This window comes from Carex rostrata, chromosome 14 (genome assembly GCF_964058835.1).
Source record: "Carex rostrata chromosome 14, lpCarRost1.2, whole genome shotgun sequence".
Lineage (NCBI taxonomy): Eukaryota > Viridiplantae > Streptophyta > Magnoliopsida > Poales > Cyperaceae > Carex > Carex rostrata.
The window spans coordinates 3795832-3867920 of record NC_135931.1 but is presented as its reverse complement, the minus strand read 5'-3'; the positions used below and the strand labels follow the sequence as shown (position 1 = coordinate 3867920).

General features: G+C 34.9%; 3 protein-coding genes and 1 pseudogene across 4 annotated transcripts; 2 read left to right on the top strand and 2 right to left on the bottom strand.

The window, feature by feature from the left end:
• Positions 1-22468: 22468 nt before the first annotated feature.
• On the bottom strand, positions 22469-37894 carry LOC144565050 (rho GTPase-activating protein 7-like). The gene is made up of 22 exons (XM_078314679.1): positions 37377-37894; positions 35707-35743; positions 35519-35595; positions 34511-34581; positions 34331-34409; positions 33844-33988; positions 33117-33236; positions 32926-33003; positions 30739-30794; positions 30576-30645; positions 30373-30460; positions 29828-30071; positions 28790-29014; positions 27767-28090; positions 27598-27647; positions 27453-27513; positions 26720-26803; positions 25948-26061; positions 24610-24779; positions 24085-24157; positions 23545-23733; positions 22469-22962 (listed from the first exon to the last, which is right to left on the bottom strand). Exons 1-22 carry the CDS (start codon positions 37437-37439, stop codon positions 22771-22773), a joined length of 2610 nt encoding a protein of 869 aa, XP_078170805.1. The 5' UTR covers positions 37440-37894; the 3' UTR covers positions 22469-22770.
• Positions 37895-46530: 8636 nt separating this feature from the next.
• On the top strand, positions 46531-49029 carry SKIP5 (SKP1/ASK-interacting protein 5). Its single transcript, XM_078315475.1, has 5 exons — positions 46531-46717; positions 47150-47294; positions 47677-47755; positions 48128-48186; positions 48463-49029. Exons 1-5 carry the CDS (start codon positions 46612-46614, stop codon positions 48791-48793), a joined length of 720 nt encoding a protein of 239 aa, XP_078171601.1. The 5' UTR covers positions 46531-46611; the 3' UTR covers positions 48794-49029.
• A 4800-nt stretch (positions 49030-53829) lies between these two features.
• On the top strand, positions 53830-57512 carry LOC144565266 (E3 ubiquitin-protein ligase DIS1). 2 transcript variants are annotated; one of them, XM_078314977.1, is made up of 4 exons: positions 53830-54141; positions 55102-55326; positions 55956-56342; positions 57014-57506. In XM_078314977.1, the coding sequence occupies exons 2-4, from the start codon at positions 55120-55122 to the stop codon at positions 57332-57334; spliced, it is 915 nt and encodes a 304-aa protein (XP_078171103.1). In that variant the 5' UTR covers positions 53830-54141; positions 55102-55119; the 3' UTR covers positions 57335-57506. The 2 variants fall into 2 exon arrangements, with proteins under 2 accessions (XP_078171103.1, XP_078171102.1); XM_078314976.1 differs by lacking the exon at positions 53830-54141 and adding an exon at positions 54253-54386 and having other exon boundaries at positions 57014-57512.
• A 1722-nt stretch (positions 57513-59234) lies between these two features.
• Positions 59235-60634, bottom strand: LOC144565553 (fasciclin-like arabinogalactan protein 8; annotated as a pseudogene).
• Between the last annotated feature and the right edge of the window lie 11455 nt (positions 60635-72089).

The following is a 72089-nucleotide window of genomic DNA, read 5'->3' as shown; positions in this document are numbered from 1 at the left end:
ATCTCTCGGTTTGACACTTCAACTTGGCCACTTGTTTGCGGGTGGTACGGAGTTGCCACCTTGTGTTTAACTCCATACTTTTCCATTAAACTTTCAAAGGAGCGATTTATGAAGTGTGAGCCTCCATCACTAATCACCACCCGTGGAACACCAAATCTTGGGAAGATTATCTTTTGGAAGAGGCGTTTGACGGTCTTTGAATCGGCCCCTGGGCTTGGTATTGCTTCTACCCATTTGGAGACATAATCCACTGCTACAAGGATGTATTTGTTGTTGCATGAACTCGGAAATGGCCCCATGAAATCAATCCCCCACACATCGAACAATTCGACCTCGAGGATGCTTTGTTGAGGCATCTCATGTCGCTTGGTGATGCCTCCCAACCTTTGGCATTTGTCACAAGAGACAACAAATTGCCTTGTATCCTTAAAAAGAGTTGGCCAAAAGAAACCTGCTTGCAGGACCTTGGCGGCGGTCTTATTGGTTGAGGCATGTCCTCCATATGGTGATGAATGACAGTGGTGAAGAATTGATTGAACCTCATCCTGCGGAATGCAACGCCTATGAATCCCATCAACACCAAGCTTGAAGAGATATGGGTCATCCCAAAAGTAGTGCTTGGTATCCGCAAAGAATTTCTTCCGTTGTTGGTAGGTGAGATAGGGTGGTAGAACTCCGCATGCAAGATAATTTGCAATATCCGCGAACCATGGGTATTCGATTTTACCCACTTGGTAGAGCTGCTCATCGGCAAAAGAGTCATCAATGGGTAAGTCTTCATTTGGTTCAGGTTTGATGCGCGAAAGGTGGTCAGCTACAAGGTTCTCGGTACCCTTCTTGTCTCTAATCTCCAGGTCGAACTCTTGGAGTAAGAGAATCCAACGAATGAGACGAGGTTTGGCATCCTTTTTCGTGAGGAGATAGCGAACCGCGGCATGATCCGTGTAGACTATCACCTTGGAACCAACTAGGTAAGGTCTAAACTTGTTGATGGCGAAGACCACCGCGAGTAGCTCCTTTTCGGTAGTGGTGTAGTTGACTTGAGCCTCATCTAGAACTTTGCTTGCATAGTAGATGGCGCACGGCTTTTTGTCAATTCGTTGCCCTAACACTGCTCCAATGGCGTAATCGCTCGCATCACACATAATCTCGAAAGATTCGTTCCAATTTGGTGGTTGCAGGATGGGAGCGGAGATCAATGCTTCCTTTAACTTATTAAAAGCATCTAGACACTCTTGGGTAAAATCAAATGGAGCATCTTTTAACAAAAGATTGGTCAAGGGCTTGGCAATTTTAGAAAAGTCCTTGATGAACCTTCTATAAAACCCAGCGTGTCCTAAAATACTTCTAACCCCTTTAACATTTGTTGGTGGAGGTAATTTTTCAATTACCTCAATCTTTGCACGGTCAACCTCTAAACCCTTAGCAGAAATCACATGACCTAAAACAACACCCTCTTGTACCATAAAATGACATTTCTCCCAATTCAAAACAAGGTTTACCTCTTCACATCTTTGTAGGACTTTAGATAGGTTTAACAAACATTTATCAAAAGTGGTACCATAAACCGAGAAGTCATCCATGAAAACTTCCATAGACTTCTCAATTAGGTCAGAAAATATACCCATCATAGCCCTTTGAAATGTTGCAGGTGCATTGCACAAACCAAAGGGCATCCTACGGTATGCAAAGGTACCGTATGGACAAGTGAAAGTGGTCTTTTCTTGGTCATCAGGGTGAATTGGTATTTGAAAGAATCCACTATAACCATCAAGATAACAAAAGAAAGAGTGCTTAGCTAACCGTTCAAGCAATTGATCAATGAAAGGAAGAGGGAAATGATCCTTGCGCGTGCCGGTGTTGAGCTTTCGATAATCAATGCACATGCGCCATCCCGTCACGAGTCTTGTTGCAATCGGTTCGCCATTCTCCCCTTCTATCACGGTTGTCCCTCCCTTCTTTGGCACCACATGAATTAGGCTCACCCATTTGCAATACATAAACAAAACCCGGGAATCCCTGTGAGGGTTTAGACTTGCTTGGGACAAGCAAAGACTAGGCTTGGGGGAATTTGATAAGCCACAATGATATATGTTGAAACATAGGGTTTGTTGTGTAAATTAAACCGAGTTTTGTTGAAATTAGAATTTAATTAGGTTATAAATGTTTAAAAGTTCAAGTTACTGCCCTAGTTGTGTTTATTTTGTAGGCAATCAAGTGCTTGGAGCTTAACGAAGGAAGACGAGCTATCTGGAGCAAGAAAGCACAAATCTGGCGAATTTTCACTTTTATTGCGGGCCGCAATTATTTTATTGCGGGCCGCAACCAACTAGTCAGAGCCGATTTGCAGAACAGAAAAATTTGTATTATTATTGCGGCCCGCAATGGAAGTTATTGCGGCCCGCAATAAACAGTTCCAGAAGCGATTTTTGCTATAATTAGTTGTTTTTAATTTTGGAAGGGGAGAACTGTTTTAGGGACGAATTTTAGACATTAGAAAGAGAGAAAAGCACAGGAGAATAAGGAGAAAAAGGAGAGACAAAAGAAGGGAGAAGAAGATAGCGAATTCTTCGAGCGGTTACATTGATTTCTTTCTCTTAGAACTCTTTTACTTGTTATTTCTCTTGTGTGCTGCAGCCATGATTGGCTAAGGCTATTTCTAGGGTTGATTAGGGTTAGAACTTGAAACTTATGTCATGGATTAGTTGATTTTATATTATATTTACTTGTTCCTTGGTATGATCTTTTCTTTATATTACTTGTTTGTGACGACTTAAGCGAAATTGCATGAAACCCTAGGATTCGGTATTTACAATTGAGAAATTGAATATTTAGTCCTGACCATAAAGAAAAGAGTATTTGATAGGCTAAGTACCGAGAGGAGACGCTCATCTTATACGGGCTTAACCCGATAGGTTAGAAAATTGTACCAAGTACCGAGAGGTGACGAATAACTTTCTATACCAATTGGGACAGTTAAAGACTTAATAACTTTGGGTTAGTGTAACCAAGTACCGAGAGGTGACATTTATACTAATTTAAAGACGGTATTAACATAGAAATATCACTTTATACCGATAACATTAGACTGTGCCTTCATATTTATAAGAACAACCTTAATAAATCAATTAATCGTGACATTAGTGGATAGGAACCCTAAGAGACCTTAATTTCTCATTCTTGTTTAAAACCACATTTAGACCTAGAATTTAGTTAATTCAATTTGATCAGCAACAAACCAAACCATCATAGAAAACAAACAAATTCCTTTATTTCCTTTTACTAAATTAAATTAGTTAGGTTAGGTTTAATATTCCGAATTGTCCCTGTGGAGACGATCCCTAAATACTACTTGACAAGGTTGTACACTTGCAACCGAATTGAGGGTAAATTAGGATTTATTACTTGTGTAGTAGTAAAAATCACATCATAAATGTCAAATTATCTGGACACACTACTAGAGTGCTCAAAACACCTTCAATTGAAGTGTTTTATTAGAGTTGTAAATGCCCTATTATCTTGCTATATAGAGTCACTACTCGACTGCTCCAAACACCTTCAATTGGAGTGTTGTATTAGGGTTGTAAATGCCATCTTATCATGCTATATAGATTCACTACTAGAGTGCTCCAAACAACTTCAATTGCAATGTTGTTTTAGGGTTGTAAATGCCCTATAATCTTGCCATATAGAGACACTACTAGAATTCTCCAAAGACCTTCAATTGAAGTGTTTTATTAGGATTGTACATGTCTTATTATGTTGCTATATAGGGTCACTACTCGAGGGCTCCAAACACCTTCACTTGGAATGTTGTTTTAGGGTTGTAAATGTCATATTATCTTGCCATCTAGAGACACTACTATAGTGCCCCAAACACCATCATTTGGAGTGTTGTATTAGGGCTGTAAACATCCTATTATCTTGAGATATAGAGACACTTCTCGAGTGCTCCAACCACCTTCAATTGGAGTGTTGTATTAGTGTTCTAAATGCCCCACTATCTTGACATATAAAGACACTATTAGAGTGCTCAGAACACCTTAAATTGGAGTGTTGTATAATAAATACCCTATTATATATGTTGCTATATAGAGTCACCACAAGAGTGCTCCAAACACCTTTAATTGCAGCGGTGTATTAGGGTTGTAAAGGCCCTATTATCTTGCTATATAGAGTCACTACTATAGTGCTCCAAACATCATCAATTGAAGTGTTTTATTAGGTTTATTAATGTTCTATTATCTTGCTATATAGAGTCACTACTCAAGTGCTCCAAACACCTTCAATTGGAGTGTTCTTTTAGAGTTGTAAATGCCCTATTATCTTGCCATATAAAGGCATTGCTCGAGTGCTCTAAACACCTTCAATTGGAGGGTTGTATAAGGGTTGTAAATGCCCTATTATATTGCTATATAGAGTCACTACTAGAGTACTCCAAACACCTTTAATTGGAGTGTTGTTTTAGGGGTGTAAATTTCATATTATCTTGCCATCTGGAGACACTACTAGAGTTCTCCAAACACCTTCAATTGAAGTGTTTTATTACAGTTGTAAATGCCCTATTATCTTGCTATATAGAGTCACTACTCGAGTGCTCCAAATACCTTCAATTGGAGTGCTGTGTTAGGGTTGTAAATGTAATATTATCTTGCTATATAGAATCACTAGTATAGTGCTCCAAACACCTTCAATTGAAGTGTTCTATTAGGTTTGTAAATTCCCTATTATCTTGCTATGTAGTGATCACTACTAGAGTGCTCCAAACACCTTCAATTAGAGTGCTTTATTCGGGTTGTATATGCCTTATTATCTTCCCATATAGAGACACTCCTAGAGTCCTCCAAAACCCCTTTAATTGGAGTGTTGTATTACGGTTGTAAATGCCCTATTAGCTTCCTATATATAGTAGCTCCTAGAGTGCTCCAAACACCTTCGATTGGAGTGTTGTATTAGGGTTGTAGAGGCCATATTATATTGCTATATAGAGTCACTACTATAGTGCTCCAAACACCTTCAATTGAAGTGTTCTATTAGAGTTGTAAATGTCCTATTATCTTGCCATGTAAAGACATTACTTGAGTGCTCCAAACAACTTTAATTGGAGTGTTGTATTTGGGTTGTAAATGCCTTGTTATCTTTCTATATAGAGTGACTCCTAGAGTGCTTCAAACACCTGCAATTGGAGTGTTGTTTTAGGGGTGTAAATGTCATATTATCTTGCTATATAGAGACACTACTAGAGTAGCTCCAAGCACCATCAATTGTAGGGGTATATTACGGTTGTAAATGCCTTCTTATCTTGTCATCTGAAGACACAACTAGAGTACTCCAAACACCTTTAATTGGAGTGTTGTATTTGGGTTGTAAATGCTTTGTTATCTTGCTATATAAAGTCACTCCTAGAGTGCTCCAAACACCTTCATTTGAAGTGTTTCATTAGGGTTGTAAATGTCATGTTATCTTGTCATCTGGGGACACTACTAGAGTGGTCAAAACACCTTCAATTGGAGTGTTGTTTTAGGGGTGTAAATACCATATTATCTTGCCATCTGGGGACACTACTAGAGTGCTCCAAACACCTTCAATTGAAGTGTTTTATTACAGTTGTAAATGCCCTATTTATCTTGCTATATAGAGTCACTACTCGAGTGCACCAAATACCTTCAATTAGAGTGTTTTATTCGGGTTGTATGCCTTATTATCTTTCGATATAGAGACACTAGTATAGTGCTCCAAACACCTTCGATTGGAGTGTTGTATTAGGGTTGTAGAGGCCCTATTATATTGCTATTTTGAGACACTACTATAGTGCTCCAAACACCTTCAATTGGAGTGTTGTATTAGGGTTGTAAATGTCCTGTTATCTTGCCATGTAAAGATATTACTCGAGTGCTCCAAACATCTTAACTTGGAGTGTTCTATTAGGGTTGCAAATGCCCTATTATTTTCCATCTAGAGACACTACTAATGTGCTCCAAACACCTTCAATTGAAGTGTTTTATTAGGGTTGTGAATGCCCTAATATCTTCCTATATAGATTCACTACTCGAGTGCTCCAAACATCTTTAATTGGAGCATTGTATTAGGGTTTCAAATGACCTATTATATTGCTGTATAGAGTCACTACTAGAGTACTCCAAACACTTTTAATTGGAGTGTTGTATTTGGGTTGTAAATGCCTTGTTATCTTGCTATATAGAGTCACTCCTAGAGTGCTCCAAACACCGTCAATTGAAATGTTATATTAGGGTTGTAAATGCCCTATTATCTTGCCATATAGATTCACTACTAGAGTGCTCCAAACACCTTCAATTGGAGCGTTGTATTAGGATTGTAAATGTCGTATTATCTTGCTATATAGATTCACTACTCGAGTGCTCCAAACACCTTCAATTGGACTGTTGTTTTAGGGGTGTAAATGCCATATTATCTTGCTATATAGACACACTACTATAATTCTCCAAGCACCTTCAATTGAAGTGTTTAATTATGGTGGTAAATGCCCTATTATCTTGCTATATATAGTCACTACTCGAGTGCTCCAAACACCTTCAATTGGAGTGTTGTTTTAGGGGTGTAAATGTCATATTATCTTGCCATCTGTAGACACTACTAGAGTGCTCCAAACACCTTCAATTGAAGTGTTTTATTACAGTTGTAAATGCCCTATTATCTTGCTATATAGAGTCACTACTCGAGTGGTCCGATCACCTTCAATTGGAGTGTTGTTTTAGTGTTGTAAATGTCATATTATCTTGTTATCTGGGGACACTACTAGAGTGGTCAAAACACCTTTAATTGGAGTGTTGTTTTAGGGGTGTAAATGCCATACTATCTCGCCATCTGGAGACACTACTAGAGTGCTCCAAACTCTTTCAATTGGAGTGTTTTATTATAGTTGTAAATACCTTATTCTCTTGCTATATTGAGTCACTACTCGAGTGCTCCAAATACCTTCAATTGGGGTGTTGTGTTAGGGTTGTAAATGTCATAGTATCTTGCTATATTCACTACTATAGTGCTGCAAACACCTTTAATTGAAGTGTTTTATTAGGTTTGTAAATGCCCTATTATCTTGCTATGTAGAGATCACTATTAGAGTGCTCCAAACACTTTCAATTAGAGTGTTTTATTCGGGTTGCATATGACCTGTTATATTGTTGTATAGTGTCAGAACTACAGTACTCGAAAAACCTTTAATTGGAGTGTTGTATTTGGGTTGTGAATGCCTTGTTATCTTTCTATATAGAGTCACTCCTAGGGTGCTCCAAACACCTGCAATTGGAGTGTTGTGTTAGGGTTGTAAATGTCATAGTATCTTGCTATATAGAGTCACTACTATAGTGCTGCAAACACCTTCAATTGAAGTGTTTTATTAGGGTTGTAAATGCCCTATTATCTTGCTATAAAGGCACTGCTCGAGTGCTCTAAACACCTTTAATTGGAGTGTTGTATTAGGGTTGTAAATGTCCTATTATATTGCCATGTAAAGTCATTACTCGAGTGCTCCAAACACCTTAAATTGGAGTGTTGTATTAGGTTTGTAAATGCCTATTATCTTGCCATCTGGAGACACTACTAATGTGCTCCAAACTCCTTCAATTGAAGTGTTTTATTATGGTTGTAAATGCCCTATTATCTTCCTGTAAAGATTCACTACTAGAGTGCTCCAAACACCTTCAATTGGAGCGTTGTATTAGGGTTGTAAATGACCTATTATATTGCTGTATAGAGTTGATATCACTTTATTAGACCTATTATTTCGACTTGTTTCCATACAAAAATCTATGTTTTGAACCAACAAATGGTGCCTTTTACATTGAATATCCATAGAATGTGGTACTGCTATGTTTTGGTTCTTACTTTGCAGGAATCAGGCGAAAACGGGCAAAATCAGGGAAGTTACTGAAATCTGAGACATCTGATGCGACCCTCATCACATCCGATGCGACCCTCATCAGAGCCGATGCGACCCTCATCAGAGCCGATGCGACCCTCATCAGAGTCGATGCGACCCTCATCAGAGTTGATGCGACCCTCATCAGAGTCGATGCAGGTTGCATCAGACCTGATGCAGGGTCGCATCGCGAGTTTCCAGAGCAGACAGCAAAGGCCCAGAATTGAAGCACTCGTTTTAAAAAGCCTATAAATAGGCCACCCCTGCTACCAGAGAGGGAGTTCCGAAATTTAAAGATTCAAAGCCTCAAGGAGAGAGAAAAGATCAAGAGAGAAGAGAGAGATTGGAGATCGCTTGGAGAAGAAGAGAAGATTGCAAGATCCTCTCCAATCCACCTTGGATCTTTGAGCTTCATCATGATCTGCCTATTCTCTCTCTCTTTTATGCTTTCTTTTGCTATGCTTGAGTAGATCTCTAGTTCTTAGGGTTAGGATGTAGTCTCTAAACCTTGTCTTTGAGTTGAATGATGTTTTGATCTAAGTTTGAACTTGTGTGATTGTTGTTTGAGTATTCATTGTTTGCTTGATTGTGATTTCTTGATTGATTCTTGATTGTCTACTGTTAGATGTCTATAGCATCTCTTCTAGTAATTTGGCCTTGATGTATCTTGTAATTGTGATTGAGCATTTGAGGTAGATCTAAGATCAATAGTAGCCGAGAGGTGAAATTTTTATTATCGAAAGGTTGTAGATACCTCTAGTTAACCAGACAATCAATTTAGGTTAGATACCAGTAGGCGAGAGCCACAGGTTGAAGCCTCGCACAAGAAATCAACTTAGATATGAACACATGTCAGCTCTGCTCGAGGGCCATGTGACCCGCATCAGAGATGATGCGAGTCGCATCATACGGGTCGCATCAGAGATGATGCGAGTCGCATGATAGGTCCAGAGAAGGCAAAGTTTGGGATGAAACCTGAAACCCTAGGAACGCCTTTTATCATTGTTCAAAACCAAAACCTTTAATTGCTTTCATTTACTGTTAATTGAATTGACACCCGAAATTAGGAAACATAAACAAACCAAACCCAACTTTTCACACTTCTAGTACCTAGCTTGGATAAGTGGTGATTTAGAATCGAATTAAACCGTCCCTGAGGATCGATACCTTAATATACTATACGGATAGGGTTGTGCACTTGCAACCCTAGACGAGAGTAGATTCAAGGTTTAAACTGGTATAGCTTGCTATACCTGAGACTTTGTAGCCTACCTTTGTAAGCGAACAAGAGTCACTACTAGAGTACTCCAAACAACTTTAATTGGAGTGTTGTATTTGTGTTGTAAATGCCTTGTTATCTTTCTATATAGAGTCACTCCTAGAGTGCTTCAAACTCCTGCAATTGGAGTGTTCTATTAGGGTTGTAAATGCCCTATTATCTTGCTATATAGATTCACTACTCGAGTGCTCTAAACACCTTCAATTGGAGTGTTGTTTTAGGGGTGTAAATGTCATATTATCTTGCTATAGAGAGACACTACTAGAGTAGCTCCAAGCACCATCAATTGTAGGGGTATATTACGGTTGTAAATGCCTTCTTCTCTTGCCATCTGAAGACACAACTAGAGTACTCCAAACACCTTTAATTGGAGTGTTGTGGGTTGTAAATGCCTTGTTATCTTGCTATATAGAGTTACTCCTAGAATGTTGCAAACACCTTCAATTGAAGTGTTTCATTAGGGTTGTAAATGTCATGTTGTCTTGTCATTTGGGGACACTACTAGAGTGGTCAAAACACCTTCAATTGGTGTGTTGTTTTAGGGGTGTAAATGCCATATTATCTTCCATCTGGAGACACTACTAATGTGCTCCAAACACCTTCAATTGAAGTGTTTTATTAAGTTTGTGAATGCCCTATTATCTTGCTATGTAGTGATCACCTCTACAGTGCTCCAAACACCCTCAATTAGAGTGTTTTATTTGGGTTGTATATGCCTTATTATCTTCCCATATAGAGACACTACTAGAGTCCTCCAAAACACCTTTAATTGGAGTGTTGTATTATAGTTGTAAATGCCCTATTATGTTCCTACATAGAGTAGCTCCTAGAGTGCTCCAAACACCTTCGATTGGAGTGTTGTATTAGGGTTGTAGAGGTCCTATTATATTGCTATATAGAGTCACTACTATAGTGCTCCAAACACCTTCAATTTGATGTATTAGGGTTGTAAATGTCGTATTATCTTGCCATGTAAAGACATTACTTGAGTGCTCCAAACACCTTAAGTTGGAGTGTTGTATTAGGGTTGTAAATGCCCTATTATCTTCCATCTGGAGACACTACTAATGTGCTCGAAACACCTTCACTTGAAGTGTTTTATTAGGGTTGTAAATGCCCTATTATCTTCCTGTATAGATTCACTACTTGAGTGCTCCAAACACCTTCAATTGGAGCGTTTTATTAGGGTTGTAAATGACTTATTATATTGTTGTATAGAGTCACTACTAGAGTACTTCAAACACCTTTAATTTGAGTATTGCATTTGGGTTGTAAATGCCTTGTTATCTTGCTATGTAGAGTCACTCCTAGAGTGCTCCAAACACCGTCAATTGAAGTGTTTTATTAGGGTTGTAAATGCCCTATTATCTTGCCATATAGATTCACTACTAGAGTGCTCCAAACACCTTCAATTGGAACATTGTATTAGGGTTGTAAATGACCTATTATCTTGCCATGTAAAGACATTACTCGAGTGCTCCAAACACCTTAAATTGGACTGTTGTATTAGGGTTGTAAATGCCCTATTATCTTGCCATCTGGAGACACTACTAATGTGCTCCAAACACCTTCAATTGAAGTGTTTTATTAGGGTTGTAAATGCCCTATTATCTTCCTGTATAGATTCACTACTAGAGTGCTCCAAACACCTTCAATTGGAGCGTTGTATTAGGGTTGTAAATGACCTATTATATTGTTGTATAGAGTCTCTACGAGAGTACTCCAAACACCTTTAATTGGAGTGTTGTATTTGGGTTGTAAATGCCTTGTTATCTTTCCATATAGAGTCACTCCTAGAGTGCTCCAAACACCTTCAATTGAAGTGTTTTATTATGGTTGTAAATGTCATGTTATCATGTCATCTGGGGTACTAGAGTGGTCAAAACACCTTAAATTGGAGTGTTGTTTTAGGGGTGTAAATGCCATATTATCTTGTCATCTGGAGACACTACTAGAGTGCTCCAAACTCTTTCAATTGGAGTGTTTTATTATAGTTGTAAATGCCTTATTCTCTTGCTATATAGAGTCACTACACGAGTGCTCCAAATACCTTCAATTGGGGTGTTGTGTTAGGGTTGTAATTGTCATAGTATGTTGCTATATAGAGTCACTACTATAGTGCTGCAAACACCTTTAATTGAAGTGTTTTATTAGGTTTGTAAATGCCCTATTATCTTGCTATGTAGAGATCACTATTAGAGTGCTCCAAACACTTTCAATTAGAGTGTTGTATTACAGTGGTAAATGCCCTATTATCTTACTATATAGAGTAACTCCTAGAGTGCTCCAAACACCTTCGTTTGGAGTGTTGTATTAGGGTTGTAGAGGACCTATTGTCTTGCTATATAGAGTCACTACTATAGTGCTCGAAACACCTTCAATTAGAGCGTTGTATTAGGGTTGTAAATGTCCTATTATCTTGCCATGTAAAGACATTACTCGAGTGCTCCAAACACATTAAATTGGAGTGTTGTATTAGGGTTGTAAATGCCCTATTATCTTCCATCTGGAGACACTACTAATGTGCTCCAAAGACCTTCAATTGAAGTGTTTTATTAGGGTTTGTAAATGCCCTATTATCTTTCTATGTAGAGTCACTCCTAGAGTGCTCCAAACACCTTCAATTGAAGTTATTTATTAGGGTTGTAAATGCCCTATTATCTTGCCATATAGATTCACTACTAGAGTGCTCCAAACACCTTCAATTGGAGCGTTGTATTAGGGTTGTAAATGACCATATTGCTGTATAGAGTCACAACGGGTGCCCATTTTTACAGCACCAATTCTGTGTTATACAGCACAATATAAATTTTGGGACTAAAATACCCCTGCTTTTATTTTCACAGCACACCCCTGTCAAAAAAACCAAAGACTTGGTGCAGGGGCATTTTCGTCCCAAAATTTATATTGTGCTGTATAACACAGAATTGGTGCTGTAAAAATGGGCACCCGTCACAACTAGAGTACTCCAAACACCTTTAATTGGAGTGCTGTATTTGGGTTGTAGATGCCTTGTTATCTTTCTATATGTAGTCACTCCTAGAGTGCTTCAAACACCTTCAATTGAAGTGTTTTATTAGGGTTGTAAATGCCCTATCATCTTGCTATATAAAGGCACTGCTCGAGTGCTCTAAACACTTTCAATTGGAGTGTTGTATTAGGGTTGTAAATGTCCTATTATATTGCCATGTAAATTCATTACTCGAGTGCTCCAAACACCTTCAATTGAAGCGTTTTATTAGGGTTGTAAATGCCCTATTATCTTGCCATCTGGAGACACTACTAATGTGCTCCAAACACCTTCAATTGAAGTGTTTTATTATGGTTGTAAATGCCCTATTATCTTCCTGTATAGATTCACTACTAGAGTCATCACCTTCAATTGGAGCGTTGTAATAGGGTTGTATATGACATATTATATTGATGTATAGAGTCACTACTAGAGTACTCGAAACACCTTTAATTGAAGTGTTGTATTTGGGTTGTAAATGCCTCGTTATCTTTCTATATAGAGTCGCTCTTAGAGTTCTCAAACCACCTTCAATTGGAGTGTTGTTTTATGGTTGTAAATGTCATATTATCTTGTCATCTGGAGACACTACAATAGTGCTCGAAACACCTTAAATTGGAGTGTTGCATAAGAGCTGTAAATGCCCTATTTTCTGGCTATATAGTCACTACTAAAGTGCTCCAAACACCTTTAGTTGCAGTATTTTACTAGAGTTGTAAATGCCCTATTATTTTGCTATATATAGTCACTACTCCAAACACCTTCAATGGGAGTGTCGAATCAAGGTTGTAAATGCCCTATTTTCTTGCTATATAGAGACACTACTAGAGTGCTCCAAACACTTCCAATTGGAGTGTTTTATTAGGGTTCTAAATGCCCTATTATCTTCCTATATCGATTAACTACTAGAGTGCTCCAAACACCTTCAATTGGAGCGTTGTATTATGGTTGTAAATGCCCTATTATATTGCTATATAAAGTCATTACTAGAGTGCTCTAAAGACCTTTACTTGGAGTGTTGTATTACGGTTGTAAATGCCCTATTAGCTTGCTATATAGAGTTACTACTAGAGTGCTACAAACACCTTCAATTAAAGTGTTTTATTAGGGTTGTATATGACATGTTATCGTGCTACATAGAGTCATTACTCGAGTGCTCCAAACCCCTTCTACTGGAGTGTTTTTTTAGCGTTGTAAATGTCATATTATCTTGCCATCTGGAGGCACTACTAGAGTGCTCCAAACAAATTCAATTGGAGTGTTGTATTGGGGTTGTAATTGCCCTATTATCTTGCTATATAGAGTCCTACTAGAGTGCTCCAAACACCTTCAATTGGAGTGTTCTATTAGGACTATAAACGTCCTATAATCTTGACATATAGAGACACTTCTCAGGTGCTCCAAACACCTTCAATTGGAGTATTATATTAGGGATGTAAATGCCATATTATCTTGCCATATAGAGACACTACTAGGGTCCTCCAAACACCTTCAATTGGAGTGTTATATTGGGGTTGTAAATGCCCTACTATCTTGCTGTATAGAGTCACTACTATAGTTCTCCAAACACCTTCAACTGGAGTGTTGTAAATGTCCAGTTATGTTCCCATATCGAGACACTACTCGAGTGCTACAAACACCTTCAATTGGAGTGTTGTATGAGGGTTGTAAATGCCATATTATCTTGCCATATAGTGACACTATTAGAGTGCTCCAAACACTTTCAGGTGGTGTGTTTTATTATAGTTGTAAATGGCCAATTATCATGCTATATATAGTCACTACTCGAGTGCTACAAACACCTTCAATTGGAGTGTTGTTTTAGAGTTGTAAATGTCATATTATCTTGCCATCTGGAGACACTACTAGAGTGGTCAAAACACCTTCAATTGGAGTGTTGTTTTTGGGTTGTAAATGCCCTATTATCATACTATAAAGAGTCATTACTAGTGTTCTCCAAACAACTTCAATTGGAGTGTTTTATTAGGGTTGTAAATGCCCAACTATCTTGCTATATAGAGTCACTACTAGAGGGCTCCAAGCACCATCAATTGGAGTGTGGTATTAGGGTTGTAAGTGCCCTATTAACCTGTCATATAGAGACACTGTTAGAGTGCTGCAAACACCTTAAATTGGAGTGTTGTATAAGGGTTGTAAATGCCCTATTATGTTGCTATATAGAGTCACCACTAGAGTGCTCGAAACACCTTCAATTGGAGTGTTGTTTTATGGTTATAAATGTCATATTATCTTGTTATATAGAATCACTACTAGAGTGCTCCAACCACCATCAATTGGAGTGCTCCAACCACCATCAATTGGAGTGTTGTATTAGGGATGTAGCCCTATTATCCTGCCATATAGAGACACTATAAAGAGTGCTCCAAACAACTTAAATTGGAGTGTTGTATTAGGGTTGTAACTACCTTATTATCTTGCCATCTAGAGAAACTACTCATGTGCTATAAAGAGTCACTACTCGAGTGCTCCAAACACCTTCAATTGTAGTGTTGTTTTTGGGTTGTAAATGCCCTATTATCATACTATAAAGAGTCATTACTAGTGTTCTCCAAACAACTTCAATTGGAGTGTTTTATTAGGGTTGTAAATGCCCAACTATCTTGCTATATAGAGTCATTACTAGAGGGCTCCAAGCACCATCAATTGGAGTGTGGTATTAGGGTTGTAAGTGCCCTATTAACCTGTCATATAGAGACACTGTTAGAGTGCTGCAAACACCTTAAATTGGAGTGTTGTATAAGGGTTGTAAATGCCCTATTATGTTGCTATATAGAGTCACCACTAGAGTGCTCGAAACACCTTCAATTGGAGTGTTGTTTTATGGTTATAAATGCCATATTATCTTGTTATATAGAATCACTACTAGAGTGCTCCAACCACCATCAATTGGAGTGTTGTATTAGGGATGTAGCCCTATTATCCTGCCATATAGAGACACTATAAAGAGTGCTCCAAACAACTTAAATTGGAGTGTTGTATTAGGGTTGTAACTACCTTATTATCTTGCCATCTAGAGAAACTACTCATGTGCTATAAAGAGTCACTACTCGAGTGCTCCAAACACCTTCAATTGTAGTGTTGTTTTATGGTAGTAAATGTCATATTATCTTTCCATCTGGAGACACTATTAGAGTGCTCCAAACACCTTAAATTGGAGTGTTTTACAAGGGTTGTAAATGCCCTATTATCTGGCTATATAGTCACTACTAGAGTGCTCCAAACACCTTCAATTGGAGTGTTTTACTAGGGTTGTAAATTTCATATTATGTTGCTATATACAGTCACTACTTGAGTCCTACAAACACCTTCAATTTGACTGTTGTATTAGAGTTGTAAATGCCCTATTATCTTGCTATATAGAGAGGCACTGCTCGAGTGCTCCAAACACCTTCAATTGGAGTGTTCCATTAGGGTTGTAAATGCCCTATTATCTTGCTATATAGAGTCACTACTAGAGTGCTCCAAACGCCTTTAATTGGAGCGTTGTATTAGGGTTGGAAACGTCCTATTATGTAGCCATATAAAGACACTTCTCGAGTGCTACAAACATCTTCAATAGGAGTGTTGTATCAGGATTTTAAATGCCCTATTATCTTGCCATATGGAGACACTATTAGAGTGCTCCAAACACCTTCAAGTGGAGTGTCTTATTAGGTTGTAAATGTCCTATTATCTTGCTATAAAGAGACACTACTCGAGAGCTCCAAACACCTTCAATTGAAGTGTTGTTTTACGGTTGTAAATGCCATATTATCTTGCCTTTTGGAGAAACTATTAGAGTGCTCCAAACACCTCCAAGTGGAGTGTTTTATTAGAGTTGTAAATGCTCAATTATCTTGCTATATAGAGTCACTACTCGAGTGCTACAAACACCTTCATTTAGAGTGTTGTTTTAGGGTTGTAAATATCATATTATCTTGCCATCTGGAGACACTACTAGAGTGCTCCAAACACCTTCAATTGGAGTGTTGTATAAAGTTATAAATGTCCTATTATCTTGCCATATAGAGACACTACTCGAGTGCTCCAAACACCTTCAATTGGAGTGTTGTATTAAGGTTGTAAATGCCCTATTATCTTGTTATATATGGACACTACTAGAGTGCTCCAAGCACCTTCAATTGAAATGTTGTCTTAGGATTGTAAATGCCCTCTTCTCTTGCCATCTGGAGACACAACTAGAGTGCTCCAAACACCTTCGATTGGAGTGTTGTATTAGGGTTGTAAATGTCATATTATCTTGCCATCTAAAGACACTACTAGAGTACTGAACATACCTTCAATTGGAGTCTTGTATTAGAAGTATGACTAAATTGCTACCGGTAGCACTTCGACCTAAGTGCTTACGAGGTTAAATTTTAGTATTTGATGTTCAAACAACAGATCCAAACCATTAGATGTTCACTATATATTAAAATGTGCTTGGAGACCAAATTTTAAATTTTTTAGAATTTTTTTACTATTTATTAAGATGGTTTGAAAATCACTATTTTTATTAAAATTTTGCACCATTAAACAACCGCGATTTCAAACCATCTTAATAAATAGTAAAAAAATTCCAGAAAATGTAAAATTTGGCCTCCAACCACATTTTGATATAGATTGAACATCTAACAGTTTGGATTTGTTGTTTGAACATCAAATACTAAAATTTGACCCCGTAAGCACTTAGGTCGAAGTGTTACCGGTAGCAATTTAGCCATACTCGTTGTATTAGTGTTGTAAGTGCCTATTATCTTGCTGTATAGAGTCACTACTAGAGTGCTCCTAACGCCTTCAAATAAAGTGTTGTATTAGGGTTGTAAATGCCCTATTATCGTGCTATATAGAGTCATTAGTTGCTACCCTAATACAACACTATAATTGAAAGTCGGATATCACACTAGTATGGTATCCATAAGACAATTGAAGCGGGTAATTACAACCCTAATACAACACTCTAATTGAAGGTTTTTGCAGCACTCTAGTAGAGTCTCCAGATGGCAGGGGAAGAGGGTAGTTGCAACCCTAATACAACTTTCTAATTGAAGGTATTTGCAGCACACTATTAGTTTCTTCAAATGGCAAAAGAGGGTGGTTGAATCCCTAATACAACACTCCAGTTGAAGGTCTTTGCAGCACTCTAGTAGTGTCTCCATATGTCAAGAGAAGAGGGTTGTTGCAACACTAATACAATACTCCAATAAAAGGCCTTTGTAATACTTCAGAAGTGTCTCTGGATGGTAAGAGAAGATAGTAGTTGCAACCCTAATACAACACTTCAATTGAAGATCTTTGCAGCACTCTAGTAGTGCCTCTAGATGGCAACAAAGGATGATAGTTGCAACCTTAATAAATACTCCAATTGAAGGTTTTTGCAGCACTCTAGTAGTGTGTTCACACAAAAGCGTATGCACAAAGTTTCAGTATAGCAAGCGACTTTATAACCTTAAATACACTTTCGATTCAAATTGCAAGTATACAATCCTATCGTTACTTAAATCAGTTAACAACTAGAAGTGAGAAAATGTTGATTTTTGGTATTTATGTTCCTAATCAGTTCAATGACAATAATTAAATGCAAGAAAGTAAATTAACTTGGTTTCAATCAGTAATAAAAAGGCGTTTCCAGGGTTATGATTTTATCTCAGTTCTGCCTCGAGGTGCTCGGTCCGTGTAGTGTGTCCTACACGAGTTGTGTCCAATGTACACGGGCCGAGTACTGTCGTACACAGTTTGTGTGGCCCCCGAGTGAATGCAGCAATTACTGTTTCTTTGTGTTGTTCCTTTGTGTAGGGTTCTACTGACCAGACCTAATGTTCCTAAACCTCAACTATCGTTTGTTAGTTCATTAACTTGGTATGGAATTGCTTTGCCCTCGTCGGGTTCTAGACCTCAACTGTCGTATATTGGTCCGAATTACCTAGTTGCTTGTTTGGTATACTAAAGGTAACCTCTTATCCGTCGATGAGATAAAATGTTCACCTTTCAGCTACTACTTGGTTTTACCTTTCGAATCACTAATCCTACCTCATGTATTTAGTTTGGTTGAGAGATTATAAGGGCCAAAGTACCTTCTAGATGTGGCCATGCATCTAGTGGTAAACCAATAAAAATCAAACAATTTAATCTAAGGAATTAAAATCAAACACAATCAAGCAAACACAAATTTCAACACAAAAATCTAATAATTAGCATGCAAAACAAAACATTTGATTACATCACAACCCTAGAAACTAAGAAATCTACTCAAACATAGTTCTAAAACAAATAAAAGAGATGATAAAAGTAATAGTCATGACAAAACCCAAAGAACAAAGAAGATCCGTCGAAAAATCGTCTTTTGCTTCTCAACTTCGTCTCCAAGCTTAGCCGCCAAACCAAACCCTAGAAATATCTTCTCTGCTCCAGAATGATCTCTCTGGTGCAAGAAATCACGCCTATATAACCTCTGGGCTAACCTTCCTTCTTTCAGCCTTTATTCCCAAAACAGTTATGTTTCCGGAAATGCTTGACACGGCCCGTGTGAAAAGCTACACGGGCCGTGTGCCTGTGTTTCTTCTGTGATCGAGTCAGTGATCGGGTCAAGATTGACACGGTTCGCGCAAGATGGTACACAGACCGTGTAAAAACTTCTCAATTCCAGATTCTTCCTCGATTTCGTCCGATTCCTACAAAATAAGAACAAACTTGCAGCAGTACCACATTCTATAGATATTTCAATGAAATACAACCGATTTAATGGTTTTAACATAGATTTTGGTACAAAATACGGGTCGGATTATAGATAAGTTTGCGAGATATCATAGTGTCTCCAGATGGTAACAAAGAGGGTAGTTGTAACCCTAATACAAACTCCAATTGAAGGTCTTTGCAGCACATTAGTATTGTCTCCATATGGTTATTGAAGATGATAGTTGTAACCCTAATAAAAAAAACTGATTGAAAGTTTTGTATCACACTAGTATGGTCTCCATAAGGCAATTGAAGAGGGTACTTGCAACCCTAAGTATTCTACAAGTTCATTATATAACTAATTTACTGAGCTACTTAAATTAAAGTTTGAAGTTTATTTGATAAGTTTTTGAAGCCGTAGCATAGATGGCCTTATGCTAGCCATAGCACCCAAGTCTTATTCTTAAAGAACAATCTAATTTAGTAATTGAACATGTGGCATCAGAGATGATCCGAGTTTCCATCTATCACCAGTGTAATCCTTGAAAACAAAAAAAAAAAGAAATGTCATTCAAAATTAAAATCTTAAAAAAAGGTCCCTAGTTCTCAACAAAAAAAAAAAAGATTGCTCTGTGCTGTGCAACTGTATTTTAGAAAACCAATTTGGAGGAATCAGAAACTTTTCTTGTTGAAAAAAAAACGCTAAGAGATTGAATTTCCATTCTGATACTCAGAGGCGAATCTAGGTTCATTGTTAGAGTGGATAAGCTATCTCTATGGTTTTCAAATTTTAATTATTTATATTAAAATTTAATTAAATTTAATTTTTTTAGAATCTCCTAAAATATCAAATATATATTTATGGTCTAATAGTTATTACTTTATTTTGTGGTTGAGATGATTTCAATTCAAATTTCAACCACCATTTTGTGCATTTTAAATTCAATTTCTATCAAAATTTTCTAATTCAATCCTGCTGACGCTAAAAAATATGGACAATGTTTATTTTGTTATCCTTTCAAAAAGTAAAAAAAAATATATATTTGTCGTTAATAGCGTTTGGGTTCAGAAATTCAAATAACATTTGTGGTAGAACTTAATTTTTTTTCTAATACGATGTCATACATTAAATTTCTCTTATAAACTATAGAAGAAAAAACACCTACTCCCATGAACCGCGGAGTCCAATATGCTCTTTTTTTAAGAAAAGAAGCATCATCCTTTTCTTCCATCTAAATCGTTCAAAATCTATCACACGAGTTCAATTACATATGAATCGTTTCAATAAATTATATTGATATAAAAGAAAGAAATAATTGAAACCATGTGATGAATTTTGAACGATATGAAAGAAAAGGAGGGTGCTATTTTTCTTAAAAAGAGAAGCAGATTTGGATCCGTGAACTCTCCTTTTCTTCTATCTGAATCGCTCAAAATCCATTATACGAATTCAATTACATCTAAATTATTTCAATAGATTATATTGGTATAAAATAAATAAATAATTGAAATCGTCTCATAAATTTTGAACTATTTAGATGAAAAAAAATAAAGAAGAATACTTCATTTATTTATTTTTTTTCAAAAAGAGCATATTTGAATCCGTGAACCGCAATACCTGGTCTCAAAATTTTGTCCCTAACTTGTGGATTTATGCGGACCTTCATTTTTGTAACATTAAGGTCTTGGCCCCGTGACCCCTTGAATAGAATAAAAGCCCTTGCGTCTCTGAAAGGACAAGGAAGAAAAAATAGAAAATAAAAAGGGAAATTTAACAACCATATTAATGAGAAAATAAGTTGTTGCTTTGATCCGTCGATTTTGTTTGATTTCTATTTGCTTCGATCCGTCTTGCTCTTGATTGAAGAATTTATTCTATTGACTGTCGACTAATTTTGTTGCCCTTATTTATTGGGACGTTCAGGTTCAGGTAACTAAATTTTTATGTGCTTATAAATTTTAAGTTGCTATTCGTTAGTAGCAATTGCTTTTATAAGAAAATTTTAAGTGTTTTTGAAGTAAATTTGCAATTTCTAATGACATATTTAGCTAGTTAATATCATAGATTTTATATTTTATTTTGCAGTAGATGCATATAACATAACGAGTTCACAAGTGCTGGTAGTTTAGATTAATGAGTTGCTCGATCGTCCCTGTAAATGTGTAAAAGTAATATGGAAATTGTTCGTGGTTCATAATTGAAAATATTATTATTTAAAAATCAGGGACTCAAATGCTCCATTACTTCGTGCTTCTTCCAACATCTCTATCTTTAATTTCAAAGTTCAAACAAACAATTCAAATTTTGGAAATTTTATCTTTAGATGGTCCTCAATTTTCTGAAGAAAAAAAAAAGTGATTTTGTATCTATCTTAAAAAAAAAAATCTAAAAATAAAATATATTAATTTTATATGAGTCTCTAAATATTTTCATTTGTATGGGTAGATCGCTTCAACCTTTTATAATTTTATCCCTTCTATTTTCGAAAGGCCAGGAAAGGAAAAAGGACGATAGGGAAAATAAATAAGAGAAATTTGTCCTTGCTTTGAATCAAATTATCAATTGATATTGCTGTCGCTTATTTTCACGATTTCAATTATCATAACTAAGCTTCTTTATATTTGAAAATTTTAAATTGATATTTGTTCGTCGTTTTGTAGCAGCCTAAAAGCAGATTTTATTTTAAATTAGATACTTTCTTTTTGAAAGCAATGTTTGATCGTAAGAATCTGTCGTGCTTGCTATCAATCCCTTTCAGTTGAATTGATTTACTTGAGAATTGCTGCTCTAACTATATTTTAACCCATCTCCCGTACTTTCTTGGCTATGCGGAGAGCCTATCATAAAATATATATATATATATATATATATATATATATACATAGAGAGAGATGGGCTATGGTGCATTGCAATGCATGGCCACCCTTGTGCATTGAACTATAAATCACCGATTCAAAGTCTAAATGACCGATTCAAACCATTCATCTTGTTCTCCATATTAATATGTGCTTAAAGACCAAATTTTACATTTTTTGAAATTATTTTACTATTTATTAAGCCACTTTGAAATTCTGGAAATCTGAGTGAACAGTAAAAATTTTTGGACCACTAGATTGGCGATTTTCAAAATGACTTAATAAATAGTAAAAAAATTTCAAATTATCTAGTAATGTATGCATACAAATTGGAAGTACTATTTAATAAAAATTGGAAGTACTATTTAATAAATTGGAAGTACTATTATATATATATAAGACCCATTTTATAAATTATCTCGTAATGTATGCATACAAATTGGAAGTACTCGAATTTTGATATTAGAAATTAGTAGCTATGTAACATGCTTGTACATTTTTACCAAAATTGCTAGCTCGAAACAGAAGTGTGCATCTAAAAGAAAAAATGTATTCTGATTTTCGACAAGCGTATTTGAACCAGTGCAAACTCAAAACAGTACAAATAACTGATATATGACAACCGTCTAAAATTGATAATCTTAAAATGTTGGCAGTATTTCCTGCACACCTTGGTAATTATACACAGGAAAGAGTCTGGTGTTAGAATTAATAGTGTGCTCTTCCAAAAGCATAAATTTAACAACTAAAGAAAAATAAGCTTTTATACACTAATAAAGTAATAATATAACATCTCGTGTTCCTCAAAATTCCAATGAATACTAGTAAAACAAAAGTCCTGCATCGTAAAATGAACAAAGATATAAACACATCAGTTGACTACCAAATCATTCTTCTTCAGACTGGCACTTGAAACTACAAATGTAAATAAGGGGGAAGAAAAAAAAAAAGCTAGAGAAAAACAAAAAAGAAGCCTGCACACATAAATGCAAATTACAACAACAAAAGATCAAAGGATGTACAAATGCCACAGGAATCTAACAACACTTCTCATCTAGGACTGTTCCATGGAGGCGATGGTTTGTTGTATTGGAATGCTTGTGATGTGGGCCCATGGCTCAAATCGAGGCTATGTAGCTGCTCCATTAGCTGGGACCTACGCTCCTTAAAGAAATCAAGGCGGGAAGTGAGCTCCACAAGGGTTGAGGATGCCAATGAAGGCTGCTTTGGATGTTCAATTGCCTGGCAAACAAAATAAAAAATTACTAGGTAGCACATAGTTGCAATTAGGTTGCATGTTTAACACCCATTGAATCCCCAAAGGGTCATATAATAAATGTAGTACAGATCTTCACCTTTGTGCAGCCAAGGCAGGCATTTGTGTTTTAAAAGCTTGCAAAAGATATTCATTTATTGATTTAAAAATATGCTTCCTTGTTTTAGATTATTGTCATTTGGGTTTTTTATTAGGTCATAATTAATCATTTTCCACTTGATCTATACTGGCTAAACTTTGTAATTCCTAATTAAGGTTAAAAACTCTGATATAGCACAGAAGTTGGTACAAACATGTAATCGCCTACAAGTACAGGTATTCACCCATACTGCAACCTTCCTCTTGCCAGTACATTGTCTTGATATCAGCTTAAACAAACTAAAATAGAACTGCTTTCTCGAAAAGGAATGGACCACAAGGTGTATTACGTAGATACTTTGTCAAAGAATATTTAATTAAATTCTCAAAATAAAGTGCCTTTAGTGTAACAAAATTTATACATAAGCATGACAATTTTTTTCCAATTTTGTAAATATGAGTTCCATTACCTCACTCAATTTGGGAGTGTTACTGGAAACGGAATTATGATCGGCTAGGTTGCTTGTTGATGCCTCAAAGCCTCTTAGCTCACTCGAAGATGATGCATCCAAAGAATGCTTTCGAGATAGTGACTTAGAACTGGCATACGGTAGCACATGTTGCTTAATGCTTCTCCAATGAGCCGATGATGTGCTCTCCTACCATTATTTTGAAAAAAAAAAGGCTTTTTACTGGCATCAAGAATAAAATAGTTTTAACTTCTGCAACAAAAAGGAAACAGCAACTTTCAGTGGTTGAATAGCATATTCCATGGATTTGATGGTCTCTGCGCTTTGTGGCCATTTGTTCTGAGCCAACATATCAAATTAGAGCCCAAGTGTCAAAATCCAAATAGAAGTATAAAACTACTCAAGCAAAAAAAGTGTAGCGATCTCTGTCAAATTACAACAGTTATTCTGGAATGAGGCCTGACCAGCAATCAACCAATGTCACAGTTGGTACTTAGGTTATATTTTCTGGAGATGGGAAGAGAGTTTCAAATGACAAACCTCACTCCTTTGTTTACTTTTTTCATGGCTGCAGAAAGCAAGATTCATGTCAAAGCCTTGCTGGATAATACTCCTGCAACCAAATGAAAAAATATTAGTTGCTGATTTACAAGCTTAACATTACAAAGACTACAAAGACGAGCGAATACTTTTTGAGGGAACTATAATTGTAGTCCAATTGGATTGACAGTTTTCCAGACAAAGCAGGACTGCTATCAGCCTACAACAATCCTTCACGTTATCAATGGTGTTAATACGGTGTTTAAAGGGACTGGCTACTATTGGCCAAACCACCATGGGGATCTATGTGAATATACCCCAAGCCAGCAAATTTTCAGATTTATTTTGACACCGGCATAAGAACAAATGACATTAGCAGACAAATGGCATAAGAATAGATGATAGTACCAGATAACAATTTATACCAAAGTAGAGATAACTGGTAAAGAGTAATGTCTACTACCGAAATGTATTTGCAGTACCAGTACCAGCTGTTGGTACAATATCATATTTGTTTCTACTTACGGTTGTGAAAGATGGCTTGGAAGGTGCTGATATCGATCACTTGCATCCACCAAAGACCCATAAGGATGCTGCCGCTGTTGATTAAGTTGAAGGTGCAGCTCAGCAACCTTTTGTTTTAACCTTGCCACATCAGCCTCCGCAAGTGCTATCTCCTCCAGCTCTGCCCTGGTCTACAAAAATCAGATCAAAAAAAAATTACAAAGCATTCACGAGCTAAATAAATCTTATGTTACAGTAGCACCCAAGTTTATGTAGCTCCAACTAACAACTACAAAGCTTCAGATACTTGTGAATTTAACACCTAATCAGTTCAGTGTTATGGAAAAATCGCATTCCATTAGTATTGGAAAATTTACCCTAACTAGTTTTTCCTCAGCAGGACGAGAACAGGAAAAAAGCCAAGCACATTAAAAGTAGCAGTGCAAACGGAAAGCATACAGACTACAGAGTGAATTATGCTGAAACCGTATCCATATTCCATATTTCAGAGCGGATCCAGATCCAGATTGGGATGCAGGTATTAAACGGATGTCAAAATTCAAAACTATAATAATTTGGACACAGAATGAATAATTGAAGAATAAAAAATTTAATACTAATCAGTAGGGGAAGTTGACAGCTAACAAAATATGCAAGTATGAAAAGGCATTTTTTAATAAAAACAGAAATATAAAATTACAAAATTGATAACAAACCTGCATATATTATTTGATTTTCAGAGTCGATTTCAAGTACACAAAATATGAGTCTTTAAACAAAAAAAAAAAAGCAAAAAACCAGACTTTTAGATAAGTAAATAAAAATTTGAATAATCTGGATATCCACATCTTTTTGAAAAATTGACATAATAATTATCATTTCATATACAGAAATGGATAATATATTTACGGATAATTATGTGAACGCAGACGTGGTAAAGGCTTCCACATTCATCACAACAAGCTCCGAAGATAATAATAAGCTACAAAAATCAGTTAAAAGGCAGCTTGGCTATTTTTCCTAAGTCTAGACACTAGCATTGACAGGTGCTGCTATTTCCAATGACAAATTTCTCACAAGCAAATGCAAGGTCTTATTTGAGAAATAGACTGAGAAATCAGGTACGGTTTGCAAAAAGTATTCCAAATAATTTAAATCAATTAGTGCAGGGACTAGTAGATCAAAGAGTTGGTTCTCCCATACCTGACCTAATAGATCAAATAAAGCAGGTCAAGCCTAGGTCAGGCTTTACCTAGTAGAACCAGCGGGAATGGATTTAACTTAAACGAATTATTTATGGTCACCCAGATAAATCCCATTTGGAGAATAGGATTGTTCAATATTAAATAAAATAATTACCTTTGAATCCATAGCCCGTGCACTTGAGAACTGTCCAGACGACATACTTAACCCAACCTCAAGAGCAGCTCTAAGATCCCTCTCAGCTTGCAACTGCTCTTGCAGCCTAGAAACCTACAAGAGCAATCAAAAGGGTTAACACAGCTCAAAGAAAAGACCATACATATAAGATCTTATAACAACATTAATTTATATTGAAACAAAGTCTGACCAAATTGCTATCAAGAGCCAAATAAAATATATTAAGATTCATCAAAAAGTCTCCATTTAATAACCATAATTTGTAAGCTTGAGCATACAGTAAAAGAAAATAACTAGCAATCATGAAAATGTAAAAAAGAATGATCCAAACACAACCAACCAAGAAGCCCAACTTTCCAATAAATGACAAGAAAAAGGTTGATCCAAACACAACGAGCCAACTGACCCAACTCATTCAATATATATTCCGTTCCCAGCCTTCTACAGTCTCAAAAATCTAGTGTTGCTCATGAAGATTGAAAAAATGTACTTCCCAGACATAATCAACCACTGATTAAAAAACTCCTATCATTTTTAGGGGATTATTCCATTTGGGTATGTTATAGAACGTGGTCAACGAATTACACACTATGAAGTTTATATCAGCTTTAAGAGCAATTCCAAATTCTAAGCAGGTGGTTGGGTTCAACCAGCATGCATATTATCCAAATCAACAGAAACCATTCCTGCAAGTAAAAATAATGGAGGTATAAAACTAACGGGTAACGGGGATAAAGTAAAACTAACATACATCTTGTTCAAGTGCAAGACGACGCTCATGCAGAGCCTGCTTTCTTCTTTCAAGACTTGCCTGGAGGATTGCATTTCCCCTAGCCTGAAAACAGTTCCTTGTCAGTAAATATGTTTAAATAATTAATGGCTTGACAATATCTATTTAAGAAATGGTATAATGAATCAGTAACTTTTGTGTATATGCGTTGGTTAATGCTGAGTAACAACTATAGGTTTTTCTGGTGAAACTTTGTATGTAGGAACAAAAGAGTCACAGCATGCTGGATAGCAGATCACTGATTTAAGACTCAGGGTGGTACAGCTTAAGCAGTGTAATATATTAACGACAGTTTAATGACACAAGGACTCCTGTGCCAGCTGGTGCTGGTACATACTTTCCTGTATGTACTATCCCACAATATAAGCCTTACATGTCATCAATAAGACTTCAGAGAACCACTGAACTGTACCCAAACCAATTTGGAAATACATTGTTCCGAAAAAATAAAAAGAACAAGAACAGGAATAGTATAAGAAAACATCTATGAAGAATTAGAGAACCAAACAATAAAGAAACTTCAGTACAGAAACTGAAATCATCCAACACCAAAAAAAGTGAATTATATGGGTTCTTACAAATCAAAATTCAAATCAAAATCCACTCTTATCAATCATAACCAAATGGTAGTTGTGCTGGGCGCTTATTCTATAACGCAATGCTAGGATGCTAGTAAGTCTACTTTCAAACATACCTCTTTGGCAATTCTGATTTGAAGATCATTCTTCGTGATCTCGAGTCTTTGAATAGCAAGCCTGACAGCATTAGAGAATTAGTTTTAATTAAGGTAATTCCCATGGAATATTTAAGTTACTACAGGAAGCAAGGAGAGCACTTACTCTTCTTCTCCAGACGAGTCCACAGATTCTGACGATAAGTTCTTTCGAGCCTACAATTATCATGGAACTTAAAAAATGAGAACTGCTAAAGTTGGCACCCATTAATAGAGATAAAACTCTGGAAACAAGCTACCCAGAATACACAAGTGCCCAATAGTAAATTTCTTACATTGCTTCTACCCCAAAAGTTGTTGCGCTTCACTTGGCCATGTGATCCATTAGCCTTAATTGGCTGTTTATCAGTAGAAAATTCACCTCCATTAGAAGCAAAGGATATTCCAGGGTCCAATGAAGATAGTATCTCTCCCATTGACAAAGGAATTTCACTATTTGGTGTTGAATTAGATATACTCCTCTCAAGCGATGACTTCTCAACATTTATGGAACCATTTTCTTTCAATTGATCTGCTGTCCCTTTGTTTAACTCTATCTTTGCACTAGACGCATGGCCATCTTTAGGAGATTCTCTATCTGAGTCATCTCCATCAAAGACCTGTTTACCACAAAAACAAAACCAATTAAGATGAAAGATCCCAGTAAGCTGCCTTTCCGAGTCTATAGAACTGTTCTTTCTGGGTCTATGCAGGCTGAATCTAGTACTACACAAAGAACTATTAAATTGTACCCAATAACCTACCTTAGCTTGGCATAGAGTGATGTGGATACAAATGAAAGATGATGACACATCACAACCACAAAAAGGTGAGTAATGCACAACAGTTGATGACTGACATATGCGTGTATTTCATAGCAACAAATAGTATAAATATAAAAAATCGAGATTGACATATATATGAAAACTCCATTATTGCCAAAAATTGTTTTCTGCTCGTGTACTATGAAAGCAAAAGCCAAAGAACCACTAAATTAGTAAATAGTAACTAGCATACATTCTTGGTTAGTTAATATAGAAATCTGGATTCTGATTGAGAAATAATCAAAGCTTCAGATAAATAGAAATGAAGATTCAGATTGACAAAGAAACGAAGCCTCAAATACATACTGCATTTAGAGTAATGAGATTAGGGTTAGTTAAACTAACATAAATATTTTTCATGTTACTTGAAAGTTGCAGTACTGCAAATCAGAGATATCGTACTGCAACTTCAATTGTCACCTATAAAACAGCCTTGTACCAGTTTGAAATGACGAATTGAGCATTCAAAGTATCTAAAAAGTTGAACCAGCTGACCTTATAGTCATATAGGTCACTGCCAGCATAACCACTACTTTCACTAAGCTTTCCGCTAAGAACACGCTCGGCATCATCCTCATCCATCTCCTCATCAGCATCATTTTCTGCATCATGATAACCATTGCCTTTTGCATCAGTAGCCTCATCATCAACTGATTCCTCACTGGCACTTTCTTCAGCGTGAGAATCAGGAGAAGGAGAGCATCTGAGTAGGTTCTCATCCTATATATCAACAAAAATAAAAGGTCAAGTCAGAGTGTTGAATGTATCTAGTTAGTTCTCTAATACCAATATGACCCAGATCTCATCTCACTATTAACACTTCAGAAATGCCACAAATCATAAACATCCAACTCGAAGCTAACTCGTAGAGAACTTTGAAAACTATGTTAAAACATTTAATAAGCACAAACAAGATAATCAAATGCGTGAATCAAACAAATATAGGACACAGTTGCAACTTGATAGCGCTGACAAGAAACCCACAGGACACCGCTATAACCTCAATGTTTTAATGCTTGGACAGCTGGGAAACACCAACAAATTACAACCATAGATTTAAGTATAAAACCAGACAAATTCAATACCAGCAGAAATGGCAAGCACTGCCCAGAATGGTCTGATGCACTTAATTGTATCGATTTATGCACTTCATTTTTCTCTTGGTTTGCAGTGCTAAATAGTACAGAGGAGGTAACTAAAGGTGCAATGAATTGAATCTTTATTAAACAAGATGGAAATGAACTAAATCAAAATTGGCTTATGAAGTTTAATTGAGCAACAAATGGTTAACTGAGGAAGATGGTATTTAAAGCAATACTTAATCCCAGCTCCTTTTAATAGGATCTAGTATTTTGAGGAAAATGGTACCATATTGGTATAGTACCCTGTCACTTAAGCCCCGTAATAGTGTGCCCCACAAAAACTCAGAATACTAACCAAAATGCAATCTTGGTAGTACAATAACAGAGTATTGTATCCACTAAAAGTACAATTGAGAGTCACCACAAAAAGAAGGTTTCTCGGGGAACATACATCAAAAACATTCTCGTACTCCTCCAACAGAGTAGTGATGATAGCCTGGGCATTGTTAGCTGCATTTGCAGCAGCAAGAAGCTGAGCTGATCCATCGCCACTCGCATCAAACTCATCCTCCATCTCACATTCACCAGCAAGAAGTGGACGTAGCAAGAGAGGCGCCATACATGCAGCAACTGCTGAAGGGGTCATTCGGTTTTCGGCCGTGTGGGATGAGACTGTGTGCATCATTCTCAACACCCTAATTGTAACGATATAAAAGATAAAGGATGTGGATAACTTACATCAACAACAAGAGTTTCTATATTTGGATAGAGTGCTTTGATCATGATCAGAACTTTCACATTAACATTGGTGCACACAGTGCTCTTTTTTTCCTCCTCTTTGCTTAATTTTGTATTTTGGACTCTAATCAATAGAAATAGCTTATTTAAGATGGATAATAAGGGGTTATTAACTTAATCTTCTAAGGTTAAGTACTAGTAAAAGGAAAATTGAACATGAAACACATGATCAGACTAATGGAGAAAAAGAACCCTTACCTCTGAAGCAGCCGCCTATTAGGCTCAGGAAATGTCTCTGAAATAGCAGATCGCATGGCACTAATGCGAGCTTCCCTATTTTCAAGTCCTGAGCAAATAAAGAAGAGAATAGAAGATTGTGAATCCAAAATCTATCAAGAAAGAAATGACTAAACTGATTATGATACCAAATAATATATTATAAAAAAATCGAATTCGCTTACTGTAAGCTTCTAGTAATGCAGTACAACAGGATGCAGGGACAGGTGACGATGGTAGCTCCCTCAGCACATGCTATACGTGTTATCACATATTCTGTTAATCAAAATAAAAACCAACAAAGGTTGAAGAGAAAAGAAGATTAAAAAGAAGAACAAGAGATGTTACCTTCACACAATCACCAACAACATGAGAATCTTCTTCTGGTGCGAATTCATTCCTCCCTGGCACAATACAAGAGCACAAACGAGTTGAATTAAGCAGCAACAGGCAACAAGTACTAGGTTGTTGATAAGATAGAGCAAACCAATAAGGCAATAACAGGTTGGGCAATTCTCTGGCTCCTTTTTGGTTATATTTTTTTGTCTTGAGAATTACTGATCAAAATTTATGCTAAATTTAATGTTACATGATATAAATGAAGGCGACATAAGTTCCTCCGTAGAATGTTGCCTTTATGAAAACCTTTGGTCAATAGCATTTAAAAGCTACAAGCATTAACCACATGTAAAAATCACGGTTCTCAAACTTAGGATTGAAATCAGAATCATCATGTAGTCTGTGGAATCAGAACCGCGTAACTCAGTAGGCGACGAATGACTCACATTAGAAACTCGGACCTTTCATAAATATTTTTGTGGTTAAAAAAAACTATGAAAAATACATATTTGTTGAGGATTATGTTATGACAAAAGATTGCACTCATATAATCTACGAATATAATTCAATACAAGCGTACTAAAATAAACAAATGCCTGATAGATATAATTGAAAGTTAAAAAACAAACAAAAATAACATATTATATATTAAATGCAAAGACATAATTTAGAGTAATACACAAATTAATGATTAAATCATAAGAACATTGTTTCACATTATTTCTTTTATGGTCAGCAGACTTGGAAATTAAGACCTATAACACATTTCAGCTGGCTTATCGATTTCAAAATTTTAAGTCAAATAAAAACTTCCAAGAAAATATCAACTAAATATTCTCTCCATAATTTGTAGGTCAAGGTGAATACATTACTGTTTGACCCAGCACATATTAGACAGCATGTAGTTTCACCCATGATACAAATGAGGCAAATAACAAGAGTAACAGAGGTAAAATATACCAAGAAAAAATGCAATTTGTCATCATAGGAATTTCAAGATAAGCTAAGCTGGACCGATGCTGGTTCATTGTGACCCAATTGATAGTATTTTCTTAGAAGACGTTACTAGGCATCAGGTCTATTAAACAGAACAGAAGAAGTTCAATTCAGGCCCCATCTCTCTCCTGATCCTTTCTTCTTCCTCCTCACAAACCAAAGCTCAAAATCCCTAATTCCGCCCTTATCAAAATGTTATCGACTGGCTATGTCTATTTCCTTCCCAAACTATAGTGGAACTTCTTCAATTTGGCCAATGCCTTAGCAGTAGGGGTGTAAACGGTCAGATACGGATCGGATAGTGGTCTTACCGTATCTATATCCGTTATAATTTTTCGGATACGGATACGGATACTGATAGTCTCGGATACAGATACGGATCGGATATTAAATGTCACGGGGATCGGACGGATACGGATATTTTTCATAATTAGCTTGTTAGTTACAAAACATCTATTATATTATTAAAATATTAGTCACTAATTATGTCATAGTGTTATATTGTTCATCAAAATATATATCTATATGCAATTTAATAAATTATTTGTACAATATGTAATTTAATAAATCAATTTAAGAACATATATCACATTTGTTGTGGTTTAAAAGTGTAAACGGTCGGATACGGATAGTTAAAAGTCTTACCATATCCGTTATAATTTTTCGGATACGGAAACAGATAGTCTCGGATACGGATACAGATCGGATAATTTAAGTACTTTTCCGGGTTCAGATTCGGATTCGGACGAAATCGGATATTATCCAATCCGTTTACACCCCTACTTAGCAGAATAGGTTAATTCAACTGAGATTCATAGTGAGATTCATAGTGGAAAGCAGGGGCGGAGACTGACTTTCAAACTATTGGGGTCAAACGTGAATGGGAGTCAATCATATATAATCTTCATGCTGAGAACGTGGGTCAATTTTACAGTATTCGTGACATTTTACTCTAAATTAATAGAAAATCATATATAAATACAAAAAAGTGGGGGTCAATTGGCCCTCATTCATTCAATCTACATCTGCCCTTGATGGAAATCACTCAAGCGAGTAAATTGGGTGAGGATCGACTCGCCAGCCGGTTCGGTCTAACTCATCCAATCAAACTCGGGATCAGCCGAGCTTTTTAACCATGGATAAAATCTGGTCAGTACCATTACATTAACAGATGCATTAAAAGCAATTTGAAATACAAACCTTGCTCATACTCCTGTACTCTTCGATCGACTTCTTCAACATCAGCTGCTTGACGCAATATCCCTTCCACCTTTGTTCCTGTTACACAACATAAACAACGAACAAATGAAATTCACCACTCACAGAAATTCTAGGACAATCTAGGGGATGAAAAGCCAGACTCTATGATGTTGTTCTTGCTCAGCACCTACCATACTTCTCCAAGAACCTCAAAGCTTTCTCTAGGAAAGAAGGACTGCCATCTATATCTTCTAGAGCGAGCAGGATTGGTCGGCCAACAACTAGCGACTTGATTGGTCTCTTGTCTCTCCCTGTAATGACAAAATATACACCTGACTTGAATTCCAGAAAGTAACTTCACAACAAGCAAGCAACCTTAATCAATACCCCAAGCAATTGGTTCTCCTGCAATTCCTTCCTAAAATTGTAAAAAAGGCTATACATTTCCACCAAATTATATAATAGATCATGTTCTATTTATTTTATCAATCTCAAGACAATGAAGTCCACAAAATTTAGATTATGGAGAGGTTCAACAGGCAAACATGGAACATAAATTAAATTCGTTAGTGAACACTCTGTCCCTGGTATCAACTCAGCAATGGAAAAGACCAGCTTGAGCCAATAATAATATCACTGTGACAGTAACAAACAGCAGCACAAAATCGTACTAGATCTCTTAAAGCAGTACAGGCACAGTTTTGACAGTTCAAGAATTTTTACAGTGAGATTTGAACATGACTAAACACTCAAGGATAAGCACAAATTGAGCCAGAGTATGACTCGATCAGCATAAATGTCATGGACCAACATTCTGATAAGTCCATACAAGCGGCAGCCTCGACAAGCCCACAGTTTCTCTAGCCTTGCCATATTCTTTTGCACAAAATTGAACGTATCAGAATAGAAGGGACATACACTGTGGGATAGGCCCTTCATAAGAATCAGTATTGTCATTGCGAAAAATTCCGTTATGTCCCATCACAAGAGCAGCATTTGGAGCTTGCGCAAGAGCCTGCTCCAATGCAGCTTTCCATTCATATAGATCCTCTGATGTCTCTGCCTACATCATATATAAGCAAGTTATAACACAACATACACCAAAAGGCCTTCTTATTTGCTCCAGCAGAAGTAAGTATTTTCTTAAAACTCTTCTTAGAAGAAAGGATAAAGGGGAACAGATTGCCAATTTGAATCAAATTTTATATTACCAGTTAATGTGTATTCCACTAATGAGTTGACAAATTACTATAAATAGACAACTCTGTAATATACTCCAGAAATACTTGAAACATAAAAAATGGATAGTGTAAAGGAAAACTACAGAAACTTTTCCAGGCCAGAAAAATTTTAAACGCAAAACTATATCATGGGTGATACAAATCTGGCAACAATAACAAATTACCTTGAGGGTAAAGGCACGTCCATCACGTCCATCTGGGAATAGAACAGTCAACAACTTCTTATCTTCTCTAACCACCACACTGCATTCCAGAATATGCATTAATTAAAGCATGTTAATTCTCGTAAGATTAAGAAATGTAAGAACTAACAATATGTAATCATTCAGAGATGTCATACGTACCTTCCGGAATTATTCAAGTCAATGCCCCCGAGTGTAAGGTTCACCTCACCACCCCGTTGTGGTAATGAGCTCTATAAAAGAAAATTTGTAAATACACCTATTATTTTTGCAAATATAACTTTGGAAGAAATGGTTTTGAGGGTGGATGGTGGGGTGTAGAAAAACAGGGAAGAAAAGAGTACAGATGGGTTGTATTCAATGTAACTTGCGGGCATCACTGTAGCATAACCATAACTAAAAACTAATGCAAAGAATAAATGGAAAATACAGGATAATCACATGGCATGACATGTATGTATTTGGGTTTTTTAATTCAAAATGTATGAGAGCCTGCTTCAATTTTTGACCAACATGACTTTCAATGCACAAGGACGAGGGTCCAATTACTAGACAACGACAACGAATGTATGTTATTAGGTTATTATTAGATTATGCAGGATATTCTGTTTTGTTTTGACCTTTATTTTCAGGGAAGGGATATAATGACAACCAACTTATTTTGGCAACAATGTTAAATCCATTGAAATAAAAAAATAAAAAAATAAAAATTATAGATGTATTGTTTATCATTTAGATAGACTGTGTATCAAATTCAGTGCCATTTGAGAATTGTTTAGTCAAAGCAAAAGCCAATGAAATTAAACCGTTAATTTTTCCAATTGCTTGATGGATGACAACTGTAATATAAAATTGCGGCAAATTTGACACTCTGTCTAAATTATAAAAAACATAAATGCAAGTTTTTTTTTAATTCAATAATCCTTGTGCATATTGTAATGGTTTACAAGTTGATATAGCCTATCATTACTTTGAATACCTAATGCTTGTTAAACTTTGACATCAATTGATGTGTAAAACCCAGTCTAAAGTCTCAACAGAATGGAAGGGAGCATGAATGGGACTTGGAGAGTGCTTTTGAGATCAGACCATGTTATGGCAACAGATATAAGTACTTTGGATCAAACAGTTAACTGCCAAACCAGCAATAGCAAAAGGAAAGGTTCTAACAGGATCACTTTTGAAGAAGACAAGAGAAGTTCGTGTAAGGATAAACCAACGCTTCTTCCATGATTTCCATCCGATTCCTGAAACAGAAAAAAGAAGCCATGATTATGGGATTTACATCCAACTCTTAACTTTTCCACACAACATATCCATTGAACAATTTAGAAAGGTAGAAGCCAAATTTATGTAACCTTTGGACGATATGAAGAGGTGTCCGCTCTTGAAAACCTGTTAAAATAAACATGGTTAAAACAAGGAACAAAGCATATGCGACTTCCTATTTATTCTAGAACATCATTTCAGATCTTTAAAATCCTGGTGATTGCTTTTACTGCCTGCATAAATGTACTCTTTATTGAACCTAAAGACAGTAATTTAACTAAATGACAGTGGTGGCTATCAAACATAGTAAGGATTGCGTAATAGTATTAAACCCTGAACGTACTTTTGAATTTAAGATCAAAATTAAGTTAAGTTACGATGAATCAACATTTCAGGTTAACACCGGTTAAACCTAAACTAAATGCCATGGCCAATTAATTTTAAAAAAATGGTATTCTAGATCATTTTGACCAAGAAAACTACCACTAAGATCATTTTTAAGTTAAATATTAGAATATCTAAACATGTTAGAATTCTCAATTAATTAACCTGCAATTATCAATCATCTTTTCACTTCTGAAAAAGAGTTTTGCTTGTAATTTTTGAAAAATTGAGATACTTTACTTGACCAAATTGAAAAAGAAGCACAGTTGGCCAACAAATATTTTGGTAGTTGTATGTTAAGTTAATAGGCCAGGGTCCAAAACAGATCACCAAACAATCTACATTTTCATTTTTTGCCTTTGTTTAATCTAATTGAATTTGTATATAATATTCTAAAAACCCTAGAGACCTAGTCAACCAACCTAACAACGCTGCTACCTGCTTAGTCATTTGTTTGATGGGACTATTTTATTATCTAAGACAATAATTAATATCTCAGTCAATAAAACCGCCATTTATACCTCTCTTTTTTTTTAAAAAAAAGAATTCTAAGACAACTGACTTGAACGCTTCAAAGTTTTTTTACTGATTCGGAGACATAACATCCATAGAACCTCCATTAGCATGTCGCCTAAATTAAACCCTAATACAGACAGCAGCGCAGATTTCTCTATATGAAAAGTAAAAAGTAAATCGCAATGACCTTAAAAACATTTTAAATATGTGGCAATGGTAGTTCACTTTCATGTTCAAAATATTAACAAAATATCTCAGCAGCATGACAATTTTAAAGGACCTAATAGCATGCACCATCTCATGCCGATTTAACAAGTGCCACCTAACAGACATTTGGGTGAATGTCCATACAGTTACAGCGAGCTACTTTTCAAATAGCTTCATTTTTACTTTCAAACAGGACCACTCACAGATGAAACCGTATATATAAACAACCGAATAATCCCAAAAATTTAAAAACTTGCATGTGTGCTATAAATTAGATAACACCAAATGAACTGTGATCTATACAGACTAAAAGTTGTCTGAGAGGTTTTAAGCAACTACAATCAAAGCCAATATGAACTTAGAAGATTTCTGAGTTGTACTCAGTACTTCAATTCACTTGCACTTGTCGGCACTCGCTGGTAACCAAATGGGTCAGCACTTGCTGGCAACCAATTGGCCCGATTAAGTTAAACATTCTGTCCTAATTAATAAAGAAAAATCCACCAAACTTTATGACGCATCTAATTACATCTCTACAAACCTAATAAATGCAATTTGTCCCATACATTGTTAGAACAAATTATTCTGCAATAACTGTAGTAAATGTAAACAATGTCTATCATGTTATCGTGTGGAGAAAAGCAAAACATACTGTAGTAGCTGATATCGCACGTGACCGCTCAAACTGCGGCCCAACAGAGGGAACCGAAGACATGCCTTGAGATCAGATCAGCCGCCACAAAACAAAACCTCCATCTCCAACAAGTGCGAACAAAACCAAAATATCTAAAAAATCGTGGTGGTGTCAAAATGCACTCAATCGAAGCGAAAAAAAGAAGCAAACTTGAGCTGGACAAGCATACACGGATCGAACCACTTTCGATCTGGCTAGCGTGCGGCTGAAGGATTAGGTTAGGGTTTTTTAATTGTGAGTGAGAGAGAGAGAGAGGGAAGAGAAAGGTGAGTGGGGATTGGGAGGGGAGGGGACGGGTGCTGGGAGAAAGAGACACGGATCTTTCTCTCTCCTCCAGCTACGGAGTGGGTGCCTTTTAGTGTTGTTTTCTAGTTCGCTTGTGAACTGCTTCCTCCAAAAGCCTTCTCTCTCTCTCTCTCTAGTTGTGAGTGAGTGAGAGAGGTTGGGGAAAATGTGGGGGATGGATTAGGTGGGTCGGTAAAAAATAGAAATCGAATGAGAAGAGAAATATAGGAAAAAGTAAGAGCAGTATTTTCGCTCCCATTGAATTGTGGGAGGGTGGGTACTGGTTTGTGTTTTTCACCAACTGCGGAGAGAGAAAGTGTAAGTGGGAGCATGGGTTAACTTGGAATTCGTATCCTCTGCATTACCTCAAATTTTGAGTTAACTCAGAATGAATCTAGACTGTCCGATCTGTATTGACACGAGTTTTACAGCTGAGATGCATTAATTCAAAGTTTGAGTTAATGCAGAGGATACGGATTCGTTAACTTGCGGGAGAAAAAATTAAAAACAACTGGTATAACGGGGACCAGAAAGGCGTATGTTTCCTGTGCTTTTTTTGGAACTTCTCAGAAAGTTCCCTGTATTTATCCCTATTTACAAAGAGATTGAAATGCTCCCAAATTTATGTGCATTCAAATACTCCATATCTTTCAAATCTTTTTTCTCCGTTTTCAAAGTCCGAATAGTCAATCCGAACCGTTAGATGCAATCTATATATTAAGATGTGCTTGGAGACCAAATTTTACATTTTTGAAACTTTTTTACTATTTATTAAACCACTTTGAAAATCGCTGATCAATGGTCCAAAAAATGTAAAATCAGCGATTTTCAAAGTGGCTTAATAAATAGTAAAAAAAATTCCAAAAAATATAAAATTTGGTCTCCAAGCACATCTTAATATATAGATCGCATCTAACGGTTCGGATTGACTATTCGGACTTTAAAAATGGAGGAAAATGATTTGAAAGATAGGGTGCATTTGAGTGCACAAAAAATTGGGTGCATTTGAACTCTCCTCATTTACAAAATCATCATCATTAATTCGTATAGTTGTTTTCACGAATTTTTTAATATCCGGTTGAAATTATTTCATTAGTTTTGAATTTATTGCTTCGGATATAGAATATTTCCTTAGCTTATTTATATGCTCCTCTCTCGAACTAGAGAAATACGAAGCTAATTAAATCTTGATTAAAAAGTGGGATTAGAGAGCGGGACAAGCATAAACACAAAATTAATAATGGGCACCTTCCTTGTCGGAATGTTCTAGTCTAGGCAAATTTGACATTTATGTGTTAAATTTAATGAATCATAGGGGATCGAATCTCCTGCCCCCAGAGTCACTGTTAGTGAGCCCCACTCATTCCAAACCTTAAACCCGGCCCCACCCACTCTAAATCTGACCCCACCCCACAGTGACTGAGGGGGCAAGAAAATCCTGCACCCCGGAGGGCAGGTGATCTGCTCCCGAATCATAGAGAAAAGAGATAATGCATTTACTAACAAATTTGGAAATTAAGAGTGGGGCGAGTCTAATCTTGCCCTTGATACTGGTCGTGATATTGACACTACAAATATTTACATTAACACAATATTACCTAAATATTTTAATATACAAACAAATTTACTCTTCATTTTCTTAAAAACTGTATCTCTCTCATTCATTATTATAAGATTTTCTTTCTTTCAGTTTTTGTAGAATACAATAATATTCCTTCTTTCTCGTACATTATATATTGTTTTCTTTCTTTAATAGTTAAATTTGTGAATCAAATAAATATTTCATAATATTTGTTATTTATATTTCATTGTACTGTTAAAATTTTAGATATATTATAAGAATGAAAAGATTTATTATATTGTTGACAATCTATCGATATATATTTATTTTATCGAATTCTACAAATATCTACTTAAAGAAAAAGAAAAAGCTATCTTGACAAAATATTTGTGTTGTATATAAATCTATCTGATAATTGCTGACTAATTGTACATAAATTTTATGAATATTTTTTTTTCAAACCGGATCTTTTTATTATTTTCTGCTGGATATGTCTATTATTATATTTGTTATACATAATAAAACTCATCTGATATAATTAGATAGAAAAATCAAGAAACATATATAAAAGAAAAAAGGGTTTTTCAAAATGCAAGACAGTTGTAATATACTCTTTAGACAAAAATTTCATGCTTTGTGTTGTAATATTTTTTAGATTGGTGTTATAATTCAAAAATTTAACTATGGAACAATTATCTTGTTGTCGGGGGAGGAATATGTATACCATTTTTAAATCACTGTTTTTTTTACTGTTTGGACTATTTTTATTTATAAAAAAACTGTCATGAAAAAAACAATTACTTTGTTGTTGGGGAAGGAATATATGTAATAAACAGTGAAATCTTTTTTAACTTTGTAATATTTTTGAGATTGGTGTTATGAATAAAAATATAATTATTGTTTCTTTTTTTTCTCCTCTATTAAGAAGATAAACAGATTAAGAAAGTGTATTAAAAAGACATATAGCCGTTAAATAGTTGCTAATTAAGGAAGCAAAAAAATAATTGCACACGGAGGGCAATTTTGCCCATCAAATAAAAAAATTTAATTGTATTGTATCAGTAACAAAATTTATAATGTTAATATCAACATCCTCGATATGGATATCAGGATATGCCATGTGGTTAAATGAAGAAATGATGTAAAAAAATGCTAGAAACGAATGAAATGGTATGTATTATTCTTACTAATTATAGGATAAAATAATAACTGTAGTCTTCAAAAGGAGGATGATGATGTATTAGGTGAATTATAGTGAAGAATATTTTAATTAAACGAAAAAAATGAAAATATGAAGGGTTTTTTAGTTTTGATGGAAAAATTAAATACAAAATTTATAAATTTTAACGGCAATAAGAGTAATTCTAAACAAATTTAATAGGCTTTCTAAGCTGGCGGGCCTTTTTGATTTTCTCTCTCTCTTGATTTGAGTTTTTATTTATTTTTAAGAGGTAAGATAAATTGTCAACGATTTATGAGTTGTGTTTTTCGCGTCATAACGGAATGGCTAAAAAACCAGTGCTATATCCATACAGAGCTGTTATAGTGCAAAATAACGTCGATAACGTCATAGCCGAAAACGCTATAGCGTGCTATTTAAAATCTTGATTTTAATAAAGTGCGTTATGTGCATTATTTTTTATGAACTTTTTATACGATTTTAGACTCTTTTTTGCACAAATTTAAGGATTTCTATAAAAAAAAAAACCCTCCTATTCTTTCATCCGAACCGTTCAATTATCTGTGCTATAATTAAAGGAAGCTAATATGAGTACCCGCGCTACAGTATCCGCACCTAAACTGCCATAACTGCAATTCAGATCTGTAACTTTTTTTTTAATATTAATAGTCAAATCTTGAAGTATGTAGTCCAAATAATACAAGTATTTATATCTATATAGTAAACAATGTAAATGATAAATTAATTATTTTTAAATAATCGTATCCGCACTTTTTTTTGAAATTTCTGATGTCATACCCACACCTAAACTGTCATAATTGCTTGTGAGGACCGCAACTATTCCAGATCGGTAATTTTATTTTAAAATATTAATAGTAAAATCTTGAAGTATATAGTTCAAAGAACACAAGTATATATATCTATATAGTAAACAATGTAAATGATCAATTAATTATTTTTAAATAATCGTACTCGCACGTTTTTTTTAAATTTCTGACGTCGTACCTGCACCTAAACTGCCATAATTGCTTGTGGGGATCACAACCAATCCAGATCTATAACTTTTTTTTTAATATTAATAGTTAAATCTTGAAGTATATAGTTCAAAGAACACAAGTATTTATATCTATATAGTAAACAATGTTGTAATTTTTACATAACTGCTTGTGGGGACCTAAACTGTCATAATGTTGTAATTGGATCCCTCCTCTTTTTACATATGAAACTGAGAGTATTAATATCTAAGTATTGAAAGTATTTATATCTATGCACTGAGGTATTTATTTTTATGAGATCAACTATTTTTGTTAGATAAATGTTGACGCGGAATTAGTGCCGAGGCTTTGAAAGGATGCTGCTGGGATTTTAGAATAATAATTAGTTGAGACTATATAATATCTTTTTAGAATAATAATTAGTGAACACAATATAATTAGTGGGAACCATAATACATTATTCCTCTAAATGTAGTTACTGTAGCGCGGATACTGTGCAGGTACTGTAGCGCAGGTACAGAAATGATTATTCATAATTAAATTGTTTAAGCGTGGAACAATTATAAAAAGGAGCAGATTTGATTTAGGCAATAATTGTTTAACTGTGGACCAATTATTTTGTTGCCGTGAATCTAAAGTGATTCAGAACTTAAGAAAATATTTAATGATTAACATTTTTTTTTACTATTACACGGACTTGATTTAGGCGTGAATCAAAGGCTGGAATAGGTTTAATTCTCGTACCTCAGATGCGTCCGAGTTAATGCTTCACGTGATCTAGTTCAATTTATTGGTACGGTTAGTTATGAACCAACTTTATAATCGTTTACGCTCACATTGAATTGCTTATCGGTTTCGAATTCAACCTATTAATTGAGTACTCCAGTAGTCCAGTTCTTCGGCAACGCAACAAATTATTTTCTCTCGCATCTTTACTAAATGTACTTTTAAATATGAATCGCATAGAGTGCAGATTGGTATGTACTACGAATTAATATATTTATTTTTAATATTTTAACAGTTGAGATGTCCATTTAACATGATTTTTATGTGTACTTGTAAATTAAATTTTACATTTTTTAGAAATTTTTTATTATTTTTTAGATAGGTAGAAAATTATTCGTATTTTTCTACTTGTCTAAAAATTAGTGAACAAATTATAAAAGATGTAATTTGCAGATCAAATGATATTCTCTATATTCCAATCTAACTTGTAGCAATTAGTCCGAATAATAGTTCATCATTTTAGAGAACAGAGTAGGTTTGATGGACATTAGACTTACTTTTGAGTCTGATAAGTTTCAAGGCCGTCTAGTCCGCTTTAAAATTTGAGAAAATTTCCATTGTATCCATTCAAACTTTCAAAATAGCCAATATCCTCCGTGAAAACACCATAATATCTAATATCCCAATACAAACTTAACCTTCTTTCTTTTATCCTCATTTTTTTATTAACCCATATATTTAGCTATTCTAAAAATAAAATAGACAAATATACTCCCATCTCTCATCTCTCCTCTTTCCTTCACTATATATGATCTCTCCTCTCTCTAGGGGTGTAAACGGTCGGATAGTGGTCTTACTGTATTCGTATCTGTTATAATTTTTCGGACATGGATACGGATACAGATAGTCTCAAATATGGTTACAGATCGGATATTAAACGTTACGGATACGGATTGGATATCAGACGGATATGGATATTTTTCATAATTAGCTTGTTTGTTACAAAACATCTATTATATTATTAAAATATTAGTCACTAATTATGTCACAGTGTTATAGTGTTCATCAAAATATATATTTATATGCAATTTAATAAATCAATTTAAGAACATATAGCACATTTGTTGTGGTTTAAAAGTGTTAACGGCCGGATACGAATAGTTAAAAGTCTTACTATATCCTTATCCGCTATAATTTTTCAAATACGGATACGAATTAGATAATTTAGATAATTTTTCGAATTTGAATCCGGACAAAATTGAATAATATCTGATCTGTTTACACCCTACCTCTCTCCTTTATCCATGATGCTTTATTTGTGGAGGCAAAATGGAGTTACAAAGTTCAAGGCCTCTCAATCGATTACATTAGCATAATGAACAATACGTAGACGGTAAAGAGATAGTTTCATATCTCTATTTTTATTGAGCATATCACTATTTTTATTTTTAAATCTACTTATACCTTCGAGGCAAATAAATTCTGATAAAAAAAATGACAAATAAAAATTATCTAGAAAAGATAATGTCATATATTGATGCTGCTAGTAAGGTTTTTCTGACAATGTATAAAATTGAATTAGGTGTTGTCCTGTGAGTGGGGCCCACAGCCTTTGGTTGTAACTTGTAAGTTATGCAAGTAATTATTGGTTAGCTATAGGACTTTGGATGCGTGCATTTGTTTTGGAACTAGTTTATGAGTCATGTATAAAAGTACGAATTTTTTCTCCATTACTAGTTGTGAATTTTGTAACTTTGTTCTGCCACCACAAATAAAACACAGTGGGATAAGACGAGAGGAGAGGTCATGTACAGTGAATGAGAGACGAGGGTATATTTGTCTATTTTATTTCTAAAATAATTAAATAAATAGTTAAATAAAATAATGAGAATAGAATAAAGAAAGTTAAATTTGTATGGAGATATTCGATATTATGATACTTTTACAGAAACAGTAGCTATTTTGAAATTTTATATGGGTACATTGAAAATTTTCTCTTAAAATTTATGTACATGAATATTAAAGTAGAGCACATTTCTCGTGTCTCAATTGTACGAGCTTTTAAATTGAATCACATACATACCTCAATTCCCACCTAGTCTAAAACAATTGGCTCTTGGCTCTATGAACGTGGATTTAGATTTGAATGAAGCCTCGAATTCGCTTAAATTATTAGCTTTCGTGTGAATTTGATAATTAATTATCGTAACTCAAAAGCCATTTAATCCATACTTCTTTTTAAGAACAAGTTTTGCAATTGACTTTCAAACCTCTACCTAAAAAAAATATTATTATTATTATTAGCAAAACCAGGTTTTGCAAATTTCACTAGTTTTATTGACCAAAGATATAAATATACAATAATTAATAATATCCACAAAAAATGTTATTAATTTATTATCGTTATCACCGGGAAGTAGCATTTAGAGGTCTAAATGTTGTTGGCATACATCAATCGACGATAATATAATTTTATTCATGCGACTAAATTTATTGGTGCAGTATTGTTCTAAGCAATATAAAATAAAAACAAATTTGATGATGACTTTGCAAAATTAATTTCAAAATTATGCCGACTTTAGCGTGTATCGCGTCAAGATTTATATTCAATTATTTAATATGTGTCGGATCAGGTTTTAAAGGATATATATATTTTCAATTCCGTGATTAATATGTATTAGTAAGTTAAATTGTAATCTTAACTTGTACCTAATCAAATTCAATGTACATAAGTCATTTTCATCTCTAGTTTACTCAAAGAATATTATACTCAATATTTCCGAAATTTTTATTTATACCATATTAAAAATAACAAAAAAATCTTGTTTTATGGGGATTTAGAAAAATATCAGGACTGCCCAATGCCTCTGCGCCCCAAAGAAGAAAAAAATCCTAAACTTAATTACTAAACCTAAATTAAAAATTGAAACAAGAAAAGAAGAAAAAATTTATCCGAGCTCGAAGAGATCGAAAGCGACGCAAAATGGCAATGAAAAAATGAACGAGCGGCCCTTATATATAGCATAGGAGCCGCGAGGACATTGGACGGCTCCTGGACTGGGGCTGCAAAGGCATTGGGCAGTCCTGCTATTTTTCTAAATCCCCAAAAACATGGTTTTTTGGTTTATTTTTTTAATATGATATAAATAAAAATTTCGGTCAATATTCAATACATCGTTGAGTAGTATTTTCCAATTAAAATTTTTTAAGGCAGTTTGAAGAATTCTAGCTTAATATTTACATTGTTTATTCTCGAATTATCTGGACAGAACATTCCCATGATTTTTTTATTCATTGCTTCATAAGATCAAGTATACATAAGAATACTCATCCATAGGAATATTTACAATTTTTAATATATTTTAATATTTAATATATTTGTTTTACATTTTTACAACTCATGGTTTGTATTTCTGTAGTAACAATTGCAAATATCTTAGAATTGTTGATGTAACAGGAACCCATCTGAAAAAAAAAATGTAAATATATGGAATGTCAAATTAGACCAAATATAGGAAAAAAAAACAATTTTTTTTCCCTAAATTGGGACGCCAAACCATGTTCATGCAATAATGTTGAATCATGCATCAGGAAGAAGTTAAAATTCAAACTTTATCAATATGAGAATTAGACCAAACATAAATAATTTTATTTTTATATTTATAAGGAAGATGTTAATTCAAAATTCAAGCATAGATATAAAAAGTCGATATATCATGTTTCTCTGCCAATATACTGTGAGTTCAACTTAGATTAATAACTAAACAAATATAAAATTTGCCAAAATTCAACCATCGTTAGATTTCATATTACACTCAATGGCTAATAAAAAAAAAGTGGCATAATCGGTTACATAGTTTGGCGTTCCAATTTAGGGTTTTTGGTTTTTGATTTTTTCATATATTTGATCTTATCCAGCGTCTCACTTGGATTTTTTTTTAAAATAGAATTAAATTAAATATTTCAATGAAACAAATAAACTGAACTTGATTTTTATGAAAAACAGCTCCACTAATCATGTGCATTGGTGAAAGCAGCCACTATACTTACTGTATGTGCTTACTATGTTTGTCTTTTGCCTCCATCGACCCACAAAATTGGTGATGCTATTTTTCATATAAAAATAAAATTCAGTGCGCAAATCATAATCTTATCTTTTTATTTTTAAAATTCTACTCTATCATTTTTTTTTTAATATTTCTTACGAATAAAAATTTGGGGAATCTCATGTTTTCACAGATCAGGGGTTCCATGATAATACATGATACTTGAGGGGTTGTCCTCTAAAATTCGCCCGTGCAAATGCAATCGTGCATTGTATTCTGAAGTAAGATATCTCCTTTTTTTTTTTTTTTTCCGAGGAAAAAACCCGTAGGTGAAGATATCTCCCCTTTGAAGCGAGTCCATGTGAGTAGCGTGCGTGGAAAGTAGAGGGAGAGGAGAGGGATGGCGAAGAAGAAATGGGCAGCAGAAGCTACGGTCAATTCGCCCATTTCTATGCTTGACGATGGCTGTCTCATGCACATCTTTAGCTTCCTTTCCCCCATCCCAGGTTCATGCTCTTTCCCTCCTTGATTTTTTTTGGGTGTTTGACCGGGTCAAAATTGAAAGATCTTGCCTTTTTTCTTAATTGAATTTTCTTTTTCCGTGCTAGTTGCACTTATTGTAAATTTCCCCTCTCCAGTTTTAGAGGTTCTTATTTGGGCCTTGAAATCAGATTTCGTGCTAAGTTGAATTAGAGGTCAAAAGTAGTTGAATTTACAGCAGGAGCTACTTACCTTTCTCTTTACTAATTGCACATTTCCCCCTTGATAGATAAAATATGGTCAAATTACAACCTTGGTTCTTCTTTCTGTTATAATTTGGATTTAGGGTAGATGGTTCTTCTCTAAATTGCACAGGTGACACTGGATTTAGAACCATGCTCTTTCAGTTTGACCATTTGAAATGGTTGGTACTTCAACTTTCAGTGTTCTACCTGCAGATCGGTATAACACCGCGCTGGTTTGCCACAGGTGGTTGTTTCTCGCATGCCACCCTCGTCTCTGGCTACGCGTAGAGAGGCCAATAAAGACCACCGCTGAGCCTGGAGTCTTTCCTACTCTTGAGGCTGCCATTTCTGCCGCAAGGTTAGTTGTCTTGTTTCTTAATGAACTTATTCAACCAGTTGCTGTAAAAAGTTCTGGTAGGGAATTTGGTGTTTGGATTGAGAGTTGCACAGGAAAAATGAAAAGACAGAGAAACAAAAGCATTTACTTTGGCAATAAATTGGTCCTTATATATACATATGTATGCGTGCGTTCGTGTATGTGTCCATCTATCTATTTTTTCAGTAATTTTTGGTCCTTTTATACATATGTTATGTAATATTATTTTTTTGGAGGAGGGCGAAGTGGTTAGCCGTGTTTGTTAAATCAAACTCTGGCTAGTGGCATGCACGTTTAATGTACTGATAAGAATAAATACTTCATGAAATTTGAAGGGTGTTTGAGGATTTCAATTAATTTGTAGGCCTGGTGACACTATTCTCATTGCTGCTGGTAGCACTCACATTGCATCTAGCATCCAGATTAAAAAGACTCTTTGCCTTGTAAGTCCTCAAACTGAAAAACCTTTCTCTGTGATGAAGTCATTTTTGCTTAAGGAGGTATCCTGGACATAAAAGGAAAGAAGCATTTTAAAAATTTATTCCAAGATTTTGTTCATGCTAAGTGTCAATCCATGCTAGTAGTATGGCATAAAATGATTTTTTGGTTGCTAACATACTAACTCATGTTCTTCATGTAATTAAGCTCTTTTTCCTCTACAAAGACTTTGTGTTTGCTTTGAAAATTCCTGCTAAGATAGCACTGAAATTTCTAGAGATTTTAATGCTAACAGAAGTTTGTGGACTTCAATCTTTTTAGAAAGAAAATAGGCTTTTCTTGAACACTATCTTCAATATCTATTCCCTTTGGTTCAGATCGGTGCAGGTATGAATCCAGATGACACTGTCTTGACTTGTCCCCGAGGCGCTGACAGGTTTGCTGCCATTTATTTTCATCATCTGTTATGATTATTTTGATTGTTTATGGTAGATTTAAAACTAATCTTTTGATAAATAGTGTCTAGTGTTGTTCTCCATTCAGTGAACCACTTCTGTGATAATAAAGTAAATAATCAAACATCTAATTCGTGCCAAAAAAGGAGAGAAAAATAAATAAACTTTAGCTGTTTTAGTTGCTACAGTACTAATTTAGCATCCTGACACACCATTTATGGTGGCACTAAATAATTGTCCATGGTAATTTTAATCAGTGCACTGGAGTTCCTCTCCACTTGCAAAATTGCAAATTTAACAATAAGAGCAGAGCTGGGTTGCTGTCTTCTTCACCGGGGTGGCCGACTCACTATTGAAGGGTGTGTTCTTCAATGTGAAGATAACCCATTGGATTATCTTTCCTGTCCAATAAGGAGCACCGCAACAAATCTAGTGAAGGGACAATTGCATGGTGTAACAGTGGCCAGAACAAGAATAGAAGGTGGAGCTAAGGCGGTATGTACAAGTGGCGCCTTGGTGCTCCAACATGTGCGTGCTATTTATTCACGCACCTCTGTCTTCTTCTGGTTTGAAGTAGGGGAGAAGTGAAGAAAAAAATTGGTGATAATTTTCTGTATAGGTTTATGTATGGCTTCAAAGAATTAAGATGCAGGGGCTCATTTAAAAAAAAAATTGGGGAAAGGTGAGCGGGAAACAATGTTGCTATCTAGGCTCGGCTCCTCTCAGTTAGTCTTGAATTCATAGGATTGCCCTGAGTGGACCTGAGCTGCTTTTCATTTCCATCCAGATATTTCCTAATAAAATTGTTGACCAGCTTGCCCAAATTTAGAATTTCATTTACAGGGGTAAAATGGAACTTTCTTTTCTGCAATGCATGGGACCAAACCAATGAATTTGGTACCAACTTCCAGAGGAGCTGAACCCTACAGGCCTACACTACTTTGGTGGGTGTATGGCATATGGCATAGTTTGATTTGTGTTGTTTCGCTAGTCTTTATGTATTGTTGATAATTATGTCAGGAAACAGATTTGGAGGATTGGAAAATAGTACAGAGTTATGTTAGTTTGGGGTAAATATTTTAACAGACGAGTTTTGGCTTCATACGGCGCATTAACTGTAGAATCAAAACTGCACTGCATATGGTTAGTGCTCTGCACGAAGCGAAAACTACTCTGTTAGAATCTTTACCCATAATTCGGCCTGCTACTTTCGGCCACAAACTGTTATTTTGTTTTTAGTCGTAGGTGACGATTCACGTAGGTAGAGCCAGTGGTGGATTTAGCATGGGCCGGGGTGTTAAATTTTTTGAAATTTTTATCATACTTATTTAGAGTTTAATTGGTCTTTCTTTTTTAACATGTATTCGTCTCAAAAAGAGATTAATATTATTGTGGTCTAGTGTTACTTCCTTAATTTAATCTGAACAATAAAAAAAATACTAAAAAGAAATAATATTGCAAAATTTGAGCGCACCTATCTGCATAATTTAACAAATGAATTAATATTATTTGGTCTGATACTTAGTCGGAATCATCTAATCTGCGTCAAAATCGGAATCATCTGATCTGCGTCAAAATTTCTAGCGCGCTTGTTTAAAGTGAAATTCTCATTGTTCACATTTCTGAAAGTGGGGTCTTGATCATATTGATTATTGAATTTAGAAAAACACTGATTTTAAAAAATTCTAAAAAAAGAATAAAAAAGTTCCAAAATATATAAAATTTGGTATCCAAGTATATTTCAATATAAAGAACATATTGAGAAGTTTAGATTGACTATTTGAACTTTAAAACTAGATATATGAGCGCAAATTAAAACTGTATCATCGCAAATGCAAAACAAACAAACAAGTCTTCCTAATACTGATATACTACGCATGAAACACGTCGGTGCTGTTTGGCTGGGAGGATTAAGGGGTTGAGGATTAACACCTTAAGCTATTCTAAGGAGCTAGTGTTCGGCAATTGAAAGATTAAGATTGAAAAAGGATTATGCACAAAGAAAATATATTTTATTATGTAACAAGGGTAAAAGACCAATATATCCTTATTTAATTGTTATGTAATAAAAATATAAATTGATGACGTTTATTATTTCATTGTTTTTTCACAATATATTTCGTTCACAAATTTAAAGTCAAATTAATTTAAAAAGGAAAAGAAACATGAATTTAAACAAAAATGAAATTCGGTGAAAAAAAAAATCAAAATATTGTCAACATTTGCTTCCATGTATTCAGATATCAACCAAAAGTAAAAAAAAAAAATTAGACAAAGTTCAAAATTGTAAATCTTGGCTCATCAGAGAATTCTCCTTGGCTTCATACTCTCCATTAATGTCTTTCTTCTCTCACCCTCCCCACTACCACCACCAATCCTTGCCCCTTGATGGCCCCTTGCAACCTTTTCTTTTTCTCTTCTCTTTCGTCACTATATCCATGGGTAGCAGCACCTTTCCTCTTTCAATCACCGGCGAGTCCGCTACGGAGGCCACAAAAACACCGAAGAGTTTGGTGCTACTCTTCAATACTGAATGAGGAAACAAAATACGCTACTCTTCAAGATAGGTAGAGTTTCTCGGCACGAACGCCCCTGTGGTATAGTTCGTTGCTGCAATCACCGACGAGTCCGCTACGGAGGCCACAAAAACTGGGTAAATGGGATCTCGATAGATAGAGCATCTCGAGACGAACTCATCCGTAGCATCGGATGAACGAGTTTTCCATTACAATCGCCGACGAGTCAGCTACGGTGGCCAGGGAGAAAATGTAAAGAGGCTTAAGGAACTTCTAGGAAACTGTTCCAAAAGAGAGAAGAAATGATAGAAAATAATTAAATAATGAAAAATGGCTTAAGTAGCACCTCATCTGAGGGTAAAATCGTAAAACAAAATACCTTTTTGAGCTCTAAGGAGATCCTAAGGAGGGCTGATTCTTAAGGAAGGGGAGAGGGTTCCTTAAGATTTGACACTAAGGAGGGATGCTTAATCTTCTATAAGGAAGAGCTGTTCGTTAAGATTAAGGTGGATTAAGAAGCTAAGGAGCTCTAAGGAGCCCAGCCGAACAGCCCCGTCGTGCTTTGAGTGCATTATATAATACAATAGAATATAGAAATAAAATAATCAAATGATTGAATCTTGTCAAGTTGTGTGATAATTTATCGACATATATATTGCCATACGAGAGATTGATTGTTAAAATATAAAAAATGATTGACGGATTACTCTAAACTTTAAATCAGTTAAGTGATCATAAACATGTATTATGCGACACATCAGTGACATCACCCGCACATCTTTATCTTTCATTATGTGTGATTTATCTGATGACGACAACACGTACTGCTATTTGTTGTCGGTGACTGATCTGATAATAACATGTCGTCATGAGAAATATTGAAACCAAATAGAGTCCGTTAAGAGATGACCCGAGGGGAAAAAAAGAGAGCAAAAGAGAGACTTGACTGAACTCGGTTACTCGTTCTGTGATAATAAGAATGTGGAGCGGACAAAAGAAAAAAGAAGTGAAGGTGAAATAGTTATATAATTTTAATAATTTCTTTCATCGATTTCTCATGTCAAATCTGAACGTAGATGAGGTGACTTCTTTATCTGTGTTTTCGATCTCATTTTTTTTTCGCTTTCTTTAAATTCAGCAACAGTTTTACGTTCAACAATAAAGAGAGGGACATGGTTTGCAATGAGTCACATGTAAAATTATGAATTAGTTCACATGTCATATATATATAAATTTTTTCTCTATTGATATTTTAGAGAGTAATTGGTGTTTCATTTATGTAGTAAAATGAATTAGTAGATATATTCAATAATATTTTGAAAAAAAAATATCAAATAGAAAAGATAAAATTGATCAAAAGATGAAAATCAATTGACGTGTTTTTTTCCTTTTTAAGTTTTAGTGACGATTAAGTATAATTTTATTAATAAAAATATAAAATTATATTCATTATTCATCGTTATACATTCAGAACATTATTCATATCAATTTACATCAACATCTAACAATACAAATAACTAAAATAATAAAATAAACAAATCCTCTTATTTGGTGGTAGACATCGACAACCTTCAACATCGGTTAGCGATTAGGGTTATTGTCGCCAACGTTCCGCTGATTCTCCCAACAATAGTGGAGGAGGGCGAAAAGGTATCGATAGATGAGAAAAATAATGACTATGGCTATTATCGTCAAATCTCTCTTCTTCCGACGAGTAGGCACAGAGATGAAGACAAGGAAGGGTAGGATTTGATGGCAGCTAGAGTTTCTTAAAGATAAGGCGCGATGAACAAAGGTAGAAGATAAGGGGTGAAGAAGGCAGAGAATATTTTAGTAGCTCAGTAAATTGCTTATATAACTAAATTTTAGTAAATTTTTCATTGTGCAAGTTCATTATACATACAGAGAGTAGAACTAGATCTAGGATGTGATGTGCTCATCAAATATTTCAGTGAGCATAACTCCATAATTTAGCGAACCGCTTAGAACCATAGAAACAACATTTGCGTTTTATTCGCGAATAATTTATGAATAAAACGTTTTTTTGATGTTTCCGCACCGAACAACGATTAATTCGCTTGACCGAATTTTTACCGAATAAATCGCGAATAATTCACGATTTTTACGATTTTTACGAGTTAATCACGTTTTATTCGAAAATATCGTCGTTCCGTACTGATCCTATCTCTGCTTTATTGTAACTGGCGCCATTTGAAAATAATATTTTGTGGTAGCGGACCCCACAAAAAAGCTGGATGTGAAGCTAATTTTTCTCTATTCGCGTAGCAGCAGGGCCCACCACATGGGTGTAGTATGATTTTTGGAAAAAATTGGCAGAGATGTATGAATAATTTGAACTTTTAGTGAGCCACGTGGGTATGGTAGGAAGAAATATTAACATTTTGGTCAATGCCCATACTAATTGTCTATTAATTTGATTTCATTTTCTAATTTTTAAAAAAAAAAATCTGTTTCATTAATATAAATTATAAAATTTAAAAATAATTCTGAATTATTTCCTAATTATACCCGGATTATACCTAAATCATGAATTTTTGTCCCCGCTGAACCGAACCCGAATTATTCATTTGTTACTATGCTTAGAACAATAGGACTTAGGCGTCATACAACTCACCAGACGTTATGTCTATAATTACATACCACAGGGGATCTGGGCTAGTTAGTTTTGTTGTCTGGGAATTACAAGTTTACAAATTACAACCATCCACTTTTTTTGAAAACACGAAGCGCGAGTTTGTTGGTGCTGCAACAGCAGCGCCGCGAATCATTTTTCGCATTTCTTTTTCTTCATACATTTGACTTCTCACTGTATTCATATCACCTAAGGTACATCATGAATCCGATCGTTTGTTTTAGTAAAAACACGGAGCCGAATCGAATCCTCTAAGATATCTCAAATTTTATGTGATTTTTTGGAATATCTCAACCGTTCAAATACTTTCTGCACGAATCTCAATGCTCAAATAATACTGGCCCCCGCGCTATGTCCGAATAGGCACCGGACACGTCGGTCACGCAAAATATGAGATATTCCAGAGGATACGCGCTCGAATTGAATGGAACACCGTGCATTACAGCCGTGAGCCGGTTTGATCCGGATTCTGATCGGACGGTGCGAATTCAAATTGAAATGGTGAAGTAATTCAGAGATTCAGACTCGCACTTTTACATCACTCCCAAACCGAGGAAACGAGCATTTAACAAATCCCTCATTTATTTCTGATAACAAAAGGACGAAAAACAGAGAGAGACTGAGAGAGAGAGAGAGAGAGAGAGAGAACCAGGCTTTAATTCGAATTCTCTCTCTCATTATTATATTCTCTTCCTTGCCGCTCCCACAGCAAAACCCACCGCGTTTTTTGGCTGCTTCTCCCCTATTCTCCGGCTCCTCTGTGAGAGGTAACGTGAAACAATTAATTAACTTCTTCTTCTTTAATTTTCAGATTTTTCGGAACTTTTTTCTCTGTTCTCTTCCTCTCCTCCTTAGATCGAAGGAATGGGGGTTCCGTCTTTCGAATCAAGTTGCCAAGTAGTAACTAGTTTGGTTGCCTCAAATGTTTGAATCTATTCGACCATCTTTTGCGAATTCTCAAGCTTTAAATTTAGCAAGGCTTTTATTATCCTGTTGGGAATGTGGGTATAAGGTGTCTTCTTCGTCTTCTCCTTTTTTTTAATTTTTTTTTTATTTTCTGCTTTTAACTGCTGGTCATGACTAGCTTGAAGCTCCCATGCGACTGTGCCCATTTTATTTGTGTTGCAAAACATCTGAGTAAATGCAAGTAATTTTTTATATTTTCCCTTAGCGTTAAAGAAAGCCCCTTCTAAATTTTTTACTACTTTTTATTGGCGATTTTGATAGGTGATCGTGTGAGATCATCCCTCTCCATTGTAAAACCTTACTAAAAGATGATTCCTCTCCTTTTTGTTTATACTGGATATGTACTATTGTAAAATATTAAAAGCCAAACCACGCTACTGAATTGGAGCATGTGCGCAGCTACGTACTTAATCCTCTGCAAAAAATAATAAAACTATATGGTCTTTTGCTTCATATCTTGCATTTTGGTCTGTCTGTTTGAACTGTCAGTATCAGCCTTGGTAGAAATTTTAATTTATAGATCGTTTGGCTGTCCAAACACTGTTAACAGTAAACTATTTATTATACTGACAAAATGTGTACATTTTTCAATGCTTGGTAGTCTAATATGGAGAGAACTTTGCATAATATGATTTCAATCATGCTTTAATCCATCAGTAATAAATCCAATTTTGTTTGAAAAATAATACAACAACAATATCTTATAAGAGTTTGTCAAGCAATTCCAGTTTTTTTGCATTAACATTATGTTTATTAAACAGGATCTTTATGCCACCATCATGTCAACTGCCACTTTTCTTGATGAAATGCGATGCAGTCCAGAGATTATAGACCAGCCTAAAGTTGAAGAGATAATTGATGTCATTGAGCATGTCAGTGAACACATACCACATTCACCAAAACGTAATTTGGTTGTTTCAAGCAGTGTGCGTGATCTCCTGGAGTGCCCTGTGTGCTTGAATGCCATGTATCCTCCTATCCATCAAGTGAGTCTTTTGAGCAACTTGAATTCAAGGATAAAAGAGATCCCATTGGTGGTTTTCATTGTTGTCTGGTCTTACCATGATCCGGATTGTGTACCAAAACCAGAAAGTTTGTATTGGTATTTGGATGTTGTTTATGTATTATACAGGACTTCTTTAATGGGCTTATTACTTGTAGATAGTGTTTGTTATGCAATTATATTATAGCATTCAGCTGAGACTACATAAACATCTGAATCCTTAAACATGCAGTTATATATTACTTAGACCAACCTTAAGGATTTAGATGTTCATGTGATCATCATAAAAGGTTGGTCTCAGTAACACGAAGAATATTTTTAATTAGTATTACAGTCCCCAAATATTGTAGCAGTTAGGTCTGGTACATGTGTATAACATTACCGACCAATATGGCCATTCAATCCTCCAACATTTATGGCGTCTCAGTTTTTATTTTTCCTCTTGAATAAAAGATTAAAATTTTTAGATTATTAATCTGATAGTAGATTTATTTTAGTCACAGCACTAAATGGTTTCAATTCCAGTTTAAAATGTATTGGTTTGCTGGAAAACACTTCCCACAATACTAGTAATTTTCATTTCCAGCACTAAATGGTTTCCATAACATGCAGTGTTCTAATGGCCACACACTCTGCTCTGGTTGCAAACCAAGAGTTCACAACCGGTGTCCCACATGTCGGCATGAACTAGGCAACATAAGATGCCTAGCACTAGAGAAAATAGCTGCTTCTCTTGAACTTCCATGCAAGTACCAAAGCTTTGGATGTTTAGGCATATACCCCTATTTTTGCAAGCTGAAGCATGAGTCGCAGTGCCAGTACAGGCCGTACAGCTGTCCTTATGCTGGGTCAGAGTGTACTGTTATGGGTGACATTCCTTACTTGGTGACTCATTTGAAGGATGATCATAAAGTCGACATGCACAGCGGTAGTACTTTTAATCACCGCTATGTTAAGTCAAATCCTCATGAAGTCGAGAATGCAACATGGATGCTCACGGTATTAATTTCTTAAAGTTGTGACCTAACATTATTCTCATTGCTTCTGCTTATAGGGAATTTACATCTCTTTATAAATTGAAGTACTGAATTTCTTTTAGGCAAGTTGGATTCAATTAATTACACCTAAAAATGTCACATATTTCCAATTCTTACCTACTAACAGATGTGTATTTTGTATAATTTTGACATTTAACCTACTTTGAGAGCCCCTTTTGTGTTAGCCATATTGGGAGCAATGAACAAAGACAAAGGCATACGGTTGTAGATGTTCAATTTCAACTTTATATATAATTTGCTTATTATTGAACAGAAATAGATTTTGAAAAGGTCTGGGGAAATTTACTTGTATTTACATATTTCTTTTCCTGATCTTGTTATTTTCTCATCATTCAAAAATGTTGAGTTTACAAATTTTAGATCTTTGGCTCAATTTACCAAAAAAAGAAAAGAAAAGAAAAAATTCATGGGTGTTTTCTTGCTCTGTCATGAAAGGTTAAAACAAATGCATAAGTTTTAGACTTTTAGTTCAAACAAAGTGCATATATGGCTGAGAAACCAAAGGTAAGTAGTAAATCCATAAAGGTATACACTAAAACTAACACAAAAACACTAGCTTTCTAAAACCCAGATTTTACAGACATCACTAAAACTTTATGCCTGCTTTTACAGGTTTTTAGTTGCTTTGGTGAGTATTTCTGTCTCCATTTTGAGGCATTCCAGCTTGGCAATGCTCCTGTTTACATAGCATTTCTAAGGTTCATGGGAGATGATGTGGAGGCAAAGAACTACAGCTACAGCCTTGAGGTGGGAGGTAACGGCCGCAAGATGATCTGGCAGGGGGTACCCCGCAGCATCAGAGATAGCCACCGCAAGGTGCGGGACAGTTTTGATGGCCTGATTATTCAGCGAAGCATGGCTCTCTTTTTTTCTGGTGGGGACCGCAAGGAGCTCAAATTGCGGGTCACAGGTAGAATCTGGAAGGAGCAGTGAGCATAGAGTTCAGGAAAAACTGTATGGTTCTCTGTTGGATTTTTGAATCTTTTGTACACAGTACGCATGAGCTTCTGAGGAAAAAAGAAGAAGCCATGTGTAGTTTCAAAGTAGAGTTAACTGTAGTTTAGTTAAATTTAGTTTAAAGTTATAACCAGGTTAATTTTCTGAAACTGAGCTCTAGAATGCCTCTTTTAGCTTTTCACATGGAAATGAAGGGAAAAAAAAATAACATAACTAAGAGAAATTGGTCTGAGATTTATTAAGAAGGGGGGCTATGGTAAAATGCGTATATGGATTGACCCGTACTATGAATCCATATCTCTTAAAAATTTTAAGGTTGAGCACTCGGTCAGTTAAATAAGATCTCCATATACTTGCAAACCAAATATTTTTTTAGAATTTTTTCTATATTTTTAGTTGGTAGAAAACCACTGGTTTTGGATTATCTAGAATTTTTAAATCAAATAATTTTTTATCTATCTAAACAGATAGTAAAAGTTTTAAAAAATATATAAAATTTGATCTACAAGTATATTTTTGTATAAAGATTATGTTGAATAATTCAAATTGAATGAACTATTTGTACAAATAAAAATGAAAATATAAGTTCATAGTGTGGTCGATGGTGTAATATGCATATTACCATAGTCTCACTCATTTATTAAACTAAGGACAAAGGGCTCTGTAAAATTTGAAAGAAAAAAAAGAAAGAAGATTTCTCAAATTAGGAGTAAAATAAATGTTAAGTGAGGGAATTTCAAGAGCACAACTAGGGTGTTTTGAAGTTTACTAAGTTTTTTTGTGAACTAAATTCTTAAATTTATTGAATTGGGTTCAAATGGCGAATCACGAGTGATACGTCTACATGCGAAAATTTTAAATTAATTTTGTATAGAGTCTAGTCAATAGACGTCCAAAAAATGAGCAATTAACTTCATGTTTAATTAATTCGAAACTTTAAATTTTTCACATATAAACGCATTACTCATAAGGTAGAAGGATTTTAACGGATAAAATTCGTTGTTTGAAGCCAATTCAATAGATTTTTAGAATTGAATTCACAACAAATATTGATGAGCTTAGGAAAACTCTAGTTCTACTCGAATTTCAAAACGTCTCTTATTGGGAACAGGTAACATTTATTATATATCGAACGAGTAGCATTTAAAAGTCTGTCTAGTAGGGGTGAAAACGGAGCGGATAATGCTGATACCATATCCGCATCCGTTGGATAATGAGCGGATACGGATACGGATACGGATAGTAAACGGATATCAAAATTTAAAACCAAATCCGCCTTAAACGGATACGGATACGGAACAGATAGTCCACAGATACGGATTCGAATACGGATATAAAACGAATAATGGTCGGATAATTAAGATATATGAACTTCTAAAATACAAATATTAATTAAAAAATTAAATATAAATATTAATGATAACTATACAGTATACGGCCGCATATACAAATTTTTATGCGGGCTAATATATGCGTATTCTTTCATTGGATATGCCACAAAAAAATCTGAACAATGTTTAAATATCTGTTTGAAAGTTGATAAATGTTGGGGGCCCAAAATTCTTTTTAATGGCCCAAATACATGCTTCGTGAAGTAGAATTCAAGCGCAAAATTAATCTATTCCTTAAATACCAAAATAAGCTCATATGAAGGACCCTTGAGACGAGCTATTTATTTTTGAGGTGACGACAAAATTGGAAAACGATAATTGTTCAAATCTTAATTCTAATAAATTAAACTTTTTTTTTATACAGAACACTCGACCGAAGGTCTAAACCTGCACAAATCTCAAATTTCTTCTCCTTTTAAAGATGAGGGCATTGTGAATTTGTGATGAGCGCGCAAGGAATTTTAATCTCGTCCGTTCAAAAAGTGTCAAGATCCGTATACTGATCGAGGTTTGGTGGAAAATTTCTCCTCCCCAAGTTCTGGTAACAAAATCTCTACAATATAATGTGTAGTGAGTGGGATAAAAATGAGAAACGGGTCGATGGTTTCCAATGCAGCATGTCCTGATTCCTGACATTCTAGCATCCAGGCCACACAACGAATCTCTAAGAAAACCGCATGAGACTGCATGAGATGCGCGCACGGTGGTGTCCATGAGTCCGAGTCCCGCCATGTACCTGAGTCACAATTTAAAACTCAATCTAGCGCTTATTGTAACTATAGGGGGTCTGCTTTGAGATTCGTGCCAAGCTAAAAAAATAAATCGGATTTATCACTTGCACATCACGTACCTGGGGATTTGTATCCTCCCAGGTATAACACAATTGCAACGGACGGTCCAGATTTATTCTCAGCTGGTCCTTGCTCGGGATGGCATAAGGGGGCGGTATTATTTGTGCTTTGAGATTCGTATCAAGTTAAAAAGAACAATTTTGAGCTGTTCGATTCAATTGTATTCAGTCCGATAACATGAGGGGGATGTGAATTCAGGTATCTGGGGTGATACGGATTCGGTGTCCACAATGACGAGTGGGCCACCTGGCCCGGTGCAGATGGCACTGGTGCGCCAACTAACATTTTGCTTGGTAAGACGTAAGAGCAAGCTCTCAACAGTGAGAACACTCATCGGTGTGTCATCAAGCACAATAGAAGAAACTTGTGCGGTGCTCACCCAGTACTGAGAGACACCTCATCGCCATGACAAATAACTGAAAGCTTGTACTTCCCTGAGCTGTTGGACGCCATAGTAGCAATCGGTACGTTCCCTGGCAGTTTTAAGCGAGGCCTTGGGAGTGTAAAAGGATAGCGCATAGTACCGAAGAATAGTAACAAGATCGGTTAATTCTTGACAGATTAGTGAGATCAGGTGCACCATTAGCTTTGAAAGCAACGTCCTTTGGTGCATGCAAAGAGTGTAAAACCCTTTGTCCATGGCCGATTCGTAAATCTTTAGCCCGCCTGAAGCCATGATTAGCGAAGCAAAGATCTTGCATCCAGCCTTCTCTAAGAGAGCCGTAAGGTTTGGAGGGGCAGAGGGGCATCCATCAAGCCCAAATTAGGTGATTGGTGCTGAAATCTCAAGCACCGAGAGGTTATACTTATACGGGACTTGCTTCATTGACTTTGCGTACATGGCATCAAATACTAAACCAGGTCTAGCCGAGGCAAAACCAACCCGACCACCTAGCAAGTTTGTGATATTGACAAAGCCGAGGTTGCCCGATCGACGCGTTGCCCGTGGTTTGGTAGAGAGTGGTGCCACGTGTCAGGTTGTGAAGCTTTTGCTGGTCGAAGTAGCGGCTCTGCTCGGAGACAAGAGAAGACATGCAGAGTTGGAGAGAACCAGGCACATCACTGTCTGATTCACGTTGGCTTCTTTACCTCTTTTTTTTTTTTTTGCTTATAAAGTTTGCATTTTTACCATTTCAAGTTTCAATCTTATAATTTTACAATATTATAATCAATTCCAATATAAATTCCAAAATTAATACAAAATTTTATCGGATATCATAGATAATATTACGTATAATAAAAAAAAATCTAATGATTACTTTTTGATTTTATATCCAGTTGGAATTCCGACAACATCGTGTTGATTAGCCTCTATAGAAGCAATGTTTATTCTCACATTTAATATATTGCAATTGAGTGGCTAGTTTCAATTGTTTGATAAATTAGTTCATAGGTCGTGTATATTTAATGTTCATTCAAAATAGAAATGTTTTAATTGACTAGTTCATATAGTTTGTGTATGATTAATTGCTTGCCTAAATAAATAAAAAGTACGAAAACTCTTATTAACTAATTATCAACAAAGCGCACATAAACCAAAATACTGTGAAAAACTAATTAACGATAGAAAATTATTATAGAAAAATCTTATGTTTTGGTTCTTAAAATTTTCAAAAAACAAAGTACATCGGTTCTTCAACTTCCGTCATCAAATTTGTGTTTAAACTTTCTTGAAAAACCAAGTTGATCTAATAATCAATAAAACAAAGATATAAATGTGAAGTAAAACATGGTGTATTGTGAATTATATTTGTGTTAGTATTGGTAAAATCATTAATTAATACTATGATTGCAGTATTTATTAAATAAATTTTATTTTAATATTTGAACTATATTCATATTCCGTATATACGTATCCGATTATTTGAATTACGTCTATATATCTATGTTAAATGATTTTCACTAACATAACAAAAATGCTGCTCAAATTTTATGTCTGATTTTATATACAACCAATTTATTTTATAAAGCCAATAACATGTATATATATTTTTTTTACTGAATTTAGTTTTTTTAAAAATTATTCACATTTTTAATGGAATTAATTCATTGTTAATGGACAAATGGTTTAAGTATTTAAGTAATAAACATCAACTTTTAACTAATAATTAAAGAATAAAACTTGCGTAAAGTATGAACTATATATGTAGTGATTTTAGTTATATGACACCAATTTGAGCGTTTGGTTGGGTATTCATATCGTATTGCTTAATTATAAATGTACTAACGACTAATTAAGTCCGCATACCACAATTCTATTTCAAAAAAAAAATGGTTTCAGACTTTGAGCATTCTTGCAAAGAATAATGGCGTGCTTAATCTTTTACATGGCCTTTCTCTTGCTCTTGTTAAGCTTAATTGGTACTCTCTTTCAACGTTGAAAGATAAAATGCACCAATGATAGATACGTAGTGCACAATGCTTAATATCAATATTATCCGTATTTTTTATTTAGCCTGATTTCTTGTTTCTAACTTCTATGATATGGTTGACTACTAACGATTCCTTTCTATGGAAAAATAAAGCACACTATCATTTTATCCTAATTTGTTTTAGAAAAGAGGTCGAGTAGATCAGGACTCAGGAGGTATGTTATAATTATAAAAGCTAATGAATGGAGAAAGTTCCAAGACACCCTTCTCATTTTTTTTCATGCTGTTTGAACCATTGAAAGTTTGAAACGGTGACGTTTATAATTAAGTTCATTCATTTAAAAAAAAATGGGTAAACACACTATACATTCTAAAGCCCACAAAAGTATAATACCTTTTGTTTTTCTTATACTATACATTCTAAAGCCCACAAAAGTATAATACCTTTTGTTTTTCTTATAAATATTTTAGAGGAGGGTAACAATTAATGATCTTATGATCATCACATTTTGAGTCAATAGATATCATTTATTGCATGTGAAGAGTTTATAGTCATAGAAAATTCATGTCGCTTGATTAATTAGGTGACAGTTAAATTTGATGTGATCAAATTAATACCTGACAAGTATTTCTATATAAATTTACCATGACCATAGTTTTTACATTTTAATCAATAGTATTTGTTCAATAAATTAGATTATATGATTCTAAGTAGTTTTGTTACTTGAATAATTAATTAACAATTAGGTATTGAGATATACAGATTAACCTGTACAAGAAAACATGTTAAGATATTTGAGAAAATCATTAAATGTACAAGAAAACAATTGGGTTCATTGTATCCACGCAACCTTTGTTAGTATCAAGCCGGTAAGAAGATACGACGCTGAAGTCGCAAGAAAGAGGAGTTGGCTTGTAAAGAAAACTAATGACAACAAGGTATATGATGTGAATGAATTATCCTTTCAATTTGCAAGTTACAATTAAGTTTAAAACTTCTTGTTAATTGCTAATTTTATTCTAATTTTTCACATCTTTGAATTAGTCAATATATTTGACTGGTCAAACTGAGTTTTTATGGGCTAATTGAGACCCTTTAATTAATACATTGCAATGGGCAATGACCGTTATTAATTTGTTGCCATTAAATTTGCTTCTCAAACGGAAAATTAAGTCTAAACCGTGTATTATATTCCTCCTGTGCTAGACTAGCTTGTTCTTCGCTTGTATCATCCTGTTGAAGAATTTTGGTAGGGTATTGGGTTTTAGACTGTGTGGGTGTAGGAGTGGAACCTAACCTTGAAGTTTAATTTGAATCAATGTGACAACTAGATTTGGCGATGTACCTTGAGAGTTCCAATCCAGTTGCCGCTCAATTTGGAATCTTCCTTCATGAAATTATAATTGCCACACAATAGTTATTAGTTTAGTATATTCTTCATAATATACCTAGCATTTTCTGATGTTTATTAATCCATTTAACTTACATATCCACTTATATAAAGTTCGGATCCATTCCGTGTTATCTACAATAAACCGCATAAATCCTCCTAAACTAGCATCCAGTTCCTCTTTAGGTTAGGTTATTTCAGCATTCAAATTTGTACCATTAATTAATTATTCATAGTCATTGCTGACGTCGAATGGGTAGGCAGAACAAAAATAATAAAAAAAAACTTTAATTACCTCTGATTTGTTCTCAACTCTCCGTTTAAGAAAAGTAAAGGAAACTTTAATTTGATTAAGTCTCTCTTTCATTTTCTAATGATTCAGCAATAGGGTAATAATTCAGCGATGGGGCAAGGGTTGGAGATACCCAAAAAACCTGAAAGGAGTGAGATGGCAACATCTTTTTCTCTTGCTACCTTATGAGAGATAATGATTCAGCGATAGGGCAAGGGTTGGAGATACCGAGAGATATTCTCAGAGCCATGCAAGCAATAACAAGAGAAGTCGGTGATCCGATGGATGCTTTTGATGAAATGACCACGACCAATGTTTATGCAGTATGTTATCCAGTCTTGGAAAAACAGCAATTGGGGGGATAAAATCTGCGTTGAAAGGAGCCTCGAGGGTTTATAGAGTTGCTGAAATTCTTGCGGGCGCGTTCAGACCTTTTAATTGTCTTGTCTCTAGTTTTCACCCTCGTTGCAGCGTCCAGTGGAAAATTTAAATACAAGATAGCTGTATCGATATTGTACACGCTCTCATTAGCACTCATGTTTGGATATGGTGTGCTAATGGTAGCTCTCGCCAATAAAATGGTAACTGACGACACGTATACTGGCAAATATGGGCGCAGAGCTATATGTGTATCTCTCATTTGGATTGTATTTTTCATTTCATTAGTAGCATTTGTTTAGTCTCTCTAGATCTCCCCTTTAGAGAATACAGAAGTAATCAATGCAATCAGTTCTTGTTTTCAGATCTCTTAATTGTTTATTATATTTCTTTTCTCATTTTTCTCTCTTGTATATGCTTAAGTTTTGTTTCTGTTTTATACCTTTGGAAATTGCAGTAACAATCAAAACTGTCTCTGTATGCTCCACTAACACTAACAAACTTTGGGAAAATCTTTCTTTTTATATGGGTTGCTATGTGAGAGGTAACGGTTGCAAATCAAATAAAGTACATCTATATTGGTTGAAGATACCACAATTCATTTAATAATTGGAATAGTGAAGATATTTGCAATGAAAATATAAAATGTGTTTCATGAAAATAATTTCAAAAATAAATAAATAAATCAGAAACATATATTGGTATGGGAGACTGACAGAAAATAAAAAACAAAAAAGTTAATACTGCATTTATATTGTCAGTCAGTAAATTGCTATGATGAAATAAATCATCCATTCACTGTTTACCCTTGACTTCTAATCCCAATAACTCTCATACATGATAAAATAAAACAAATTATCTTTGAATACCAAATAATACTCCAACTCCAATTGTAACTTGTATGAACAATTTAACCCAAGAAAATATACTCGTGTGATATTCCAAGTCAGACCCCCAGATTGTCAACAAACTTATAAAGGATTCATTGCGCCAGCTCCAACAAAATTACTCGTACGGTGGATAGTAAGAACAAGAAAGAAAATGAAATTTATGATCATTCCCAATCAATGCTTTGAACGTATTAATTCATACATATATGTAACAGATCTAATAGGCACACAAAGTAGAACTTAAGGTCAAATTCCAGTCTAATTTTCTAAGTAAATGGCACTTAATTTGTGGTCAATTCTCAATTCAGCTAACCTGTCAAAGCAGAAGAATCCTCGTCCTGTTCTTCTAAAATCTTCTCCCGGGTAAGATTCGAGAATTCGACGGAGGAAGAAGAGGGAGAGGCGGCGCCACCGTCGTCCCCTCACTCTTGCAATCCTCTGGCGAGACAGAAGGATCGGGTGATAGTGTCTGGGTTGTCTGTGCAGATCTCCGTGGCCCCACAGAAACTTAAAAAAACCATAAACTTTTGCTATTTTTAATTGATTTCTTTAATGGTTTTTAAAAAAAAAAGAACAATTAATAATTTGAATATGTTAGATAGAATATCAAACAAAATAGATAAAACATCTTATAATTTATATATACTAGAAAGACTCCGAAATATTTTTCAGACATAATTTTTTCTCAGCTGTAAAAAAAAAATCTATCTTTTTGTGTGTTATTGGAAAAAAAAAATGCTTTGGATCTAAATTATTGATCTCGGTTCAAAAGTCATTTCTAGGTAAATAAAGAAATTATCGTGATCCTTTTAATACATTCAAATTATAAGATACTCCATCTATTTCTATTTTTGAAAAAAAAAATTCTTTTGTAATGATGGCATGGAACTTGTTTTTTTTCAAAATAGAAGGAGTATCTTATAATTTGAATGTACTAGAAGGATTACAATAATTTCTTTATTTACTAGAAGTGACTTTTGAACCGGGATCAATAATTCATATGCAAAGTATTTTTTTTTCAGTGACACACCAAGAAATAGTTTAATTTCTTATACAGTTAGGAAAAATCCTCCCTGAAAAATGTTTTGGAGTCCTTCTAGTACATCTAAATTATAAGATTTTTTATCTATTTTGTTTGATGTTCTTTCTAACATATTCAAATTATTATTTTTTTCTATTTTACAAAATCATTAAAGAATTCAATTAAAAACATTAAATGTTTGGGTTTTTTTGGGTCGCAACTACATATGGCGGCATCCAAGATAGAACTGCCAATTGTCATTGCAATCCGGACATTTTTTGAATTCTCCAGAATTAGAAAAAAAAATTAGAAGGGTATTAATAAAAATTTCAACAATATCAGCACCCGCACCCATAAGGAAGCTATTTCAGGGAGAAGTACTGCTAAAAAAATTTAGGTAATAGATCAAAACCCAAAATCTTCTAATGTCTAGTAGGAAAAATAATTTTTAGTTTCTTTAACAAAATAATCCGTTGCCTAATGTACACGAACGAATGTATCCATCTAATATCTTCTTTTCAATAAAAAAAAAAAATATCTTCTTTTCAAAATCGAATTCATTTTACTGTTACAAGGCTAGTACGAGTTCTTATCATGTTAAAATATTCAATTTATCTCTCTAAGATCCATTCAACAATACAATCTTATATTTCCATACAAGAAAGATTGTATAGTCCCCTTTATATATATATAGGTCACGCAAATTAAAAAGAATTGTAAAAAAAAAAAAAAAACTAGAATTATGGTGCCAATGTTGTTGTTTGTTCTTGGAATGTTAGTTTCCTTCGTTTTACTTCAATGAAAAATGCAAGCACGATTTGGGGAGGGGTTTTTCTTTTTCTAACAGAAAAAAATTATCTACTCCATCCGATTAGCTCCGGGTTTGAGTCCCGGGCAACCCAATAAAAGAATTTAAGAAGAAATGTTTCTTTTTTGATTCTTAACTTAATTTTACTTAAAATAATAAAAAATATTAGAATATTTCATATTAATATTTATATTTTAGCATTGGTTTACATTTGTGTTCTACTTTTAGTTAACAAGCCTTTTACCACTTAACTCATCTCTGATAAGTGTAGTTATTACTTATTTTTTAGCATTGGTTGCTATTAATAGTTGACATTAATATAAAAATATGTTATACTGGTAATTAACAAGCCTTATACCAGTTAACTAATCTCTATGAATTCTAGTTATATATATAGCTTAAAAATATATTATGGCTCGGCACTAACGAAGACTTTGCTAATTGCTCTACTTTGTCGGAGTGTCTATTAACGTTTGACGTGTCTATGAATTTTTTCTGATTTCATACAAATATTGACGCGCTATTTTGTTCTGTCTTAATTTCCTCATTATTATCCCTAAGGCTAACTGTGTAGCGGATAGACAAAAAATTGATTCAAAGGTTTAACAAAATCTGCTTCATTAAAAGTAGGCCTGCTAATGAGCGGTAACTCGCTCAAAACTCGGCTCAGCTCAAATTTGAAGAGTAAAGCCCGACTCGGTTCGGTCCATTAGACTCTTTAGACTCGGTCCATTGAACTCTTTAGGCTCAGTCTGAACTTGGCTCAAACCCAAAACTCAGCTCAAACTCAATAATTGTAATATATTTCAAAGGCATGTACTAAAATTAGCTTGCTGTACTAGTTCAGTAACATAATTATTTTAAAATTAGGCCGAAAAGATACTCTGTTTGATTAACTGATGTTGATGTTCGTGCTTGCTGTCCCTGTACCGAATAAATTTCTGAGCTAAATGTCTCTTGTAAAGTATATGTATTTTTTTGTGGCTTTTGAAACTGAAATTTTGTATAATATTTTTTTTTGTAAATGTTTAAATCTTTTGGACTCTTTTCAAACATAAATTCCACAAACTTTATTTTCATGCATAACTGTAGCAAAATTAATTGAGTTTAAATGAAACAAGAGGTAGATTTAAAGAAAAAAAAAATTCTATAATATTACAAATCAAAGTTTTCAGAGATGCGAGAAATCCAAAAACAACAAATAAGTTGAAATTATAACAGTAAACTAAATAATCCATAAATTCAAAAACAACAAATAACCAGAATTCAAAAACAACAAACAATCCATGAATTAGAGACAGCTTCCTCTCCAATTCACTTGTGTACTTTATCTTTCTTTCTTTTGACCGAGCAGCTGACAGTCTATTTGCAAGAATCCTAAAAATACAGCCAAGTTAGATAAGGCACAGACACCTACTGCCATAAAACCAGTCACGACATATTTATAAAACATCCCCCTCTTTCTCTCTCTCTCATTTATTTTGAAAGATCCCACAGTACCATGCCACCTCGTGTTTCTATATTATACATTGATTGGGAACAGAAAGGAGCAATTGCTGCAACTTCTAAGAAATTTACATAAAGCAACAATTGGTGCGATTTAGAGGGGCATATCATATCTGTTGGATTTAATTTTATGCAGAACCGTATTGCATATATAAACCCTAGATATGCCACGATCCTCTAGTGAATCATAATCTGAAATTTAAAGTTACCTTGATCGGTAGCCATGGTCTTCCAGGGATGCACAATCACCGTTGATCACCGGAAGCCTTTAGATTTCCTAGCAATCCCTCTCAAGTCCGATGGAGAGATCGAGAGAGGCGGCAGTAGCAACGTTCCGTTCTTCACAAGGAGAGATACCCAATACCCGATTCAAGTTCTGAACTTAAACTCCTCTTCTTAATCACTCTATATTAATCTCTTTTCAGTTTCCTTTAGAGAGAGAGAGTAGAGAGAGAAAGGCAGAGACGTGACCGATTCAAATTAAAAAAAAGGATACAGACCCTTTTCATTGATTCGATCTTTCAATAGGCGCCATAAAATTATTAAACAGGATATAGGCGCCTTTAGCCTTTATTTATTTAATTAATTAATTAATTAAATCTTATTGGATCCTTAGTGGGTCTGAATTCAGAACTTGCCTTATTGGGTATTTTCTTATTTACGGAACATTGCCATATTTGATTGTGTTCCCCAGGGACCAATAGCATAAATGTATTATTACCAAACTTTATATAATTTAGACCATCACTAAATCATAAAGTTATTAATACGCATTCTACACATTAAATGCCCCATTTCTCATGACACATATTGAACTCGATAAATAATACTTAATTTGATCACTTCATAACGGGTCTAATTTTGACAGTCTATTATTCAATATATATTTATATTACATATAAGCCCACATATGTTGTAATTAATTGAAATTAATTCCAACAATCTCCCACTTGGGCTATATGTATATCCGAATAATATATATTGATAAAACCGAATTGAGTACTCAAACTTTGCTGTCATAGCCTTTTATGTCATCAACCAATTCCGTCCATCAATCATATTCACAAGGACTTAAGCAGTATTCGTCTCATGAATCGAAACTAAACCAACATAAATCACAGTGCAAACATAACCGAATGACATGAATCATGAAGGGGATGTGTAGTTTGGAAATTACATGCAATGTGATCCACATGTCTATCTCCAATTTGGTCACTTTATCTTAATCTGATTTTGAGGTCAATCATAAATTCAGAGTGCATAATAAACTGAATTACTGAAAACTGAATAACTGAAGTCTGAATAACTGCATGATACATACAAATAACAGAATATCATATAAAAGTTAACTGCATGATATCTGTAAAAGTATATCATATAAAACATAAAACATGAGACATAAAATACAAACTCCCACTAAATCTGACAATCCTCTTTAACATAGATACCCATATGAGCGACATGCTCGTGAAACTGTTTGGGTACTAATCCCTTAGTCAGTGGATCTGCCAGCATAGAAGCTGTACCAATATGCTCAATACTAATAAGTCCACTCTGAACTCTTTCCTTTTGTTACGTTAAAAAAAAAAAAAAAAAAAAAAAAAAAAATCCTAAAACGTTATAACGTTTTAAAACGTTATGTAACGTTTTTCACTGTAAAACTTGATGAAAAATGGCAATTTTATGAAGGCTGAATTCAATTAAATCGTTATAACGTTTTCAGAAAACGTTATAACGTTTTATACACCAAATTATGCGTTTTACATGTTATTTCTTGCGTTTCTCACCAGCTAAATCGTTATAACGATTTACCAAAACGTTATAACGTTTTATCCCACAAAATAAGGGTATATTAGTAAAATTTCTGTGTCTCTTTCTCTCCCACTCCGTCCCTTCCCCTTTCTCTTGTGTGTTCCACCAAAGGAAGAAGAAAAAGAGAGAGAGAGCTCCCTCTCCCTCTCAAACCACCGAACCTCCCAAGAAAGTGAAGAAGGAAGCGAGAAGCCGGCCGAGCATCTCTCCTAACTCTCCCATTGGTACTCATTTCTATTCTCTCCCCCTCTCAAAACCCAAATTTCCGCCATTGTTACGATTCTTGCTTAAACCCGAAATTGGTGCATCATTTGTGAGTAATCCCTCTCCTTTGAGCTTCTTCGTTGTTTATTTGTCGATTATTCTCTCGATTTCATCTCAATTTCATATTTCCATTTTAGGGTTTTGAACCACATCCGAATTTTGGAAAAAATGTGTGAATTGTTTAGTCCAATCCAACCCAATTAGAGGTGTTAATTGGTAAGATTCCTTTCTCTCTTGCCAAATCCGAAATTATTTTGGTTTCAAATTGATTTAAGGCTAGTATCTTGGATAAATCGTTGGGTTACCTCTCAAACCCTATATATGTACAACCAACCAAATCGTTATGAAAACTTAATTAGTAAGATGAGAAATGATTAAACGGGTATTCTTGCAAAAGGTTGCATAATTAGAATTATATATGGTTTAGAGGACCCAAACGTAAACGGGATGAATTTTATAGGTGTGAGTAATAAAGACGAATGACAATGGTATATGGATTTCGTTAAGAAAAAGTATAAAGCAACTCATATAACTCAAATAAGGGTATCAATTGTCGAACAATGATTAAAATCAAGTATATATGTAATATAGGTGTAGGCTCGGTTGAGCAAGACGTTGCGGGACCATTCGAGACGTCCGAACCGTAAGCGCGATATACGCTCGTCGTAAACAGGTGCGGGATTCTTGGACTTGTTTGATATTTCATTTTCAGGAATTAAACTGTTTATTCGTTTGTCATGTTGAATGCTTAATTGTTGCATACTTTGAAATTCATGCTGCATATTGGTCCGTGCATAAATGAGAATGATTGAATCGTTCGGTTAAGGTAAATTGGCATGTTGGTATGGTTATTATTTGATTAGTTCTATTAATTGTTCTTGATGTGAATGGATCTGCCAGGCCGACCTGTTTAGGTGGCTGGATTCAGGTGACGCTGCTGACTTATGCGTTGATCTGTTCGAATTTGCCAGACCGACCTGTTTAGGTGGCTGGATTCAGGTGACGCTGCTGACTTATGCGTCGATCTGTTTCTGAATTTGCCAGACCGACCTGTTTAGGTGGCTGGATCAGGTGACGGTGACCTATCCGTTGATCTGTTTAATGAATTTTGCAAGGCTGGTAGCCGACTTTGGTTCTCTTTGAATGAAATTGCAAGGTCGAGCAGTATGGCTGACTTTGATTCCGTGTGATTGCATTTGTGTCAAGTTGACCTGTATAGGTGACTTGTAACCAGACCTTAGGATATGGTTAAGCCAAACAGCTACATATGGGTGTCAGATAAAGGGTCCAGCTTGGTTGGCCATCTGTAGGCGTCTGTAACCCTACAGATGTGGGTTTGATAAAGGTCCAGCTCGAAAGAACATCTGTAGTTGTTACAAGCCCTAATGTGTCGAGTTAAGCCAAATATATATATTGTGTTTGAAATTCACCTTGGAAATTCCGTGAACCGTGATCCGGTTTTATTATTTGTTGTCGAGCATGCGCATTCCTTTTTATAATTATGAATATGAATTGATTTGAATTGCTATGGTTTGGGTTTCATTTTTGAATATGGAGCTTGATTGCAAGTCCAATAATCTAACTGTGGCAAATTCGCACTGAGAATTTATTCTCACCCCCACCCTTTGGGTTATTTTACAGGTTCTGGTGCGACTGATCCTGGGGAGGCACGCAAGTAGTAGGCCTTTGGTAGTATACCCTTATATGACCCTAGATATATATATATTTTGTTGTATAGTTCTAGGCTAGGCCTTG

Coding starts and splice junctions, on each gene's coding strand:
- LOC144565050 (XM_078314679.1), bottom strand. CDS start 37,439: ATGTCTTCGGTTCCCTCTGTTGGGCCGCAGTTTGAGCGGTCACGTGCG. Junction 28,091..28,789: donor GTGACCTATATGACTATAAG/GTCAGCTGGTTC, acceptor TGTGGTAAACAG/GTCTTTGATGGAGATGACTC. Junction 26,804..27,452: donor AAATCAGAATTGCCAAAGAG/GTATGTTTGAAA, acceptor AACTGTTTTCAG/GCTAGGGGAAATGCAATCCT.
- SKIP5 (XM_078315475.1), top strand. CDS start 46,612: ATGGCGAAGAAGAAATGGGCAGCAGAAGCTACGGTCAATTCGCCCATT. Junction 46,718..47,149: donor CTTCCTTTCCCCCATCCCAG/GTTCATGCTCTT, acceptor TTCTACCTGCAG/ATCGGTATAACACCGCGCTG. Junction 47,756..48,127: donor TTAAAAAGACTCTTTGCCTT/GTAAGTCCTCAA, acceptor CCTTTGGTTCAG/ATCGGTGCAGGTATGAATCC.
- LOC144565266 (XM_078314976.1), top strand. CDS start 54,297: ATGTTTGAATCTATTCGACCATCTTTTGCGAATTCTCAAGCTTTAAAT. Junction 54,387..55,101: donor GTTGGGAATGTGGGTATAAG/GTGTCTTCTTCG, acceptor TTTATTAAACAG/GATCTTTATGCCACCATCAT. Junction 56,343..57,013: donor ATGCAACATGGATGCTCACG/GTATTAATTTCT, acceptor CTGCTTTTACAG/GTTTTTAGTTGCTTTGGTGA.